At 42.9% G+C, this 72,089-nt stretch overlaps 1 protein-coding gene across 5 annotated transcripts; it reads right to left on the bottom strand.

Annotated features, from left to right (window-relative positions):
- Nucleotides 1-17,154: 17,154 nt before the first annotated feature.
- SHOX (SHOX homeobox) lies at nucleotides 17,155-37,199 on the bottom strand. 5 transcript variants are annotated; one of them, XM_082055150.1, is made up of 6 exons: nucleotides 37,106-37,199; nucleotides 33,351-33,717; nucleotides 29,902-30,110; nucleotides 25,537-25,594; nucleotides 25,358-25,446; nucleotides 17,155-23,923 (listed from the first exon to the last, which is right to left on the bottom strand). In XM_082055150.1, the coding sequence occupies exons 2-6, from the start codon at nucleotides 33,622-33,624 to the stop codon at nucleotides 23,678-23,680; spliced, it is 876 nt and encodes a 291-aa protein (XP_081911276.1). In that variant the 5' UTR covers nucleotides 33,625-33,717; nucleotides 37,106-37,199; the 3' UTR covers nucleotides 17,155-23,677. The 5 variants fall into 5 exon arrangements, with proteins under 5 accessions (XP_081911276.1, XP_081911274.1, XP_081911273.1 ...); XM_082055148.1 differs by lacking the exon at nucleotides 37,106-37,199 and adding an exon at nucleotides 36,558-36,679; XM_082055147.1 differs by lacking the exon at nucleotides 37,106-37,199 and adding an exon at nucleotides 36,448-36,566.
- Between the last annotated feature and the right edge of the window lie 34,890 nt (nucleotides 37,200-72,089).

The following is a 72,089-nucleotide window of genomic DNA, read 5'->3' as shown; positions in this document are numbered from 1 at the left end:
TGCAGGGTACAGATGGTCTGCACACATCCAGTAAATCTGCTGCTCTCAAGATGCGCAGGACTTAGCACATCTGGTCCAAGATCAGTGGTACAGTAATAAATAAAAAAAAAAGGCAAATAAACTCACACCTTTGATATAAAAGAGAAGCAAGCAAATACCATAACAGATACATCGAAGTGGGAAAATATTGTTTCCCTCTGTTTGTCCTTGACTGTCTCTTTATCATAAACTCCATGGAAATCCCAGTCTTTCTGCTTCTAAGACTATCTCACCCATGCTCAGTATGACAGATCTCTGAACATAATGAGCAAGGCTTAAACTACACACTAGGCCCAAGCAGGTTGTCAAACATCTGAAAATCCATTATAAATAAAGGCAGTCTTCAAATTCCATGTGGTTAGAATTGCCAAAAGAGAGAAGGGCATTGTCTGGAAAACCTAATAAAATGTAGCCAGGAGAAAGAAAAAAAGGAATATTACTCAAACTTACCTCTTACCTTGCTTTCTTTGCTGAAAGACAGAGTTTGAGCATGCTGTACACCTTAGTGATAGGTCAGGTGATGATGAAAGATCATCCATATAGACATCATACACAGACATACCTGCAAATCTGTAAAAGGTCTCAGACTGCTGCAAGAGGTGACCCAGTAATGTCGTAAATTGTTGTTTCTTTGCCTCCCAACCACATAAACAAGGATGTCTCTAGATAATAACTAAGAAAGATGCATCATCAGCCTATGAGCTCCTGCCAAGAGGTGGAATGTACTCTCAGATTTTGTTAGGTGTCACAGCAGTATAGAAACTTAACAAACCAAAGCTGAATCTGAAGTTAAACCTTTAGCTTTAATATTTATTTAATATCACCTTTAGAGAAAGACAAAATGAATTAATAATATCGTAATCATATTTCCAAGTTCCCACGACACCTGATTTTGCCTTCAATCCTCACGATCCAGCAGCAACATGCTATAGGACATGCAAGAATTTATAGAAAAGTTTTCATCTTCTGTGATCACAGTTCATATGCTTTTTAAGTAACTGCTACTGCAGTTTTGGTCTCCCCACTGTGTAAATTCACTAGGATTTGCACATAAGGACTGGTCTATCATCTGTTTATGGAATATTCAAGTCTTTCAGGGGAATAAACTTTTTGACGCAGCCAAACTTCTCCAAATTCCATGTTCTCATAGTCCCTGCAGAGCTTCAGATTCCAAGAGAAGTGCTGTTGTTACGGACCAATGTGAGGCCAACCTTCACTTAAATTCAGGGCTCTGGAAGCACTTTTCTTAATTCAAAACAATAAGTCAGATTAAATTTTTCCTCCCAACCTTAAGCAAATTCATCACTTTAAACCCTCACAGCTTAAAAATATTAATGTTTTTTCCCTTTTGAATTTGGCAAGATTCTCTTGAGTCAGTGAGAAAGCTGATTGTTTCAAGTTGGACCTGCATAGGTCATTGTGTCCTTAACAAAATCAAAAGAGAGCAGTTTTAATGACATCATTCAAGTCAACTTGTGGTTACACCAGCTGAATATATAGTCATATATTTAGAACTATCTCAAGTCATAAAATTTGCTTGCAATTTTTTTTTTAAACTTAATTTACTTAATTTACTAGCTGGTCACACTTGCACAGTTGCAAAATGACTGAACAAATCTTCCAAATTTTCTTTTCAAAACATATTTGTTATTAAACCGAGCTGACACATGATCATTTTTACTGCCAATGGACCATTTTAAAGAAAATCTGACTGAAAACAGGATTACTACAAAGATATTCTAATCTACTATAAGCAGTTCAAATACAAGGATAATTTATGTCCCTTTTTTGAGTATCAGGAAAATTTGTGGAAAGTTTGGAGCTAAAGACTAGAGAAGGAAGTATGGAGTTTTCTCAATTGCTTTCACTCTGAAAGATTTCTCAGAGTTTGGCTTTAAAAGAATTTTTTAAAAAGTAGACTTTGGGCTACATGGTATGGAAAGCCTTTATATACTCCAGTGGAGGAAGGGAAGTGAGGTCCTATCAGTCATACTATTACCATTCTTATTACTAGATTTAGAGGAAAACAACAGTTTCCAAATTTTAGAAATAATGACACTATCATCTGATCCTTCTGTTTCCATAATGCAACATCCTCAACAACACAGTTTCAGGGTCCATTTTTCTAAAAATACCTAAAAGTTACAAACTATTCCTGGCCGTCAAAGCTGGCAATTGTAATATATAGACAACACTGACTAGCCAAAAGTCCTGTGATCAAACTCACATACAGAGATAACTACCTGTGCAGCATAGGCCTTAGCTCATTGAACAACCCAGCCTCAGCTGAGCCTGAACTCGTGGGGCTGTTTATAATCAACACCAAGCACTTTCCTGATCCTTGCTGGTGTTCTTACAGAAAACAGGAGACTGTGTCTCCCTATAGATTTCACTCAAAAAAGAATTTAAAGAATTGAGGGTTCCTGAGAAATTTCTAATTAAATACAAAAGATTAGGAGGTCCATGGTTTTACAGCTTAATTTGGCCATCCATCAACATTTCATAACCCTAAGCGCATTACCTTGACCAGCAATGCGAAATGCGAATGAACTAGAACGCTGACAAGGTTGAGCCCCAAGAGAGAGGTTAAAGGAGACAGAGAAATAAAAGGGATGGGGGAAAAAAGCTTACTGAAAAGAGATCTGAAAGAAGAAATAGAATTACTCTTTCTAATGTTGGCAATTAAGATAAATGGACATCAGCATTGCAAGTTTTATTATCTCTAAGGTTTGGAAAGCAGAATCTCTATCAGGAGAGAAAAGCTGTCTGTCTTGTCCTCAGATCAGGATATGTTAAAATTCAAAATATATGACATAATAAGGGAAGATAATCAACCTTCCAGTACTGAAACAATGCCTGAAAAATTAGTCTTAGGTCTCTGTTCTGCCATCAGGATATTTTTTCTGAACATCATGATCAGAAGTGTTATCTCTAGGAAGGGAAGTAAAGTTAGCCTTAATGAGACTGAGGCCATAGGCCACCCTGTGTGCCAGAATGAGAGAGAAGTGTGTGGCAGACCTGAGGACCACAGGTGGAATTTTGCTTTTATTGACTAAATTATCTCATCTTGAGCCACATCACATTCATACTCCGGTCAGTAGAGAGCCACAATCCAGCCCTAAAGCACGATGCAAGATAACAGGTTTTGTTCGTAAACACGTTGATGGTCTGCAGCTGGCAAACTGATCTGGAAAAGGAGACTTCAGTAGTTGAGAGTCTAAGAGTCTACTCAAATCCACAAGTGCTTAAGAAAGCTCTAGCTGAGCACCAGGTTTATGAAAGGGATACCCATCCCGATAGCCTTGCTAGACAATTAATTCAGCCTTTCTCACTCCCAATCCTTTATAAGTGAAGAGGGAATGTCCTCAAGCAAGAAGATGCTTATAAGCAGTGGGCATTTTTCTGATCATGGTAGTCTGTCCTCACATTTTTTCCTGGACCCCTCTGAAGCATGTAAGATTTTCCCTGAAGCATATACAGGGTTTAGCAAGTCTTACCCAGCCCAGCAATTCTGGGAAGCATGAGACTATAACGTTTGTGCAATAAAGCAGATATTACCAAGTGGTGCCATTATGATGGGAGACAGGATGCAGCCTGTGGCCTGATCTGCCACTAGGAGAAGCTACTTGGCTCATCTGACCAGGAGAGCAAAGCAATATTGGTTTATGACATATGGAAAAAACTAAAGGCAGGAAAAGTATGATTTAATGACAAGTGATTTCTGGAGTTCCCACTACAGATGCACTCAGCTGCATTGCATAAATTGTGAAGAAAGACTCCAGATTTTTGTGCTTTATTTTGCTTCGGGGTTTTTTCTCAGCCTCCTGGATTTCTCAGTGCAGGTTTCTGTTACCTAAAAAATTCTAATTTATGCTTTAATGTTTTTTTTTCTTTCTTTTATAAAGTGAATTCCCATAAATGAAAAAAAAAAATACTTTTGTAATAGACTTTTCTTTCTAGTACTAATATTTTGTTGTGTCTATCAGGAGTATGACAGATGTTTAATTATTGGCCTCATTGGCTTGAGGAGGTGGGATTTCCACCATCAGATGGTTACATCTACTAGTGTGGAAGATTTAAGGCATCTCTGCTACAGAAACAAGTTCAGTCTGTCATTTATGCCAGTTCCAGGAATCAAGTCGTATTTCAGCCACACAGACACTGATCTGTTGTTCTTGAGGTATTATTTCCAAAAATCAATGTTTTGTGTATGTCCTTCAGACACATGCTTATCATCGTAGGAGGCTGATGTGAAGAGTGCGTCAATCAGCCAGTGTTTTATCAGCACCCTACTACCGCATCTGTCCCACCAGCACAACATGGGAGGTTTCTGTAGCTGTGTCACCAACCATAACCACTTTGGGCATACTGTAAGATTTACCTCTGATAGCCATAGATTTCGAGAACCCTACAAATTGCTTTATAGGCCTTATACATTTCTATATTGCCTGGCAGCATGCTTAGTGGCCTGAAGAAGATCAAGGATTTCATGTGGTCTCTCAAGATACTATTTTATCTCTGTCTCTCAGTCTCCTCAGCTGTAAAATGTGTAATATTTCCTTCTGACAGATATTGTTATGATTAGTTTTAAATGTTTGTGAAGTATTTTGAAATTGAAAGGTTTGGAGTAGTAGTTTCTGGCTTAAGTTTACCTTAAACAAAAGTGATAGTGTGAAGAAGGTATGGAAAAGGTATGTTGCAGCCCCAAGCAGCAACAAAGAGTCACTACAACAGTTGTGAGGAAAAGCAGGTGACAGAGTCAGAAACAGGTCACGGAACATAGATTCAGATAACAGCCATAAATATATTATAATGACATTTGGAATAAATTTCGTGCATTGAATGCATATATATATACTTTTTAAAATATATTTTTTCAAAAGCACAGGCTAATATAAACATCCGAACAACAACAAATTATTATCCGTAATCACGAGATAAGCTTTTTGTAGTATGTATTAAAGTCGCTATGCCTGTGATAAACCTCAGTTTCAAAATCAGAAGGAACACTACTGAATTTGACTAATCCCATATCATATGTCATAGTCAACATGACCAAATTCCAGGAATTAGTCAGGGCATGGTGACTCTGGAGTGCAGATTTTGTTCAAGATTCAGATGCCTAAACTTAGATGTTAATAATGTAGGTGGTTACAAAAGAATGAGGTGTCAATCTTCCTAATGGGGAGATCTGTGGCTCAGTTAGTTGCCACTTCAGAAGCTCTAGTGAATCCTGTGAGGTTCCAGCTGCCTCTCCAGAAGGACCCTCATATGTATTACATCAAAACTGACAGCCTCACTTGGAGGCCCCTTTGTAAATGAGTCAGTCCTCAAGTATCTGCTCTAGACTACATTGACTGAATTAACCAGACCTCCATCCCCTTTATTGGGAATCTGAGGCACTGAGTTAACATAGAGATGTAAACTGTCAACATCTACACGGAGGCCAGGCTGTGTCCCACTCCAAGCTGTAAGCAATACCTGAGACTGAATTATATTATTGTTTACATAAACCAGCTTTCCCAAGCTATGGTCATTTGACCTTTGTTAAAGAACTAATGGAATATTCATACTAGCACAGTTCCTAGGAGCTAGAAACCATCCCGTTTATTTTAAAAGTGTTTTGACCAATTGCTCAGAAGAACCATGTGAGGTAGGGAGAGTGCAGGGGGGGCAGTGGGCAGTGCTGACAACTGTTCTCCGGTGTCTTCCTCTAGAAGAAACTTCTTTCTCCTGAGGGAAAGGAGATTCTGATATTTCTGCCAATTTTTATGAGAAAGTGTTCTTCCTGTACCATAGCAAAGAGAAAAAAAGGGCTTCCCATCATTCTTCCTGCTATATGGCAAGAAAAGGTACCCCTTTTTCCTCTGCAACTTACAGCAGAGGAGAAGATCAAAGCACAGGCCAAGTTAAAAAACAGAACGAAAGCTTATTGTGATATGACACTGTCTCCTAACTGCTGGCACAGATACTCATTCGTACAATTCAGAGAGAGTTAATTTTGTGCCATTTGGAACAGAGTCTAAGAATGTTTCTAGTAATAAACATCTGCTTTGGGTAAGGGGTGGTCAGCTCTAGAGTTTTGAGCATCATGCACCTAATAAGTTGTTCAAGAGGTGTTGCCATGCTAGCAATGTGTCACTGCCACAGGGACAGCTAGAAAATGCGCTGGAAAGCAAGCACAGAAAGACTGCTCCTTGAGCCTCAGCTATTCACCTAGTCCAGTCCCATCCAGCAGTGGATCATGGCACCCATCTCCTGCTACACTGCGTCAAGAGATCTTATTCTGGACTAAGAATTTGTTTGTTAGATGGTTAATGTTATCTGAAATGAATTGGAGCTGAGATGAGCAGAACTTCACTACCAGCACAAATTGGAAAGGAAGGGTGGGATCAGAAGTGGTGGGGCAAACTGATGGAAATTATTGATGATTTCTAACCAAACTTGTGCTCACTGAAGGTAAGTGGTCATATTATTCAGGCCAGCAGGAAAACCTGGAGGAAAACAGGTGGAAAGAAAGACCACCAAAGCTTACTGTGCAAGAGGAAGAAGTGATGATTTTTGTTCCTCAGTAAACTTTTTCTAGATTTACGAACACCAAGGAGCAAGAAAACACTGAAGTACTATTCAGCCCTCAATTAAACTATAAATCTTATGACCAGCATAGCCCACTCTTCCCTCTAAAAATCACAAATGCCATATTTTGCAGATGACACTCAAATAATGTCAAAGGATATGAAGAATCACATACAGCCAGACAGCTCCTGACTGAGTACATGTCTGAGGAGGTCCTAGAATCAGAGCTACTCAAGGAAGTCATATAAGATAAAAAACATTTGTTAAATTTGTCTGAGGTGTCATAATATGAATAATTACAATAACAAAGAAAGATCACCCTTTTGTTTCAACCTCATCTATTTTGGGGGAGGGGTTGTTAGCACAAACGTTAGACCTAGGATACATCTTAGCCTATCACACATTTTAGCAGGATGTCAGAAATCTCCAAGATGAACAGCATTGCACAGGAGCTGCTGATAGCTCCTCAAATGCATAGATTATTCTATTTTTGATGATATGCATATGTCAATCTCAGAGCAAAATTGAGCCCTTAGGGCAAAATTCTCTTCTCAGATACACACATCAGTGGGAGTTCCCTTCATGCAGGAAGAACAGACTATTGGAGTTGAGAGCTGCTGTGTAGGTCAGGATGGAAAATTTTGTCTGTAGTGTTCATTTTTGAAATAGTAAATTAAAATATAAATGTAATTTTTCTGTCATAACAAAACATTTCAACAAAATCTAAATTTGCCCCATCAGCATCACAGAAAAACATACCACATTTACAAACATAAACAAATCTTTAGCTCAGGGGTTCTGGAGTGAAAGAGGAGGTAAAATTATGTCTTCAGAAAAACTGAATATATTAAATCCTTTCTCTACAATGGTGAATCTCTTCAGAATGAAAATACTCTTTATTATAACAGACTCACTGGGGACAAGGTGCTTGAAGAATCAGTTTTGGTGTAATCCTTCAAAAGGTGAGAAATCACACTCCTTGTGCCTTCAGGCCTTTACAGACTGTCTGGGCACATATGTAGAGAAGAAAAGCCTCATTCCACCACACTTGCCATGAAGCAAGCATCCAGAGGGGATGACGAAGAGGAAGAATCACTCATCTAGACCAGCCACTCAGGAGCTCTAATGCAACCTTTGCAGATCTGCACAGGCTAATTTTATATGTAAATTTTGGGTTAAATGTCATAAAATGTACATGTAGACAGAAAGTAGTTGGTCAAGGATTTAGCTGTGGAATTGCTGCCAAAGTGCATATCTGATCCAGATTTGTGCTCACTTTACACATGCTTTTCTTTGCATGCTTCTTTAAAGTTAAAATTAACCCCTTCACAGTGAAATGATACAGAACCTATATCTCCTTTTAATTCCTAGTTCTCTTTAACTATTAGTTTGAAAATTAGCAGCTATTAAAACAATGTTTAAAAGAGTCAATTGGTGCATATATCCTGTACTGATCCTCTAGATGGGTGTGAACATCACCTGAAAATTCCAGGTTTCTACTGTCAGGTTTCCTGCTGGTGGTCTGATTTAGTGTTCAAAGACTTTCCTTCTCTCTTGCTTTTGCTATTGAGTCTCTTTCAACATCTTCTTGCTTGAAAATATCTATACTCATTAGTCACTATTGCGATCATTAGCACACAGCCTGGGCTCTCTATAATTACTATAAACAAAGACATAAAGTGCTTTCTCATGTTTCTTACTGCAGCTGCAGAAGCAGTTGATATTGTAAGAGCGTGAAGAGAATCACAGCTTCAGACAGCTATGGTACAAGTAAAGCAGCAGCCAGGGACAACACCTAAGGCTTTGGAAAGATGGCATTATTTTGAATTATTAACAAGAAACAAACCGAATTAGAAACTCCACAAATGTGCCTGTAGGAACCATATACATGTTTATGAATTAGGTAAGCATTTAAGTACTAGTTAAATAAATATTCAGCTAGAATCCATTCTGCCTGTGGACATGTAGTTAGAAATCTTTGTTATCCTGCTAGAGACACCATGGATATGAAATGGTAACAAGGACAACTATAAAAAGTTTGCATCCTATTTCCACTTGAGAAATGTCAAACTTCGTTTTTGTTAGTGGCTGTTCGGGAAATATTTCTCAGGCAGTTTTTTAACAATAACCTGAAAAGAGTATTTAATTGCAGGAATAATCACTGTTGAGTATTAAAATTAACTTAATACTCATTAGTTTGACTATGGCAGTATTTCTTAACTTCACTTGTAAAATTCATGGAATGAATTATTGAAAAGCTATTATTGAAATAACCTCTTCTTTTCTAACATGGCTGCTTATGTTTCCCAGATGAAATACAACATACATCTGTTGCCATAGTTACAGTTAGTTTCTGAAATAAACATTACTTCTTTTTCATTCTTATGTCCACATACAAAAAGCTAAACTATGCCCTTTTCTAGTCATACGTACTATAACGGTCCATTTAAATAATAATCTTATTAAAGGTAAAAACCCATCATACCTTAAAATACAGACATTAGGTGACATGAAAGATGGTAATTCTGAAAGTTTATAAACATGACATGGCACATACATATACAATCTTTAAATGAGGGATCTTTCTGGGACTTCTGCAAATGTATAAAACATGAGGAGGAGGAGTTTCACTAACAAGATGTGAGGGACAGGGAAAAGTTTAAACCAAAAACAAGTTGCCCAGGTGTACTTGTTGTACCTCTTGGGTTCTAGCCCCGTGGATTCTGAAGGCTTGGGAAAAAAACTTCTATTCCACAGATGGGTGGAATTTGAGGTAATTTTATTTGATGAATTGGGCAGTCCTTTTTAACCTTGTCCGCCTGCAGCACAGGGAGTCTGTAGCATTTTTAAATGTCTCACATACAATTTCCAAAAATAACATCCAGTTCAAGATACTTAGGAGAATGTCCTTGGGGGTCAGTCTTGATATGTCCGTGCTAAGGCAGATTCTTTCAGCAACCCTGAAGGAAACACACTGTTGCAAAGAAAACATATCATATTTCTGGCAGCCAGGAGGAAACTAAATTTCCAGAGGTTTCTTCTCTGTCAACTATTACATATGCAAAGCAGGTGAGTAAAGGCCAAAATAAAGTGACACCTCAGAAAAGAAACCACAAAAGCACATACAAGTGAGCAGACAAAGCTTCATACAGGTTTCATCCAGGTCCACTTCCAGCTATGGCCAGAGATACACACAAAGATATCAACAGAAGCTTATAACTCAGACCCAAAATAAGGGCCAGGAGTGTAGAGAATATAAATCAACAGTTGTCCTGCACCTTCAGCAGAACCACACTGAAGTATGCAGGTAGTACTCAACCCTCATGGTGTTGTAAAATATGTGCGAATATTCTAAATGTTTGTTTGTTTGTTTGTTTTTTAGGAACCCCTCCTCAAACCATAATCAACACAGAGCAAAAACAAGTCATATCAATCCCCAGGAGCCTAAGAAGTCAGATGTGCCTTGCAGCATACCCTAAGGGACAAATGATTGAAACTATTTTGGACCACTTCAGGAAGTAGATCCTAAAGGGAATACCTCAACAGTAGCCTCCTTCATGCATGGGAAGGTGTTCAGAGCAATCTTCTTCACTGTCCAATAGAAACATCAAGAGAGACACCGTCTTTTGCGTAGATGAGTCTTGAGTTGCTCAAGGCTTTAAATACTGAGGCAAATCCATTCAACACCAGAAAACAATCAGTCACTTTTATCAGATAATGGTGGCTACCAGCAAGATACTCCAACGTGTGAGTCAATATAAGACGTAGCTCTGTGTGCAATATATTATTATATTCTTTGATAGTTTACAGATCCTAACTAGCATTACTCCTCCCTTATGTAAGCATAAAGACATTTGGATCGAGAAGATGTAACTTGCTAGGCCCTATAAACTTCACAGATTACAACCCAAGTGAAAGGCTGAGTCTAGAGTAGCTTGTAACCTGGCTGTGCTGGGGTGCATGATACCAATATAGCTGTTATTCTTTCAAAATTCAGCTCTGGTCTGTCAGTGAGAGACCTTTGACAACAAATTCAGAAAACTCTGTGAAAACTTATGCAATAGGGTTTTGTCTATTTATAGAAATACCACTATAGGTTACAGTTACCCAGCAAGACTGGATGGAACAAGCATCCAGATAAAAAGAGTAAAGGAACACTGAGTAACTAAGAAAGCAGATAAACTAAAGCAATTAAAACAATCTGTGAGAAACTATCACTCACCAGGAAAAGCTATGCTTTCTGCAGCAGAAAAAGTTATAAGGTCCAAGGTAAAGTAAATGAGGTCCAGGAAGAGACATTTACAGTAATGGGTCTGAGAACCTGTTTTTCTCATTTCTTGAGATGCACATACTTTTGATAAGGAACTAGAAGCTGACTATTTAAAGGAGACAAGTGATTTGAACTCACCAGCTCCTTCTTCTTCCTTATTCTTCCCTATTCTTCTTCATCAAAATGACTCCAGACCTCACCATATAGTCTAGCGTATCATTTATTCAGGAAGAGTATTCATGGTAAAAAAAACCTCTTTATTCTGCTTGTCCATGAATAAAATGCCAAGCCCTCCTCAAATAAAAGGTATTTGGCACTATTCAAGGCCTAGACATGCTACATTTCCAAATGGAGCATTTCTAAATGTTCCATACCCAATTCTTTAGCAACAAGGATGAAGAGACAATTCCAAAGCCCCAATGTATAAATCATGTGCCTCTCTGATAAGCAGAAGGGTTCCCATGAACACAACACCCCAGTTCAAGCCCTGACTCGCAGTCCATAGCAAGCTGGACTTTCCAAACTCACAGGAATGTATTTATACCAGCAAACATACATCGGCCTATCACTGGCCAAAAAAGCTATGTGCCCCTGCAACAGTAGAAGTCTCAAAAAACAAACAAACAAAAATCCCAGAAAATCAGATTCTATTCTAATTCTACCACACTGACAAGTGGCTCACTATTTTATCAAAGCCACAGCTTTCCCTTTATAGCAAAGTTAGTAACTACAGGAGGAGCAGTAGCAATCCCTTTGTATTAATAAAGGCTGGCACCTCCTGCAAACTTTTTGTTGTGATCAATAGTCCTAGGGCTCAGATACACAGAAAAGTCATTTTATCCACAAATATCCATATACATGTTCATAGTCCTTGGCAAACATGGTACAAACTAAATTAAATTAGCCCTTGGAGAAAGGCCTCATTTGTCAACCAGTGATAAAACATTCATTCATCTCACCTCCTAATGACAGTTTAGAGCTTGTGCATCTCCTAATGAAATCACTTCAAATTTGGTCAGCTTCTGCATTTCCCAGCTGTTTCCAGTGCAGGGCAACAAAGATGATCAAGGAAGTGGAGCATCTCCCTTATGAGGAAAGGCTGAGGGAGCTGGGTCTTTTTAGTCTGGAGGAGACTGAGGGGTGACCTAATTAATGTTTACAAATATATAAAGGGTGAGCGTCACAAGGATAGAGCCAGGCTCTTCTCGGTGACAGCCAACAGTAGGACAAGAGGTAATGGGTTCAATCTGGAACACAAGAGGTTCCACTTAAATTTGAGAAGAAACAACTTCTCAGTGAGGGTAACAGAACACTGGAAAAGGCTGCCCAGGGGGCGTTGTGGAGTCTCCTACTTGGAGACATTCAAAACCCACCTGGACATATTCCCGTGTAACCTCATCTAAGTGTTCCTGCTTTGGTCGGGGGGTTGGACTAGATGATCTCTTGAGGTCCCTTCCAATTCCTAATATTCTGTGATTCTGTGATTCCCCTTGCTTCAAGCTAGCTTAGCTTCTTCTGGTGGCCTAGAGCTTTCTACATTCTGAACAATTATATATCCACCAACACTAGCACCAGATCATGAATGATGATGAAGCACACTTCACAATGTGTGGAGCGCACTGGGATGCATCTGGATGGGATGAAAACAAAAGGGGACTAGGACTGGTTTTACCAAATATCATCTGGCCTAAAGTGAATACACAGTCTTTTGGCCACAGTTAATATTTGTGAGCTTTTCATATCCTTGACTATTAAGCAGACACTCACACTATGCTTGAAAGTTTATGTGAGCTGAGAACCTGCCTTACTGATCTCTAATCAGAAGAGACCTTAAACCCTTTTCCTTCACCATCCCTCATATCGGAGAGCTCCAGTGCCCATAAAATGGAGTCTTCTGTATGTTTTGTGTCAGTAAGTTCTACATCCTTTAAAATGGCACATTTGCTCAAGTCTTATGTAAGCTTAAAACACCGTAATCATCATCCTTTTCCTATTAGCATAGGCTTTTTTTGTGGATCAGGTGATCTCTAGACTTCAGCAGAGAGTCCAGTGTCCCACTCCTAATGGTTCAACAGTGTATGTGATCTGAGTTATTTTTAATTCAAAAAAGGATAACTATAGACAATTGCATATGAAAATGTTGAAGGAAAAGATTCTTAAAGCTGAAAAAAAAATAACTGTTCATTAATCCATTAAACAACCAAAAGTCTAGAAGTGCCATTACTGGCATTTACTGTGCAATCAAATTCTACTCCCAAGTGTGTACACATGATGATATATTCTTTAATTATATAATGTCTTTTTTTTCTTTCCACAGGACCCCAGCTTTATTCAGTGCACAGTGTTCAGTGAATACAGCAGCTACTCAATATTTCTCTTTATCCTCATACTTTATTTACTGCACATCCTCTAAACATTGCATTGAATACAGAGCTACTTGTTGCCTCATGGGTTTTGTGCTGATGCTAGCAAATCTAGTCTATCAGTGTACTATAGAGATCAATGAATATATGGTCACAATCCCCCTATGTACACACTAGAAGAGTGTCATTCCTGTGTACACATTAGGAGAGTGTCATTAAACCCATCTTACAGACTGAAGCAGAAAGACACAATGACCTGACTAATGCAAGACAATAAGTCAATGGTATATTGCATGAATCTACACTGCTATGTAATGCTGCCTGTTTCCTCAACATCCCAAACCTACATAGCTTGTGTTAATTAAAGTTGTGAGCCAATACAGAGTATTTCTGTGCATCAGACTCCCAGTCTTGTGACTTTAACCCCCACAAAACAGAAAGCACACATTCAGTGATATCCTGGAAATGCCTTACTGTCTTCAACATACCAGCTTGAAAGTCTGTAACAGGCAAGATCTGCTTCACCTATATTGTGATTAACTGTCCTAATGACAAATAAAATCTTTTTTTTCTTTTTGACACATTGCCTACAGACACCTACCAGTATGTCATGCAAGTGAGGAATACTCATACAAAGCATTTTCATCCTCCTCACAGTTCAAATTCATCCCTTGAGCACAAGTCACCTCATGCAGTAATTGAGACAGAGGTCCTGTGCTAAGAATGTACATGATAACATAAGATGGAACCATATGAGATTGCTTCATTAAGACCCTGAAGCTATGTATGTGGCAATTTAAATTCTGTTGAGTTTTGTGTATATTTACATCTATATCCCTCCTCTGAAGAGGTTTTTTTGCAACCAGAAAGAGAGGAAAACTGGAAACCTCATGAAATCTAGGAACTTTACTATGCAAAGCTGATATATTTAGGAAACATTCAAATATTATTGCATTGAGCCCCACCTATGGAAAACGTTAAGATTATTCTTTTTCCCAAGAATCTGTAGAAAAACAATTTGCACTTTAGATGACTATGATATCAGAAAACACAGAAGGAAAAACAGTTAGAATGGAAATCATAGCAGAAATGTCATTTACCTGCTATGCCATCAGAGTGGCATCAGCTATAGTCAATTCATTTCCAAGAGATTCATGTCTAGCATGGTCTATAAAGTATTTCTAGAGGACCAAGACCTCTACCTTTTCAGCTACCCCATCTATTCAGATGAAGGAAGTCAGGAAAAGACAGACTATAGAGTCCCATGCGAATCTACTAGCCACTGAGTCATTATGTAAAAGGAAATTTCTTCTGAAAAAGAAAATAAAGTGGTGGAATTGCTGTTGTTTCTGCAGTTGGGGGCACAAAGGAAGTATGTGGAAGATATCTGCCATGGAATTGGACACGTCTGTCCAAAGACAGATGTCTACAGAGAAGGTGGCTACATCTGAGTTACTCTGCTTCTAGGGCACACCCTTAACATACTCACCAGAGGCCTACTTGCTAAAATTGTCTGCTTGCTTCCACTGACAAGTTCAGATGTAGATGACTGAATCATAAATATCTAAAGTTAAGCAAGATGAAACAGATGCCCAGTTTCTGACACTCAATCAGGTTAAATAGGGAGCAAGACTCCCAGCCACAGAGAACTGTCAGGTGCCAAGAACACACAAAAGTAGAACATAAGGCTCATGGAGAAATTTGATGTGTGGAACTACAGGACCTGCAGCCCTCAGGCTTCAGTAGGGTTTGAGAAGCAGCCAAGAGTCCTGTGTTAAGGTTTTGGAACTAAGTGCTTAAATTCCTCTGAAGTCTAACTTTAGAGTGAAGCATTAAGACCCTTTTTGGAATACAGCTTTCTGACTTTGTATTTTTATAGCCTCTTGGTAGCAATTATAAACAGGCAATTAAATGTAAGAGTAGGATCATTACCCTTAATCATATTGGTAATGAAGTCTGAGTATTTGATTTAGGGAAATGAAATTACATATATTTCCTTTTGTTCTGTTGTCCAGTCTGTAGTCATTTACATGTGGTTCTTGAACGTAGATTTGTCTTTCTGCGGTTGCTCCTGCAGACTTGATTATAAAGATTTCTCTCTAACTTTAACTGGAGTTTTGGATACGCAAGCAATATAGGACTGAACCACACATCATATTGGTAAAATTTCCACAGTTCACAGGTATTCGTGCCAACAGATACTCAGTCCTGTTTCCTGCGTAGCTCCTCATAATTTTCTTTTCAGACGTTTGCAGCTTAAAAAATAATGGTCTAAGCAAGAAGCTACTCAGGAAAGAAAGGAAAAATTTACTGACAATTCATAAGGAATTGATTTTGTTACTGTGTTTATTCTTATCCAATTCACTTCAGATCATACAGAGAGAACTAGACACAGTTGCCAAAAATGCTGGTGGCAATAGGGTCAAAGTATAATTTTTTTTTAATTAAAAATAAATTCTCATGCAAAGAAGAAAACAAAATTTTCAAAGACAAGAGAGAGGAAACCTCCCTCAGAACCATCAATTATTTCAGGAAGCAATAGAACAAGAAGTCATTGGAAAAACATGCTAATCAACAAAAATGAAGAGGGAAAAAATCTCTTCCTAACAACCAAATTGCCAAAGAACTAATCTCTCTTTTCAACATCTGAACTGAATATGAACAGACAAAAAATAAGACTGTCAAAACAGATTTATTTTTAGATTACTATTAGATTGTCTGCTGATGAAGCTCCTCTTTCAGCACATGCTGTTATCACTTTATATTTTTTCTGAGTGCTCTTACAGTACACACTACTGACAACCATTCACTGCCTACGTATCTTTAAGAGACAGAAAGGAAGGATTAATTTTCTTATAATAGCCTGCCACTTACATAGTTAATGGCAGGAAAAACAGGATGTCAGTTTGTGGTGTTGGCTTAGAGAAAAACAGTAATCATGATGTGGGAATATTGTACCAACTGCTTTCCAGCTATGTTCCAGGTCAAAGCTCCAAGAGACACAAATACTTGCAGAAAATGCAAGGTTAGAAAACCTACACACAGGTTCTGACTTCAGCTTATAGAGCCTGCTGCAGACAAGAAAGAATAAAGACATGCCGAGAGGATTTGGGGAAAGGGCTGGGTTATGGAACTACCCCTCTTGATGAAGTTTAAAGGCAACATATGCGTCAGACAAACTGGCTTTTGAACAAGGCAGGTCTAACCTAACCCTTGTGACCAGTTTGGAGGTTCAGAACCTCATCCACAGACTGTAACCTAGCAGAAAGATATCCACCAACCCAGTCTGTCTTGGCGCTGTTGACGAAAAGACACAGTGCACAGGAACAAGAGGATTCCTTGGGTATCCTTTTCAACACCAAAATGCAGGATTACAACTAGAAAGAATAAAACTATGAGAGAAAATTACATCTAACATACTGACAAGCGGGGACATGCAAAATAAAACTCCTTAATCACCTGAAAATTAAACGCCTGATCTAGTGCCTCTCCTGTTGATTTGAACAGACAACAGAGCGGAGCCATCAAATACAATCCCTAGAAGGGTCCACTATGAAGATTCTTTTATTTCTCCTGACACTAAGGAAAAATTATCAATTCTTTTAAAGAAAATAGTATACCAAACAACAACAAAAAAATCCTGCTGGTAGATGGGTTGCAAAAGTAGCTTCTGATTAGTCATTACTAAGCTATAATTTGCTTAGTAAAACTAAGACAGAAGCTAGTGAGGTATCTGTAAGTAGGACTACAGACTAAGATGCATTGTATTAAATCTTTGCAATGAGAATATGAGTAATATGGTTAAAAAAGAAAAAGCATTAAATACCAAAGAAAAACTTACTTTTTAGCGGGGGAAACACCTTATAATTAATAGTCCTTTTGGTAATAGCATCCATTAACGCATGATTACAAATATTTATAAGTTTATTCATATCTCACTTTTACAAGATGTACATTCATATCATGTGATTCAACATAATACACTTTGAAACTGGAACTCAACATGTCTGGTGAATTCATGTAGGAGCATGCTGGCATAACCGAAATCTAAAAAAAAGTTGTTTGCTTGTTTGCTTTTCTCTTTCACATTAACAAAGGGGTACAAACTTTTAAGACGAGTTGGTTTTGGAGATTTTTTTTCGTTTTAGCAATCCCTGAAATGTCTGTAAACTTAGACACACTGTGTGTACATAACCAAAACAATGCAATGGTACTGTAAATCGTACTGGCTGCTCATAGTTTCGCAAAAGCAACAGGTTGAAAAAATATAAAAATAAATGCAAAGCATTGTCAAATTTACACTCAACATAATTAAAATAATACACATTTAGAAATTTTCAAACAAAAAAATAAATAAAATATCCACATACATTAATACAAAGAAACAGAGATATTTGCCTGTCTGATGTAATTAATACATACCATAAGCCTAGATTCATGAAAGTATTGCCTTTCAATAAATATCTTCAGCTTCAAAATCTGATATTTTCTACATTCTTTGACTGATTTTAGTTAAATATCAATTTTCAATGTAAGGTGTATGAACTGCATCAAGTTTCAATTATTTATTGGAAATCAGCAAGTTTCTAGGCTGATTTACTAAAATTAGGCACCAACTTTTAGCATAAAATCTGCCTAACAGACAAACAAAATTTGAGGCATATCTGTTATCATACCCCTTTTGAAGAATGCCTTAAACACCAAAGCCTATGGCCTTCCACTGACCTGTCTAGAAAGGCCAACCAGCAAAAATATAACCAATATAACATGAGCCACTGGGTTACATTGATGAGACCCAGGTTGCACCTTTTAAAGATGTGGCTTAGAGATGCCATCTTACAAAAAGCATGAGTCATATAGCAGAAAGCTCTGTTTTTCTCTGGAGAGAGGAGATCACACTCTGTAGCACACAGTATTTCTTTTTAGTTTGCTTCCAAGCAATACCAGGCCTTCTCCAGCCCTACCACATATTACTGCAACCAGTAGAGATTTTCAAGAGACCAAATGAGAAGCTCTTGCCATGTTTGCCACAGCTATTTGGAAACTTGTTAGCCATGGGAATTCTGTCACATAAGGAAAAGAAAATAACGTAATGGGGTCAGTAGGCTGCTTACAGATGAGGAGTGGGGGTCACCTTGACCATCTTTTTTAACCAGGAACACAAAAATTTTCCAACCATCTTGGTTGTGCGCACTTTATAGAATTGAGTACAATTAGCAATTACAAGGACAACACCTGGATCATTAGGTATTAGATATTATAAAAATAAACACATTTCTAAGAAAGATGCATAATCTATATTTCCTATACCGTGAAAATTTTCCTCAAACTGAAGGGCAAAAAGCCTGCCACCTCCAAAGTAATAATGTCTCCAAAAACTAACATTTTCTGTTTAAAAATAAAATTAAAAAAAAAAAAAATGCCTATCACATTTGAAAGAGCAGAAAATATGTGTACTTTTCACCACAAAAAAAAAAAATATAATCATAGCCTGGGTTTGCCTTAGGGATCTGGATTACATGTCTATTGTATTTGAGTCAACAGTCCAAATGTGTCAATGTTATGTCTATTCAAAATCATATCTTATTATTATTTTATAGGCAAACATAGGACTAAAAGATATAGCAGATAAAGCATGCAAAGAATTGACATCAGCACACTTGTCTGTCTGAAAAATTTATGGTAGGGGAAATGGAAAATCAGGGTTTTCTAGCAATTTGTGCATGCTGTAAGTAACTCAGGTTTTTGCTTCTAGTCTTAGGGCTGCTGCAACTTGGCCCCGCTGAGTCATAAACCAAACTCCCGTAGACATACAGGGCCAGAGGATTGGGCAATAACTTCATGTTCTGTGAAAATAACTCACGGACACATTCTGTCACTCTGAGCCACATTCAATGTTCCCTTTAAGACTTTTGCTGAAGTCAGGTAAGGAGTTTAAATTTCTTGGAGCAGTTTTGAAAGTGTCTAGCACCACAAAGTTCATGGCAGATTATGATCTGGGCGATGCTGCTACATTACAAAAGCAAAAGTAACAATACTCAGTGCTGACAATGAGTGACGGAACCTGGCCCTTGATTTATATGCCTTAATTTCTACAAAAAATGGGGATAGCAATTCTTACCTACTTCATAATGGGTGAGGGTTAAACAATAAACATTAATACAGTGTTTTGCAAATAAACATTATATAAGTGCTAAGTATTATGATATTAACCAAAATGTCACTACATCTATATGACCCTACTAAGCAAAAAAACTTTCAGCATATTTTTTTTTCACATATTTCCAACTCAATAAAAATGAACCATGGAGTCAGCTCACTATTTTGATACAAATGGATGAAGTACTTGAGCTAATTTGACAATTCCAAAAAAGTCGGAGACTGATTTTTGTATTATGAAGGGGCCCATGTAATGCATAAAGCCTTTTTAATAGATTCGCTTATAAACAGCACTATTTGTTTGGCATTCATTCAAGTTTCTTTTCAAATACCAGACTAAACTTTTGAGGAAGGTTCTTTAGCAATCCACTTACACTAGATAAAGGCCTTCTCCAAGGGAACTCTGCCCAGTGGCTGCTGTTCTTGGAAATCTCACACTTCTCAAATCAAAGATTACACAAACATCAGGTGGACTCTAAATGAGGCTTGGCATGCCTGAGAATCTGAACCAATTACAATACTTTTAAATTTAACCACCTCACTATCTTATCTTCAACCTCCAACCTCCTCAAGGAAAATAATTAAAGAAACAGGAAAAAAAAAGACAAAGTACGCATTAACAGAGATGGAGTAGAGGCTATGGTCCAGATTCTCAACTTGTATGGGTCACTGAAGCTCCACGTGGTGAACAGAGTCACAGTGACTTACGCTTAGTGAAAGTACAGTCCAGTACATGGTAGTCCGGTTAGGATTTCTCATTTCTTCCTATCGATGTAAGGACAACAAGAAGAGGAGGCCACCTGCATGCATCATCCGAAACAGGGCAAAGCTTTTATACCACCACTGATGCAATCAGCCCATTCAAGAAATAAGCAAAGCAGAACCAGTTTTGGCTCCAGTGCTTGCACGGTGTGGCTTTTCATTTCCTGTCATGCTAAACGAAATGCAAGAGCAGCATGAAGCACCTTGGTAGATGCATAGCAACACCCTGCCCTTTCCCCCAGGCTGATCTATGGTACATCCTTCAAAACAAGCTAAGCTGATAAATCTTGCCATATTCTGCCCTTTTGTGGTAGAAGGCAAGACTGTCCTTGAAACATCCATTGAAAGCAATCAGAAAAAACTGTAAGAATTTTTGATTCTGAAAGATATAAGCTACACTAGCAGCCTTGTTTCATGTTAACAGGGAACTGTATTCATATTACCACTGTTTTTTTTAAATACAAGATGGAAGCTACATGTAACAACCTTTCTGAGAGAATTCTATAAGCACTTCTGCTGTGCAAAGGTAGAAAAGTTATTCCTGCCAGTCTGATGCGGATACATACTGCACATGCATCCTGTAACACTGCAAGTTGGGTAGCACTTCACAGCCTCACTTAGAAGTTATCTGAGAAAATTCAGATCCCAAACCTACAGCTATGACAGAGCTCATTCTATGGAATTGTTTGTGGGTGAAAATCACTCCTTTGGGAAAGTCCAGCACAGGACTGAAAAAGTCACTCAAGCATCTCTTAAACTCTAAAAAGAGGACTCAAAAGGGTAGTAATTAGGTCACAGATACAGATAACAAGCAGTCCCCACTCAATTGTAAGCTCTATGCCCTTGGTCTTCAACACTGTGCATCAAATTCTCCTTCCATGGCTGTTGGTCTCCCTGTATAACAGGTTACTTGTTATAGCCTAAAGCATATCCGTAGCAATGTTTGTTATTTTTTGGATCTGCATGTTAGAAGTGCTGGAAACATACCAAATATTTCTTATTTTAACCAGAAATTCCTACATCCTCAGGACTAACATTATACTTTCTAAGTAATGTTTTGTTTCCATAAGAATTGTTAATTGCCTGAGATTTTTGTCATATTTCTCAGCAACAAGTAACACTATCTTAATATTTTGGCCTTGCTTTAAAAAAGTACTGGGCTTTCACAGAGAGGTAGAAAAAGCTGGTAACATTTATCAGCTCTAGCGAACCCAAAATATAACTACCACTCATGTAATAAATAGAAGGGATATGGCACAACTTTCACATTCCAGAAATTTTCCTTGCTAGAAAATATCAAAACTTGAAGGAGAAACGAAAAAGACAAGTGTCTAAAATTCATCTACAGTATGAATTTTTGTCCTACAGCAATATTTGGATTTGATAAATATCAGCAAAAGCCAAAACTAGTAATGGATTGCTAAACGAGACATAAAAAGCAGGCTTAATAATGGTACTGTTGAGAGGATAACCTTACATCAACACAGGCCTTGGTAACAAAGGCAACAAATAGCTATCTTGTTAGATGTAGACAAGACCAATATTTGTACCCTCCTTTCTCTTCCCCACCCAAAATCAAGGAAAATAAAAGCCTACTTAGAAGTGAATAGCATAAAAAGTAAAAAAAAAAGGGGGGGTGTCAATAAACCCAGATGCTTTGGTAATATAATTTAAAGGATTTCCCTACTCCCCATCCTTTCTGGATTTACACTATTAATAGTTACTTTGCTTAAGCATTAGCATAAGACTTAGTGTCTAAATCACAGGCAAAAATTAAAATGGCCAAATATTGAACTTGTCCACCTCTACAAAACACTTCTGTGGGTTGGGGGGGGTGGTGTTTGTTTTCTGGTTGTTTTTTTTTATTTGCTTGTTGTTTTTGTTTTGTTTTTACTTAAAATGAAAGTGTCATATAGAGTTTTCAGCTTACTTCTCAGAAATATGGCACATTAACTTGACTAGAAACCATGGCATCTGCCTTTCCCCGTATGTGATACATATAATTTTATCCATTCATAGAAGACTCAGACTGTCATTTTGGCAAGGAGCTGCAATGTACCAGTCCAAGCATAAAGGACTTAAGTTATTGTTCTTGCAGAATTGGTTATTAACAGAATAAGTACGGCTATTTTTCTTTTATTCTATAATATTTACAGTATTGCACTTTACTGCACTTAATTGCATTTCACTAAAATTAATGCTGCATCAATATTATGCCTTAAAACCATATGTCCATCTTTGTTGTATAAGTCATTCTTTCTACATCCTGTAAAACAGCAAGATTTTAATTCAAAGATCCAGACATTTGAAAAAAAAAAAATATAGAAAAGTCGACCTGTTTCTATGGCACAATGCATCTTATTGAGTTCAGGTGATTCTGGCAAAACAGGCGCATTTCTTATTGTTCCCATCTTTCAAGTTATCACTAATGATTAGTAAATTCTAGTCTCTCTCTTTTTCTCCTTTCAAAGGACATAGCCATTTGAGACGCACATTTTTGTTATTGCTGCTTTTTTTTCTTTTTTTTTTTTTTTAAAGGAAAGAAAAAAACTGCCTTGCCTCAGATCTGAAATTCCACATTTAAATTCAAACCAGTTCTGCAGCAGCTCCTCAGTGATGGAAGAGATTCATGGCAGTGAAATAATACTGTTGGCAACAAAGAAATGTCATCTTTAATGGAGACCAGCCCCAAGGATTTATTATTTATTATTATTACTATTTGTTTTGTTTAGTTTCGTTCTAATATATTTCTGATCTTCAAAACGTGTTTTAGCTAGACACATGCACAAGGTAGCAAAACTGACAGCAGCAGATGACGTTATGCTGGAGCGATCACTTTTGCCAGGGTCAAAAATCCAAAGCGTCCCCAATGTTCACAGATTAACATAATTTAGAGATCGTTTCCTTTTTTTTTTTTTTTTTTTTTCCTCCTTTGTATGTGTGTGTGTTGGGTTGGTTTGGTTTTTTTTTAACTCTCCTTGTTCCCTCCTCCCACCTACTTTATCCTCCGCGGAGTCTCTGACTCGTGGGTGTGGGGTTGTTGCGTGTGTGTGTGTGTGTCCGTGTGCCCGAGGCGCGAACCGGGCGCCCTCGCCCCGCGGCGGGCGGAGAGTCCCCCGCCGTGTCACACGGCACCAACGGGCACCAACGGCCGCCAACGGCCTCCAACGGTCGCCGGGGCCTCCCTCTTCGCCCGGCTCCCCCGGCCGCCGAAGTCTCTGGGGGCGAGAGGTCAAGGAAAAGCGGCGGGAGGAGGCTGTCGCCGAGCGCTCGCAGACCTTGGGAGAGGGGAAATAAACAAAAAACAAACAAAAAAAAAAAACCTCAAACAAAATTAAAAAATAATAATAAAAAATAACAAAAACGAGAGAAGGCGGCAGGGCTGCTCGCCTGCGGCCGGGGAGGAGGAGGAGCCGGGGGTCAAAGTGGCGGTCCGTGCGGGTCACACACACGCCCGCCGCGGGCACCCGGGGCGGGGTGGGGTAGGGGGGATCCCGACCGAAGCGTGTCAGAGCCCCAGGGCCTCGGCGTGCTTGCGGGCCTTCAGCCGCAGGTCGGCGATGCTGGAGTTCTTGCTGTTGCTCTTGGCGGCGGCGGCCACCACGGCGGCGGCGGAGGCGGACTCGGCCAGGGAGGCGATGGGCAGCCCGAAGGGCGGCGGCGGGAACATCAAGTAGGGAGCGTGGGCCGCCAGGTGCGGGTGCAGGTGCGGGTGCGCGTGGGCCACGCCCTCCAGCTGCAGCTGCGCCTGGACCTGGGTCGGCGGTGGCAGAGACACGGCGTCAGCCCCACTGACACGGAACCGCCCCGCCCCGCACCCACCCACCCACCCACCCATCCATCCACCCCCGCCTCGACCCTTCCCGGGAGCCCGGCAGCTGAAAGAGCAACTTGTTAGCGGAGCCCACGGCACGCAAGGGCGGGGCAGGCGCGCAGCGTAGCAAATCTCCGCACCACGCTTACCCAGAGGCACAGAGACATTCTTAACCCCCCACCTCATATTAAAAAAAAAAAAAAAAAAAAAAAAGGCCAAATGCACGGGCGCCAACAAGCACTAAATAGCTAAATTTTTTTTTATATTTTTTTTTTCCAGGGATGTTTATTTATACGTTGCTAAAAACTCTTTGGCCACGGGTCCCTCATATACTGGGTTGGTGTTTGCTTTGGAGCTTTCTCGACCTACACAAACACCTTGGGTTGACTGAGAGATTTCAGCTCCGGGTAGGTTCGAGGAGGATGCGGGGGAGGGGGGGGAGTTTATTTATGTATTTAATTATTTTGGTCCAAATATGTCTTTTTAAAAATCAATACAATTAATCTGTCAGCTCCACGTGTCTCAGATGGAGAAGGTGGTGTAAGGTCCCTTTGGGCTGGGAAAAATCGATTCCCCGATTAATTGACCAAAAAAAAAAAAAAAAAGGAGGGGTAAGGGGAGAGTCAGAAACGGCGGTGAGAGGTGGCAGGAACCGGGACGGAATTTCATCTCCCTCGTCCCGGTTTCCCCCAGCGCTTTCCCCTGGGGTCTGTGCCTCGCTGCGTGAAGGACCCGACCCTGGAGCCTGCGCTCCGCCACTACCCCGGTCCCTGCTGGCCGGCACGGCGGCAGCGCCTCGGGGAGAAGCCTCCCCACCTCCTGGGCGGCCGCCTCCGTCGGAATAGGCCAGACGTCGACAGCCTGCCTGAGAAGTTGGGGCAGAACGAGAAGGCAAGGGTCCGCATAGTTCTTCCCCTTCGTAGTGGGTGGGAGACCCTCCCGCAGCGCTCTGCAGCGCCGGGCACAGTTCCGACGGGGACTGAAGCTACCTGGCCGGCTCTGGGCCAGAACGCTCCGTCCACGCACTTGCCCGGGCGACCACCGGCCCTGCCTGCACCAGGAAGACGATGCGCCTCCGGGAGGCCAGCCCCGGGGCCGTGTACCAGCCCGTCGCAACGGCAGCGGGGGGACCCGTAGCACCGGCGGCGCCTCCCGGGGCCGCGGAACCCCCCGCTCAGCCCCCTTCCCGACCCCGAGGGGCGCTGAGCTCCCGGCAGCCGGACGGGGGCTCCTTCACGAAGTTTTACAGCCTGTTTTTAATACGTGCCAACTTCTATATAAATGGCACTTGTAAAAGTGTCTGGCTTCCTCTCGTGCAAACGAACGGGGGTCGGAGCTTGCCGGGGCAAGGAAAATAAAACCGAAGCTAACTACCTGTTGGAAAGGCATCCTCAGGGCTCCCATATTCACATAGGGGGCCACTCTACAGGCGTCTAAATGGCTGGCGGTTCCCAGGATCACGCCTGCGGGGAGAGACAGGGCTGGGTGAGCGGTGAAGGCGCCCCGGGGCTTCGCGGCCACCGCTTCCCTGCCGGCCCGCACCCCTTACCCACCTTTGTGCATCTGGTTTTCCTGCTTTCGGCACTTCGCTCTCCTGTTTTGGAACCAGACCTGTAAAAAGAAAACAAAAAAAAAAAGAAACAAAAATTGAGGTAGACTAGGCAGCTCCTAAGGGCGGACTGTCTCGGGGGCTAGGGATGAAGGGCGAGGGACTTCGCACAACTTTGCTGAGGTCCTTCCTCGGGAGCAGCTGAGGGAAAAAGCTCAACTCTGCGGGGGGTGAGCCCCTCTATATGCTGCGGTGTGGCTATTTGGGGGGGGGGGGGGTCCTGCTTTTTGGTGTGGTTTCTCAGCGGGAGCTGAACCTGGGAGATCAGAAGCGCCCTCGCAGCTGGGGAGCCGGCGGGACGGCCGCTTCGCACCAGGTCTTCAAGGCCCCGTGTCCCACGGGCTGACAGTGGCGGTCCTTGTGCTACCCGTCTGGAGAGAGGGGTCACTCCCACTCTCATTTCAAATACGCCCACACGCAGACCGAATGGGACCCTCTCTCCCTTTCCAAGTCACACCTCAAACATGCCGGGAACAGCCGGCGTGGACCTGCTCAGACTCTGGGGTCTGGTCCTTAAGCGACAGGACCATCTGCCCCCAAGGTAGGCTTGGAAACGATTAAAATCTCTGAGAAGATGCGAGATACTGAACTTGCACAAAAGGGGCTGAATCATTCCCCTTTTCCCAAACGTGAAAAGAGAACAAAAACATGCTTCGGTAGACTTCTGGACAGACAAGAGCAACATCTTTACATGCTGGGATTCAAATAAGTGTTCTTGTACCTACTCGAGAAATGCCTGTAATTCAATAATCCTGCCACACTTCCAGCCGTTCTGACTCAAACAAGCGCAGAACTTGCAGTTGCTGCTGCTCCTCCCCTGCCTCTTTTCCAGGGCCATTTCAGACCTTATTACTTTTCCCCTTCCGACGTGCTTGGTTAAGTAGCCCTCCCCAAAGAATCGGCAGAGGCACGGACCAAAATATTTTGTGGACCCTTATCCTAACACCAAAACCTACCGAATACGGACAAACATTGACTTTCACAGCTGATAAAATCTTGTAGTTAAGTAAACACCTACAACCTTTGATGTTCTTGCACTTGCCAAGAGATCATACGGTTAATTAATACTAACTGCACTTCCTACATCAAATTTTCCCTTCAAGCTTTCTTCAATTGCCTTAATGATGGTCATTTACAACAGAGTAATTAGTGCAAAGAAAGGCTTCCAAAGGCATTAATTACCTCGGGTACCTAAGTGATTTTCTTAAGTAGGAATCGGCCTTCCCTGAATTGGAGCACAATTTGTCCTGCCTAGGGTGGCCGGGGGAGAGCGCGCAGCGGGCGGGAAGCGGCGGGCGCTGCGGGTACGGACCGACCGACACTCCTCGTCAGACTCTGCTAGCGCAGTCTTCCCCACCCTAACCCGGCATCTGGCTCCGCAGCCCGGGCCGGCTCGTTGCCGCCTCGCTGCCCTGAAACGCACAGCACAGCACAAGCCTCCTTTTTTCCGTACGAGCAAGACGCAAAGATTAACAACACGCAACGCTTCTCCTTTTAACGGGGCCGTTAGAGATTTATATTAAAAAAAGAAAAAAAAAAAAGCATGCAAAATATCATCGTGAGCAGAGACAATAATACATTTTTTTACGGTTGTAAATCCTTGCAGGAAATCTCCCTGTACGTGTTCCCCACTCCCGCCCCCCTCCACCCCAAAGGAGTATAAATTGTCAGGAGGAATTTAAGCAGCGTTTAAACAACTTCTCTTGCAAATCAGAACATCTTTCAAACAGAAATTATATTTAAATCTGGAAAACGAAGTGCCCTTTCCCTTTAGCTATGAAAAAATAAGGTTATGAGGAATAAAAGTGATGAATTAGCCACTGCGTTAAGCGATAATAAATCAGGCTTGGTGTGATTCACGATCAATTCCAATTAGTCTTGAATATGCTAAGTAAAGCACAGTACACTGTTTTAGACAGTTATTTCTTCATTAAGGATCACTCAGTGATTTCTTTCACAAATGCTCTAATCTGATTTCCTTTTGATTTCCATTAGAGACAGTGAATAATGACATTTAATTTAGCCCTGCACCATAAACCCAAAGATATTTGTTGTAATTGAATTACTGCCTGCTCCTCACTATGGTCTCATAACTTTCAATTATAACCCTGACAGCTGGGTGATATGAGTTTCCAGTACAACACTAAAAATAAAAGGTTAATAAGGACTAGCTACCATAGGAGCTTCAATTTATTTACAGCAAATTTCCACACTAAATTGAAACTATATCCTTTAACAGCAAGGGACAAGCGGTCCAGATAGGAATTAGAGAACAATTCTGAAAGTATTAAAAAAACCCTTTCCATTTTCCCGCTTCCCCCTTCTTTTTTCTACGCTTCCATTTCTTGATGGATGTCAAGCTCTCTGCTTATTTCCTAATTAATTATCCATTTCTCCTCTTCTCCCTCTTGATATGTCTTTTATTTCTAGCTTTATATTCATTCAAACTGCTTTTGTAAGTTTATTAAATTCATTTTTTTATCTCTCTCATAATCTCTGCCTGAATCAGTTGGGGTTTTTTGGGGGTGTTCTGTTTTAAGATCTGTAAGCACTTGAAGCACCAATTTTCCTGTAAGTATGAACATCCTGTTAAGGTGCTGCTCAGTAATAAAGTACTTGAAAGAAAGAGTGCAGAATTCAATTACAAGTAATTTATTTTTATAGAAACAGTACATCAAGGCCTTGGAAAGATATTACAGAGCCCAAGAAAGAAGATCTGGGAAGATGACATAAGAGTTGATGTCCCCTTCAGCAAAAGTTTAATCTTTTCATTAATTTATATGGTGTGGTTAGATCAATCTTCCAGGAGAAAGTAGGCCAGCAGCACTCTGAACCCCTGCAATATCCCCTGCAAGCCACCCTTTCTAAGGCAAATGCCCGGCACCATCCCTCATCCAGCTCCTTTTACACAGAGAGAGGCAAGAGCTGAGGGGAGAAAGGAGCCTTAAAACAAAACAAAACAAAAACAAACAAACAAACAAACAAACAAAACCTCCATTTATTTCGGGAAATGCCTCCAGGAGGCCGTTGTTTAAAGCGAGATAGTCGCTTACTCAGGCAAAGTCTTTCTGAGTGGGTCCAGGAGCAGCAGGGTCCTGGCCGTTTGCTTTCCACCGTGGGTCAAGGTTAAGTGGAGGAACAAGAAGACCCCTCTCTTTTCTTGTCTTCCCACTCTGATGGGAATAGGCACAAGACCGGGGACGTCCAATTACGCCCAGGTAACCACACACGCACCTTTGTGTATCCACACAAACACTTATAAACAGACATACATATGCATGTGCATCTCTTATCTCCAGGGTATGACGGCATTTTGTTCAGTGGAGGGGTTCACTGGGTGACATTTTCCTCTTGGGTTTTGTTTTGAGTCTGTTAGCCCAAGCACAGAGTTATAACCTAAGAAGATATTTTCTTCAGGTTTCTCCTGCTCTAGGCCTGCTCAGAGAGCCACAGGTTGCTTCTGTAAATTATTTCTATTTTTACATGACAGCTGTTTTGGGGATGCATGCCGAAGTGGCTTAAGGTGGGCAGGGGAGCTGGGTATTTTTCCCCTACATCAAACCGAAAACTGAATTTTAAAATAATCGATGTGGAGGCACCCGAACAGACGTCTCTGATGGCCCCAAAACTACAACAACCGGACTTATTTTCAAGGTTTCGAAGGTTAATTGGCATTTAGCTGTGTCTGAAACGTGATGGGAGGGACGCGGGGAGAGTCCACCAGATGGGGTGCCATGCATTCATACGCTTGCTGCGTGAATCAGAGGGGGCACCTTTCCCCCATCTCTGGCTAATCCTGTCCCTCAGCACCCAAACCGTCTAGCCTTATTCACGGCGATTGTTTTCTGGGCTTTTTTTTTTTTTTTAAACATAACGGTACCATAAAAGATATGCGGGAGGGAGGGGCGGGTAGGAGGGGGAAGGTGAGGATTAAGTGAGAGTTAGTGTCACATTTGCAAGAAAAACTACAATAATTAAAAAAAAAAATAGGAAGTTGCTCAGTTATTAAGAGACATGTCACCACTATCACCAACACTACCCCTCCATTCCCCCGCCCCCCCCCAAAAAAAAAATTAAAAAAAAAAAATTAAACCACTTTCCCAGGAAACGCAAGGCATGGGCAGATATTCACAGAGCAGAATTATTATTTGGCAGGACAGGTACAGCGGAGTTGCAACAGCTTCCCCATCACACGTGTCGTCTCTGCCTTCACCTCCCCGCTTTGGATGAAACGGGGCACTGTGCTGGGATCCGCTGGCAGTTAGGAAGTGAGATGAGGACGTTTCCAGGAACAGAGCCTTTCTCTTACCTGAACCCTAGCTTCAGACAGTCCCAGCCTCTGGCTTAGTTCCTCCCTCATGAAGGCATCCGGATAGTGAGTCTCATCAAAAAGTCTTTCCAGCTCATTCAGCTGCTCTAGTGTGAAATTGGTTCTGCTTCTCCTTTGTTTGAGCTTGGTCTGTCCATCTTCATCTTCTGACTTCACATCATCCCTCTTCTCTTTGCACTCGTAGATCCCTGCCGGGAGGGGGAAGCGAAAACGATACTGAGCCTCCCATCATACCTCTCTGAAGTTTCTTTCCTCAGCACCCGGGGATATCCCCAGTCCCCTCTCTTAGTCGCCCCCTCATTTCATCCCCAAACGCAGCGTAACCTGCAAAGGCAACCGGCGGGCGGGGGCGCCTGCAAAGGCAACCGGCGCCCCAGAGGGGCGAGAGGGGCCGGGGGCAGGGCCGGGGGGGTCCAGTCGGGCTGAGGGAGAGATCAACGCTGCCTTGCCTGGCTCATGCCCCATCAGAAAAAACATATATATAAATATAATTTTCTTTCCAGCATGAGGAGGAAACCGTGCAGCCGGTTGGCACGGGCAGTTTGGGGACGGGACTGGTAGGAAAACCATCGGCCCCCCGATACCTCCAGGCAGTAGAAAAAGGCGGGCTAAGGGAGTTTCTCCGTCGCCGTTTTGTCCCGAAGTAAAGAGGGTTATGCAAGAAGCTCCCCACCGCTGTCATGGCGAAGCCACGGCGGAAGTATTTGCCTCGTGAAAGAAACTTTCCATGTGCCTGAGACTGACACCGTTCGTCCCTCTCCCCCTTATCACCCCTCCTTCCCCCAAAATACCTGCCAGCGTGCGAACCCCCGGGGCAGCAGGCCTGCACGGCCCGGCGCGGGGCGGGGGAGCGGGTTCAAGGACCGTGGGTGCCTTGCAAGCTCTCTGAAAGAGCAAACACCACCCCTCCTCATGAAGCCCCACAGGGCTCGGGACGATCTTGCGACCGGAGGCAGCCGCTGTGCACGCTTGTCCCGGGAAGAGGGGAGAAGGGGTGTGGGGCAGCGGGGAAAACAGTTGCCCCTTTTGGTCTTGGAGGAAGAAGGGGGGATTTCGTGTTTTGGCTTTACAGCTTGCTTTCCTCCTTTTTGTTTTCTTCTCCACCTCGCCGCCCGCCGCCCCATCCTTAATGTAAGGCGACCTAAATCGTCGGCCCTTTTCTAAATCTCTGTAACGAAAGAGGAGAGGTGCTGGAGCAAGGGACACCTCTGGAGGCTGAACCGGTTCCCCGGGATCCCCTGCCTGCCCGGGGCGCCCCGCTGGGGTGGGCAACCAGCGGGGGCACCGGCGGAGTCCCGGGACAAACCTCCCCCAGCTGCGTCCTTTGTCCTGATTCACCTTCTAGACTTTGTAGGGCTGGGGTTGGGGAAAGCCACATTTGCAGATGATCCGGAATTAAAACCCTTTCCCCTCAACAAATACACACGTAGTTCGTCTGTATATATATATATATATATATATGTACGTATGTGCACACACAAGTGCGAGCATGCACATATATATTACCCTATATACTTAGGGGCATCCCAAAATCCAAATGGCTAGCTGCAAATCGTAAGTTAATTGAACGTAATGAAAAGTCCTGAACTGCATCTGTGCGTAAGCCAGACAGGGACTGAAGCCGAACTGCTCGTTTTCACTTCCGAAATGAAAAGCGTCCCTGACCGTAATCGCTCCTCCGGGCTCCCCATCTCCGACTCCGGGCTGGATATCGGCTGTATAAAACTTTGAGAAGGGTCTGGCTTCCGAAGGGAGGTGTTCGCTCGTTGGTTTTAATGGCATTTTGTTCTCATTTCTCCTGTAGGGAGAACCCCTACGAAAAGACGAGGGTGCTAACCCAACAAATGCCCAGGGAAAATTAGGCGCGTTCAAAAGCTCTGTCTGCTTTCGGACATCCGAAGCTACACCATGTCTGTGATAGGCATAAAATATTAACTAGCATATCGCTGGGACTGAAATCACACGCCAGAATCAGTTGAAATTAGACTGAAACCTGGCATGAATTTAAACTGTCACAAGCATCTCAGCTCTTTCCAACTCCTCCCTTCCACCCCCACCCCCAGCCCCTCTCCATAGATTAGATTAGCTAAACATACAAGCCAGAATTTCGATACACAGGGAAAAGGGGGAGTAGTAGAGATTTTTTTCGTTCATTCGCTTTTTGTTTTTTTTTAGATTTTTCTTTTCCTGGAGCATGCCCTGCTTTCATTTTTTAAAAACATCTCTTGACCAGAGAAGGAAAATCAGCAGTACTGAGCTTGTGCAGAAATATGTGTACCCGAATATGTGATTATACCCTGACCTTCTCTTTGGGGAGGGTGTGGAAGAGAGGAGGATATTAAATAAGCGTTTGGGCTGTAAATTAAATTGCCTTTCGCTCGATGTTATATTAAACAAGATCAAACGGTAGGAAACAGCTGAAAGACTGGTTGTTGTTCCCCAACCTATTAACCGTTTTTTATTACCCCAAGCTAGCCAGTAGCTCCCCAGGCAGGTCCACCTGTCTAACTTGCCTAGAGACACTTTCTCAACTTTCTAATCCCTCCCGCCCTCTCTATTTTCTCCTTCCCCTGCGACCCTATGCGGGGGTTTTAGCTTGCTCGGCCTAAAAATAATTTTTAATTTGAAATTTCTTTCCGCTAAGAGATGAAATGGCGTTTTACCACCAGGTCGGCTGTCCCCGCAGCCCGGGAGGATGCGGAGCTACCCTGGCCCAGGTGAGAAGGGCAGGCAGGGTACCGAGGGACCGGGCGGCAGGGCCCGCCGGTGCCTGTCTCGCAGGGATGCTCCGTCTCGCCCGGGCCCAGGGAGCTCCGCCACAGCCAGGCTCCTCTCCTCCTTCTCCTCCTCCTCGCCGGCCGCAGCCCCTGACTAGGACAGGCTGACCGACACAAGACAAAATGTCCAGGGAAAGCCCTCTCCATATCCAGCTTTCTCTCAGAAGAAGCAGCAGCATCCTGACGGCCCGGAAGCAGGAAGAACAGGTCTTCTGAGGCATAAAAACTCCCCGGACAAGGTTTCCTCGTACAAAAACACACAGATAGACAAAAATGTCTGACGTCCTGCGCTGCCCCATTCCCCCGGGCGAGTGAACGCCTAACGTACCGGATCGATTTCGGATGTGAAAGGGGCCTGGCGGGGATAGGGAGTGGGAGGACCGAAGTTGTGACTTATTTTTCACGGCTATGTTAACGTTATGCATGCAGGCATATGTGTTTGTAAGCGTGTGTTTCCGCCGCTGCGGGAGGGAGGCAGCCGGAGGAGGGAGGCAAGATGCGGGAGGCGAGCCCGCTCACCCGGCCGGGGCCGGGGCCGCGGTGGCCGGTTCACCCCGCTGCGGAGCGCCGGGGGCAGCGGGGGAGGCTGGGGAGGGGGCCGGGGCTGTCGGCGAGGGTCGCGGGGCGGAGGGCTCCCAGCTCCGATCTTACCTTCCGCCGTCCTGCCCGTACTGAACTCCTTGAGTTTGTCCTTGTCGCTCTCTACGTGGTCTTTGAAAAGATGCACCGGGCAATGATTGCTGCTCTCGGTCATGTCCTGCAGGTTAGAGTCAGAGTTTCCAAGCTCCCTAGAGCGAGCCAACCCACTCTCCAAAACTTCCCTGTACGTGATCGTCTCCTTCTTGCTGCTGCTGCCACTACCGCTGCTGCTCTCTTTGCTTTTCTGGTCAAAAGATTTTGATACAAAAGCCGTAAGTTCTTCCATGGCTGCCCGGTGATCTTATCCACAGAGATCCACTTGTTTTCAGTCGAAGATGTGGCCGTCCTCCGCACGCTGTTTTTGCACGTAGAAGATGGGCTGTATAGGGTTAGATCACTCCTGCTGTTATTTATGCCTTTCAATTTGAGATCACACTATTTATACATGGCTACCTCAGCCCAACCCCCAGCTCTCCCTGTCTCCAGCAATTACTGACTGCTCCATAGTCGCAGGCGGACTCCTAGCAGCTATCTCCCCCACCTCAGTCCAGCAATTGGCTTTCTTTTCATTTCATCACTCTTTGGCATCTTTGCACCTTGATTTAGGGACGCAAGGAGGCAAAAGCGAAAAAGAGGGGGAGAGAGAGAGGGAGGGAGAGAGAGGAATAAAAGGGAGGGGGGGCGAAGAAGAAAACATGAAAATAGGTATCTGCATTCTGTAAAGGGGTTGCAGAAATGAAAGTCGAGGAAGACTTAATTGATTGTAAGGACATCCCGTGCGTGGCAACACTGTGAGTAAAAGCGGACCCACAGCTAATCAAATAACTGTGTTCCTGCAATTAAATGTATCGCTGTCAAGAGGAAAAGAAAATGAGTGTTCAATAAAAAGGTAATGAATAAAAAGCCGGAGATGTGCATTTGTTGTAATCATTGGAAATGCTACCTGATTTGCCATTTAGCTAATTTCGCTTAATTAAATGGTCAAAATAATCAGCGAACCAAAAATGCTGTTTTGAAAGTGTTGCCTGTTCTGGCGGGTGGGTGGGTGCGCGGAGGGGGACGTGTGTTGCAGTTAAACAAGTTGCGAGGTGTCGCGGAGATCCGTGTCGGTGTGTTCGGAGGATTTGGAGGGGGTTGCTTGGCTGGAAGGGGGTTTTCCATAGGTAGGGGGGCTCTCCAGATGCGTGTAAACATTGCAGGTTCTGTTTTCTTGTTTACTGTTATTGTGTCATCTGAAGGTGCTGTTGGGAAAAATTATAACCTAAAATGTTTCTTTGAATGTAAAGCTGTCCTGCTGCTTGCAGCAGAGGGGTAATTTGTTAACACAAGGGCTTGTACAGGACAAATAGAGCATTAAATCGTCTTTAAAAAAAAAAAAAAAAAAAAAAAAAAAACAAACAAACAAAAAAACCCGAAACATAACCTGTCGGATTTAAGATTGGACTGGCAAAAACTCCCCCACCTTGTTCTTAGTAGACTGCTGTTATTTTTGTTGTACTCCCGGAATAATTATTACTCTGTGCGCTTGAATAGCTGCCTGAAATCCATCTCCAGATAACAGCGCCGGCATTTCTAGCGCCTCTCCGCACCGTTTGATCCGCAAGCGGAGTCGACTTTGCAGCTATTTATTTCTGTCTCTTTTCCTCGGGCTGTAACGCGAAGGGTTCTTTGGTATTTGGAGGAATTTTGTCTTCTGGTCGTTTGGCTTTTTACATCCTTCTCATTCCCTCACCTCGAGTTTGAGATAATCAGAGCCCATCATCACGCCACCCTCTGCTCTGATTCGCAACCAAAAGAGGCTCCTTGCTGGAGCAAGGGGCCATTGTTTCTTTTCCGGGGGAGCGTGGGACTGCTCTGAAAATTAGCAGAACATTAAAACACTAAAAATACGTTTAATTAATCCAAAGGTGCCCCCAGCACCAGAGTTAACACCTCCACAGGAGGAGGGGGAAAATAATAATCGAGGAAGCAATTAATAAAGGGCTTTAAAAAAAATCAATCTCCCCCTGTGCGAATTTAAAATGATTATCTATGGGACAAGGATTGATCATTTGATCTCGGCACTGCGGATATCCCTGACATTTATTATATTGCTGTGTCTCGGTGGCATCCTTCCTCCAGAGTTCATTTAACAAGTAAGGAGCCGAGGAAGCCTTACAACTTAACAAACAGGTCTTGTCATCGCGAACGCCAATCAAATCCGAGGCTCTAATGTATATCACACGGCACCACATAAATAATAAAGGCAAAGGATAGACGTGGAAGTAACGTATGGCTAAGAAAAGATTCCGGCACGACACGCTGCTTGTGCCTCTCTCATGCAGTCTGTGTGTGGGGGTGGTGGATTGTCACACACGCTGTTTGGCGCGGTGCGAGGCTGTTAAGGACACACGGACACGCGGGGACACAGGCACCCGTTCCCGCGGTGGAGAGGCTCCACGGGGCTGCGCTGAGGCTGAGCTGCCGCCGGGGAAACTTTCCCCAGGGCTCGCTCGGCATCGATCTCCTCCCCCGTCCCCCTCCTCCCCGGTGCCCAGCCTCCCTCTGCCTCCCCCGCATCGAACAGCAAATAAGGATAAATATTTACTAACTCGGCTTCCCCAGCCCCGGTGAGGCACAGTGCTCTTAGGCTTCGCCGAGCTGCCGAAGTTTGCATCCCCCTCCGCCGGATCCCCCCCTTTCCTCCCTGTCGCCCGCGTCCCTCTCTCGTCTCCGCGGCTCCCCCGCCGCGCCCAGCCCCACGGCTTCAGCCCACGCGAGCGTGAGGCCGCGCTTCTCCCGGAGACCCCCCGGGTCCCTCCTGCCACCGCCGGGGCTTCTGCCCCCAAGAACAGCGGCAAATCCTAGCATCCTAAAACAGAAGTAAAAAAAGCTCTATTGCCTCCCCACCGTCCCATCCCCATCCCTCCCCCGCCCCCTTCCCGCTTTCCAGCAGCGCGGGGTCTCGCTGTGGGAAAGCCGTTTCCCCTCTCGGCTCTCGCAGCCCACGGGGCGCAGCTCGGCCCGGGCGCGCAAATTGCGCGGCAGTCCGCGACCGCCGCCACCCGCCACCCCCGACGGCAGCGGGGAAGGCCGCCGGGGGGGAGCCCTGCAGACGGGGGGAACTTGCCTCAGACTCACTCCGAAAGCGAAAAGCGAAACAAAGCACCGGAAAGGGAAAGGGGGGGGGGGGGGGAAAGGGGAAAAGGAAAAAAAAGAAAAAGCTGTGTAAATCGCAACCTTCCCCGGGGATCCGGCCACCGCCCCACGCCACGGGAGCAGGAGGCGGGGGGTGCGGGGGCGCGGGCAGCCCCGTGGGCGGGCACGTCCTCACTGCGCTCTCCCTGCACCGCGGAGCTTTGCGCGGAATAACGGGCCCGTCCCGTCCCATCCCTATGGGGCGGCGGGGAGCAGGGGGAGGCGGGGAGCGTACCCAGCCCCCCGCCCCCTAGCCCCTGGCTGTGTGGACATCTAGGACAGGGTGGTGCGGATATGGGCAAAGGTGGGGGTCATTGTTGACCTCGCTACACATTTTAGCAGCGGGTGCATGGGGGAATTACACATTGCTGTTCCTGATAACGGGCTCGGGAGGAGGGATGGAGGGAGGCGGGGAGAGAAGGAGCTGCCGTCCAAACCTCATTCCCTTGCAGTCACCGAGCTCCTGAGACCCTGTTGCAAAACTAAGAACTCACCAGCGCCGCTCAGAGCTGCCCCCGGCTCAGCTCGGCACCCCGATTACCCCTTTGCGGCGGTACAAGCCACCTCGCTCTCCCCGACGCCCCCCTTACACTCCCTCCGAGGGCGGGGTATCAGCGGCGTGTTAAGGGTTCCTCTGGCAGCGCGTCCTCCTGGGTCATCTGCGGGGCACTGTACCCCCATATCCTGCGTCTCCCTCCTTGTCGCCCCGGCGCACCGAACAGCAGCCCTCTTCCCTACTGGGAATCTTAACTGGGCAAAAGCGTGGTGGGGTCCCATTCATTCCACTCCGCTTTCTTTCCCATCTCCCCACTTGCCCCACCGTCGGCCCTTACGGGGCTGAGTCCCCTCCGGAGACCCGAGCCCGCCTCCTCCCCGGCTGCCGCTCCCCGCAGCCCCCGAAGCCCCGGGGTCCCGGAGGGGTGCACAGAGGCTGCCGGCCGAGGGGAGCCGGGGGTGGATGGCCCCGAGTGCTCAAAAATGGGCAGGAGTGTGAGGCTTAGGGTTAAGGCTTGATAGCAGGGAATCTCGCTCTGCCGGGGAACAGCCCCGGGCCAGGTACGGCAGAAAAGCTTTTATTTAGCGTGGTGTCGATACATGTGCTGTTTTTTTGCTCAGCTTTCGAAGGGATCTCTTGACCACTGGGAGTTTTTCTCCGAGTTAAGCGAGAGGAATAATTATGAATGAGTTTAAGCGTTGCATTAGCTTTAAGCATTTCCAAGGCAAAGTATTGGATTTCATATTTATAAGAGGAATTTATATTTGTACATTGACTCATGGTATGACGTAGGGCGAAACTGATCTCCTCTACCCCCCCTCGCCCCCCCGCTTCAGCTTATTTTCGTCGAATTGGAGTAAATAAGCAAACAGAAAAAACATCGTTTTAATCCACACTTTAATAAGCTCTGACCTGAAGAGGAAGATTTTGTTGAGTAGATATCTGAGTCCTCTCTCCCCATCTCCATCCCTCCCTCCCTCTCTCCCTCCCTCTCTCTCTCTTGATTAATTCAGAGACTGTAATCATGGACATTGTACATCAAACCTTTCTGCTCACTCTACAGACTCCTGCAGATTTTTATTGGTTTACATGAAAGCGAGTAAACATATTTCAGTGGATGCCCTTTCAATCTGGCTCCATTTCCACAGCACATAATTCCAAGGACAATTTGTTTTAATAATAAGAATAGATGCAGTGTTAATGGTTTTCAATTTGTGTTTAAAAAAAAATTAAATATTTATAAGTATCGATCGAGGGTTTCAGGATTTTACAGACGCCTTAACACGTTTCATAGATGGGATTTTTTTTTTTTATTTAGAAATCTACGTCGTATTCTCTTTTATGCTGTTTATTGATTTAAGCAACATCCGTGTCTCAAATGAGAGACTAATAGATTTTCATTAAAATAGGCTCTCTTAATCCTGATTGTGAATGGATATGATTGATCCATCCAGCACACTACACATCTATAATATTAATAAAGGACATTATCACGGCAGGACTTGCTTTTCCGTCATCAGGGCACTTTTTTTTTTTTACCTCCTTGCAACCTTAAAGATTTATTTGGGGGCTGTAAAACGACCCACAGGAGGGAAACGCATTGGGAAGAATACTTTTTTATATTAGATTTTTTTTTTTTTTTGGTAGCTTCAGTGGAAAGATTTTTTTTTTTTTTTAATCTACACGCCGCTGGGGCAACATATGGTGAAAATTAAACTGTTTCCCTGCAAATCTAATCTTAAAACATTTATGTTGAGTTTTATTTTTAGAAAAACATTTTTAAAGGAGAGGAAAACAATCTTGGATGAAAAGTAAAATAAAGAACACTTGAAAGGCTATAGTTTAAACTAACAATAGCCTACTTCTCCGGCTGAGGCTGCTGGACGGGTACCGTACCTGATGAATATGTTACGAAGCAGTCGGGACATGGAGTGGCTACAGTAATTAATGGAGTGTGACAGAAATGCTAAGGGCTTAATTGTCTTTATTCCGACTTCTAGCAACGCAACCAAAGGGATACATTAATTCAATACAAAAACACACAAATGCTCTCCTCTCTCCTACACGGAGGCACATGCAAACACGCACTCTCACGCACACACACACACACAGACACCCCCCACAACGTCTCTTCTCTATCACAATTATTATTTTTTTTTTAAAACCGCGTACTGCCAGCAACATTAATTACTCATATATTAATTACAGGAAGCCTAGACGCGTTCAAGTCCTCATCTACTTGTGTAAAATTAAACATTCACTTAGTGAATTACAATAAGCATTTTCTTTTGTGTGTAATTAATTACAGTTTAGTGGGTGAGCATAACGGGCGAGTAGCACCTTGATTTTAGTCGCCCTGGATAACTCGAGCAGAATTGGAAGTCTATTGGAAAAAATGCAGAAAAAGAAAGAAGAAAAGTTCCGAGCTGTAAAGTTTGTACTGATTTTAGCAAGACAAAATACACACAGAGAGAATTGTTTCCCTCCTTCAGTAATGTGCGAGGGACGCTGCAATTTTGAACTCTGTAATAATGATTAATAAGTCAAAAGGGCATATTTTTATTTTATGGTATGCAGCGCTCAAGGGAATATTCCATGTATGTCTTTAAAACGAAGTAGGAATATTTACACACATGCACAGAGTTAGCAACAGCACCAAAGAAAGGAAAAAAACCCGCGACTATTTCGGTGAACTATTACATTTTTTCAATTATTTCCCAATGAGCATTTCAATGAACTGTTACATTTTCCCAATTCACAGGGAAGATTTATGGGATTATTAAGATTTCTAGTGGAAATATTATACAGTGGAAGTTTATCGTCTCTCAGGGATTGTACACCATTTGATATCAATTTCCAGATGTTATGATCTTTTGCAGAAAATAATTGAGTATATTAACTTCTTTCCTACAGAAGACTATTTAGCGGTTATTTATTTATTTATTTATTTATTCTGTCAAGGGCACAACTGTCTCTTCTCTTCTCTTCTCCTCCCCCCCCACCCCTTTTCCCTTACCAGAATGAAATTGTTGAAACATTAGTGTAAACTTAAATCAGATAATAGTTGAATACTCAAGGGAAGGAATAATTAATTTGCGAGTTTATTACAAGCAGAAGCCCGTGGATTTGCCTATATTTTAATGTAAGAATAAGGTACAGCTCGCCCATCTCCTTGCCAACGGTCGTGGGCAGAGGGAAGGCACCGTGCATCGGGGTGGGTGCTGGAGGCCCCCGCGGGGTCGCGGAGGTTTAGCGGTCGGGGGAGCGGGCAGCGGGCACCCCACTGACCCGCACTCCACCACGGCGGCGTGAGCTCCGCCGTGACCGTACGGTTAAAGCAAGTTGGAAACGACACGCGTGTTTTCGAAAGGTCTCTTCAACGGTCTGCTCGCCCCGTTCGGCGGTAAGTCGTAAGTCCTCGCAGACCTGGAGAGTACGCACACGCGTGGGCAGTCACACACGCACGCTCACACACACAGACGGATCGCTGCATACGGGCGTGCGTGCACAGGCACGGACACACACACGCACAAGCCCTGCGAGCCCCCACTCCGTGATCCAGCAGGGCTCAGCGGCAGAGGTGGGAAGCCCCCTCCCCACCCCCGCGGCCAGTCCGGGGGCTCCGGCGGCTCCCCGCTGTTCCCGGGTCAGACGGAGCGGGACGCTGCCCTGCCCGGGGCTGCATCCGCGGCCGGCCCGGCCGGGCCCGGCCCGTCGGGAGAACGGGACAGATTTTAATGGCAGATTGCAGCTGTGTCCCAGAGAGCAGAAGGGCGGACTTCCCCCTTGTCTCCGGTCCCCACTCGTGCAGGCTGTGGGTGGGCGAGGTGTGCCGGCCGGTGCCTGCTGCTGAGATCTGCCCCGACACCCCAGGGAGAAAATCGCTGGGTACAGCAGCTCTCCTGAGAAAGGGTCGGACCGCGTCCCCTCCGGTCCGCCCTGAGCTAGCCTCGGCACTGGCTGCCGCCCTCCGCAGCCGACGGGCAGAGACCCCCCGCCGCCCCCGCCCGGCTGCCGTCGGAAGGAATGGGGTCGGACAGAGCGAGGTTTCACCCCCAAAAAAGATTAAGGACTTCGGCGGGCTTCAGTGCCTCTGAACGGTGGGGTGGGGAGCGAGGGAGCTAACATTTCACAGGTTCCCTCACCTCAAGTTTATCGGGGCAGTTAAAGGGGAAAAAAGAGGTGGGGGAGAAGGAGAGAGAAAGAAAATCAACTTTAAGAGACTCCGGGTTTAAATAACAGCCTTTGATATTTTGACAGTAAAATGGAAAACACTTAACAGGAGTCAAGTTTTGATGTCTGAGGCTGGCAGCGCCCCCTAAAATTATATTGTCTTGCCTGCTGCTTCAAATTGGACCCAGGACCCTATAACATCTCTCCAGGTCTTTATCTGCAGCCTTTTTGATTGCAAAACCATAATTGTATCATTTTACACCAGTCAACTAAGCAAGTGCCAGTGGAATAAAATCCACAAAGTGCACACACATACCAGCTCTCCGGCTAAAGCGGTCTGTTCTCTGCAAGTTGTAAAGGCCTGCAAATTAAATACCAATTACTGGAAGCAATAAAACGTTTTTTATTGCACAAAACCTACTTAAAACAGAAAAGAATAGTCGTTTTATTTTCGGGAGGGGGATGGGGGGGCAGCTCACGAAGACATATATTGGCAGAGAAAGATTATATACAGCGCCTGCACGGGGCCACAATGGAGACATTCTACCACTGGCAGCAGGCAGGGCTTCCTCCCATGTTGTACAGAGGAGGGTTATGCAGAAGTGCTTATGATAGGGATTATTGTAGGTGAGACTCAGAGAGGTGGGAAGCTTGGGAACAGTAGCTCTAGGTAGAAGTTATACAACAGTGGCCCGATGTGCTTTTAAGTCCCTTGCCAAATGAGGCTTTAAGGAGTCAGGGGTGAGAATAACACAGAGTGGGAGGAGGTCTGCAAGGGAGTATAAGAAGCAGCTTGCCTTCTCCTTCCCCTGCCCTTTCTTCCTTCCCCTCTTTGGGGAGGAAGAGGTTACTGGATTTCTACCTTTTGAGAATCAGCATGAAAAGGCTTCTAATTCCCTACTGTACTCTCCAGCTCCTTTGGTGGGGTAGTCCCCTTGGACTGCAGCCTAGTGGGATGGAGCTAGCAGTGTTCCCTGGGTTACCAGCCCCACAGCAAGGCTGCTGTACCCCCCAAAACATCCTCAGCTTTCTATGGTGTGAAACAACATCAGCAAACCTGCCAGTGGGAGGGATGTTCATCCAGATAAGACACCCTCAGCTTTGTCTGAGCTTGGTTGCCTTTCACTGCAACACAGCCCTGTGTCTAGCACAAAAAAGAAAGAGTGGAAGTAGCCAGAAAGCCGTGCTCTGGTGGAGGAAAATCAGTGGGATAAGTAATATGACAAACTTCATTTAATACACTCAGCCCTTGAATTGCACATTGAAATGTCTCTCATATACATACGTCCCACTCCTAATTTCCCTAGTGTTTCATTACTCCTGGAACATCCCGTCCTTGTGGTTTTCCCTTATATTGTGTCAGCGCTTCACCCTTGGCTTCACTTAACGCCAGGAACTGCCTGTGGATGGGACAGGACACAGCTCTGGGGAGCACCTACCACGCACAGCAGGTCACAACACTTAACACTGATGGGGGCTTGCGTTGTGCCTTTGTAAATAGGATTTGAAAAAGCGAGGTTTATTTTTTCCAATGACAGAGGCAATTTGAGGATTGCAAGCTTGTTTCTTAACATGACCCCATTCTAAGTGAACTAAATTCCTCAACTCACCAGAGCGTATTATACAGAGCCAGGCTGAGGCAACAAAGACATCTTCCAAGCTAATTACTTGCAAGCGTGCAGACTTTCTGTAGATGAATTGGATTTATAAATGCTTGAAGACTAGACTTGACTAGACTTAGAAACACAGGGAAAACTGAAACTCTGCCATGTGCTTTACTGCTGTTTCAAAGATTCCCCGCGCTTGCCGCATGGAATCTCCAACTTTTGAAACGATCAATTTAAGCTGCTCTGCTGATGCTTGCACCATGAGGAGAGCAATGGCACAGGCAGGGGCTTGGGGGTGCAGGTTACATGCAGCCTTTTTCTGGCCTAGGGGAGCCATCTCCCCCAGAGGCTGTGTGATGCAAAAGGCTCTGGGATGGTGCTGGCCTCCAAGGAGGCCTGGGAGGAGATGGTCCTGGAACATCTGGGAGGTCTTGGGGCCACTCTCCAGCACCAGTGGGGCTGCTGCACCAGGGGGAAGGGTGATGCTGATGGGGCTGCTGGCACCAGAAGCAGCAAAGTGGAATGTTTTCCTTTGTCTCCCCAAAATGGAGGGACTTTGGGGCTTATTTTCCCAGCTGATAGTCTTATTTTCTTGGCTGCATTTCCCGCCCCCACCTTTGAGGCAAGAAGTGCCCCACCAGTGGCTTGCCTGGGGTTTGCTCACGAGGGCTCAGCTGCTCAGCAGTAAGGACGTGGCCTTCAGAAATAGTTGGGTCTCCTGATATCAGCCCCAAGGAAATGGAGGCCCAGGGCTGACTTCTGCAGGTCCCTCTGCTGCACTGGGTCCTCATTTAATGCTGAGGGAGGAAAAGATATGGGAAAGAAAAGGTTTAATGGCATAGTAATGCTGCTCCTTTTGGGCAGGGGGTGGGAGCGCTGTCAGAGAGGAGAGTGTTTATTCATTTATTTTTCCTTAAAGAGAGGAATTCTGTCCTCAGTGTTGCTAAATAAACAGGACTTAGGCTGCTGCACATCCAAATCTCACCATACGCTCCTGTTTAAACCCCTCACTGCGTGTCCACGCGTGCAAATATCCACCTATTGACAAGGCTGTGGGGGTTTCTGGTTTTGTTTAAAAATTGGCTGTCTGCAGCCTTCCCTTAGTTCCTCTGGGTATGTGTGAGCAGCTGTGGAGAGCTGCAAGGCTAGCCAACAGACCTTGTAGCCCCCACAGATGTCAATTAGTTTCTCTCGGGCTTCCTTTGGATACACTGGGGTCTTGAGACCTCCATGTGCTGACTTATTTGTAAAGCATGAGTTATTCACTAACTCCGTGTTATTAATTAGAAGATTATCAGCTCTCAGTGGTTCGCCTGCCTGCTGCAGGGAGGTTCCAAGGAAACCCTCATACAGACCACGCTTAAGGAGAGCGTCGGTTGATTACTATGGTGGGACATTCCTGCTTTCTGCATTAAGGAGCAACTGGAGGGTTATGAAAGGCTTTGGAGACCCTGAGTGCCTTTCCAGGCTTGGGTAACCCAGAAAGCAGCTTGTGGCAGCTGCACCGCCGCAGTTTGGTGAGGGCTGGCCAGCCGCTCATGGAGGCAAGCCTGGGGATGGGGGCCAAAGGTCTCAGGAAAATGTTCAAAGAACCCGTTGTGCTGTAAGGGGTGGGGGGGAAACCCTGCATAAACCCTTCTGGCAACTAGAAAAAGACAAGGAGCTGGGTGCTAAAAGTGCAAGGAGGAAGGGAACAGTTAAGTACATCGCCTCTAGACACCACAGTTTTTTAAACTAGTTAAACTGACTGCACTCCTCTGGGAATCCATTTTAGAGGAGGCAAAATTGAGTGCATCTTTAATTTGCCTAATTTTCTTCATCCTATATATTTTTGGATCCTCCCTGTGCTAATGAATCCTAGCTGTGTTCACAGGGAGCGAGACTTGTTAGTATTAGCAAAGGTCATCGTGGCCTTTCTCCGAGCCATCACTGTCCTTCCCATGACTCGATCAAGTATTCAGGAGGGTTGTGCGAGGGAAGGAGAAGGGTCAGCTCAACCCGCCTGAAGTTTAACCACTTTCCTTTGAAAGAAGGCACGCTTTGATCTAAGGTGTGACATCAAGCACAATATATAGTTATATATAAGCTTTTGTACAGAAAAAAAGAAATCAGGAGGCCAGCTCTGCAGTAACATGAAAGTCTTGGTGCAGATAAAAACCGCCAGTGAAAGCCAGAAGGAGAAGAGTTTTGTTATGGAAGAGGGTTTGGTGATGATGCTGCTGGAGGCCTGGAATATCTGGGGTTTGTGATCTGTGGTTTCATGAGGGATTTCCTGTGTGCTGTTGAGTAAGTCACTTTTTAATCTTCTTCTGCCTCAGTTTCCTACCTGCAAGATGGGAATTAAACAGAACATTTTGTCTTCTCTTCATTTGTATATCTTATCTACGCAGTCTAAAAAGTTTAGGGCATTGCTTCTATTTTTGTTGTGTCTACTGTTAGGCAGTTTCACATTCCTTGGGACCCTTAGGCATTTTCCATGACACAGACAATAAGTTTAACAGGTTCTCTTTTTTTTTTTTTTCCTTCTTTTTTTTTTTTTTTTTTTTCTTCCACAGCCTTTGGCCACAGAGCTCATCACATCTTGTTCTCATGAGCCAAATGGACAAAATATCTCCACAGCATCTCTGTGGAGTCTCTGCCTCCCACTGAACAAGGTCTTACCAGATTACAAGGAAATAACAATCACTGCTGTCTGCCAAACTGACCCATCTACTCTGCTCTGCTTGGTAGATTGGTTGAAACCACCAGTGACCCAAAAATAACTTGCCCTTCTTAAGACAGAAACACTAAACAGCAAAGTGGTTCCCATGATTTTTAAATTCACAGAAAGAGAGGATCCGTACAGGACGCAGACCTCATGTTTGCACTATGAATATGCTCAAATCCCTTAGGGGGTGGCTGGGAATAGTAGAGCCCAGGCTTTAAAAGTGGCCAGTAATTTATCTGTCTCCGTCTCTCCCCTAATCTGAGGCAACAGGTCCAGATTTAAAACCGGGTCATGTGCTGTCAATTCCTGTTGTCTTCAACCATCACAAATTGTTAATTACTGTGCTCTTCAAAAAGTTGTGTCCCATTTATCTCCTAAATCACCAAAAGGTGAGGCACCTCAAATAAGAGACTGCATTAAAGAGGCTAGGTTTAAGTAATTACTTTTTTTTTTTTTCCTCCATTATAGCAAATGAGGGGTACAATCAGATTAAATCTGGCAGGCCTCGCTGGAACAGTTTAAGAAGTTACCATCACCAGCTGCTTATTGCTGTTCTTCTGCCAGAGGTTACTGCCTTCCCTCACCTGCAGACAGAGCGCAGTGAGTGTAGCCCTCGGCCACTGAAACACATGGACCAGCGTCTTCGCTCAGACTTGCTGTCACTTTGTGTGCCTGTGTAGCACGGCACATGGGGAGTAAGTATCAAGGACTACTAATATACGTAAATATTTGGGACTAATTCCTACTTCTTATGAATATGCAAGTAAAATGCATTGGAGTGTTCTGAATAATTTTCCTTATTTAATTTTTGACATAATAGCTCATGTGATTGTTTTTTTCCAGAAGCACACAGGTGCAATTAATTTTCAAAATAACTTACTAGTAACAACCGCTAGAAACAGTTATGTTTTTTGTCCCTTACTTTCTAAGATTTTTCAGACTAGTTTTTCTCTCTTTATTGTTTTGTTTTCCCATGGCAAATATTCAGGCTCTGTGGACACAGACTTCATGCTGCTTGAGGGAGGAGACATAAAAATGATACTGTCCTTCAGAGAATTATAATGTGAATGAAAGAGAAGAAAACTCCCTTTGTGGTCTATTTGTGCATTACTAGACAACCTTCCTTTGCCTCAAGATCCTTCATATTTAGATACATCATTCTTATACAATAAATAGATTGGATGAAAGGTCAAATGTAATTTGTGTGCACTTCAAATTTCTATTACTTCTAAGGTGATTTTAAAATAAAACAGGCCCACTGGGAGAAAAGCTGTATGAGCATATTTGCTAACCTAGATTGTATTTTACGAAAGATTTTTGGCATGAGTGGTTGAATAGACATCTCTTAACATTTGTTGTTGTTGTTGTTGTTGTTTGGCTGGTTAGTTGTTGTTGGTTTTTTTTTGTTTGTTTAGTTGGGTTTTTTTATTAGACAATTGACCAGTAAAAAGGCTCAATAGTAACCAGGTTTTCCTGTCTTTGTGTTAGATGTGTGATGCAAATCAGGTGACTACATGTGGTTGTCTTGCTTACTAAGTTAAACTGAAGATGTCAGAGTTAGGTCCGCTACTGGAAACCATCTTCCCTGTAAAGAATGACAAAATAATGACTTTCCAAAATGATTATATAAATTCTGAAATTTGTTTGCCAGCAAAATTATTTATAGAATATTAGCAATGCTTTCTTAGTTTGTTAAAGTTAAACTTTTACAAATAATAAGTAATATAGATCCTTAATCTACATCTACCTTTAGTATTAAACAAAGCATATTGTACAGGGGAAAAAACAACATTCACTAGGAAAATACATATATAATCTCCATAACCACAGTCTTCGAAAACAATGACAACAAAAAAGCTTACATGACATATACAGCTGTAAATCCACATGGGTCAGTTACAGAGCTGACCTAATTTAAAGTTGGACTAGGTGACCTTCCGAGGTCCTTTCTACCTGAATTATCCCATGATCCTAAAAATCACAACTCACAATTAGTCATGCTTCTGACGCACATGCAGGCCATAAATCCCTGATGTAAACTTTGAAACCCTCCAGTACCACCAGTGCCTCCATACCAGAGCTGCAGAGTACACTCCATCCCTGAGTGAGATGCTCATCAAGGAACTACCTGACACTTGTCAGTGGGAAATGAATTTAGATGCATCACCATGCTTGAAATACTTCGTAATTGCCTGCCTGCTTCACTAGATTTTTTCAAAGGCCTGACCTTGGGAAATTAATTTTCAGGTGGGTTCACATACCAGTCTCCCCATTTACGTTTAGGAGTCCAAGCTCAGAGCCTGGATGCATATCCATGCCGCTGAGAGTACCACCTACTTACATTTTTCATTTGTGAGGCTAGTCTCACTGCCTCACTCGCCCAGGTGTAGGGGCAAATCCCTTGAGAGGTCTATTCAAAGCATCTAATTCAGGGTTTTTTTCTAAATCTCTCACTAACAGATAATACCTTCACACAGAAAGCCTATAGCTGTCAGCGACCTAATACCAGTACTTAAATAAGGTATCTACTATAGCCCATATAAACAGCTCCTCTCTTCCCACCCCAGGCATAATCCCTCTCTGCTTCTCCTCCCTGTTCCTAAAGAAGAGGGTGATGCAGCCAGTCCATACCAGGCACAACCCTGTGTCCACATCAGCCTTTCAACTCAGACCAGGGGTGTGCTTGTCACATGAAACTGATGACCATCAGGCACTGCTGGAAGCTGTGCACCAGGAGCTGACCTGGTGCACACCAATCAGTAGTGGGAGTTCAGTCCCCATGACCTGACTAGACATAGATCAAAGTAAATTCCTCAAAATGCAGGCGGCATGAGTGTTGGGTCCTCAGCACCATTTTGCCCTAAAGATCAGCTCCTGGGACACTTGCTGTTGTAGGTATAGCCAGAATACACTCCCTGTTGTGCTTGTACAGCTACCTCTGTCGTGTTCTTGTCAGCAGAGAGGGACGTGGTAGCTACCCAGAGTTTCTATATGAAGTCCTGTATAGTGGATCTCTTACCGCTCAGAAAACTGCAGGAATTTATTTGTTTGCTCAGACATTGTGCCCTCTGCAACTGTTCTTGCCATGCCTTTCAGTGAATCCAATGAGAAATGATGACTCCTGCTAAGGGCAAGTGAAGGCACTCAGTAGCAGTATGTTGTGTAAAAACTAACTAGTTTTCTACTATATAAAGTATACAGATAATGCCAGTCAGGAGTAAAGTTTCCTTACACCAAAAAAAGGAGCAGTGTAACTCTGAACTCCTTAAAAGTGAGTAATTAAAGCCTGCGGAGAGATACCAGACATGGGAACAACTGATTGATAAGCATTTTAATAACAATAAAATAATTATACATACCCTTTGCCAATGTAACATCCACACTGATGTGGCAGTTGCACTAGTAATTTCTATCTCTTTGGTAGGATTAAAGTGATGTGACTGTGGAGGAGAGTAAATAAAAGATATTGCAAGCAGACCTTCTAGGCCAAACACATGTTTCTTCCACTGCTGCCAAATGTTTATTATATTGAGGTCTCTTTTTGTGCAGAGAGGAGACAAGACCATCAAGGACATGCAGCCTGAGTAGAAACAAGCAAAAATTTGCCAATAGATTTGCCCACCTTGTTATAGATAGAGCTTCAAACCCACATTCAGAAGCCTTCAGCAGTTGGAGTGGGTGAAAAGGAACAAGCAGATGAACTGGAATATATTCACCAAGTGTCAGGTAACTGCTCACAGCACGATTAAGCAGAGATTTCTGTGAGAGTGATGCAAAGTTGAGAGCTCAACTCAAAGAACCAGAGAATGAATAGACCTCCAGAGAACTGCAAAAATCCCTCATGGGGTCCTCCAAGGTCTCCTACAGTTATCTATCATCCTGAATGTATAGAAATCTGCAACAGAAACACTAAAATCAGTCTGAATGGAGAATGACTGGAAATGGTTGAGTGTGGGAGCACCAGATGAAAGAAAAGATAGAATGGATATATGGTTTTGACACCTAGACTAGCAGGTCACTGAAGTAATGCCAGATCTGTGTTCAGCTTTTTAATTCTGGAAAACAAAGGAGATCCAAAACCCTGGGGGGAGCAGAATAGGACTGGAGTCTCCAAACATCCAGAAAAAGTGGCAAAGGAGACAACAAATGATCAAGGATGCTAGCAGTGGAACAGGAAGAAAAAAGAGATAAGAGAGTAACTGTTGACGATTCCTAAAATGGAGAACATGACCAAAACCAGAACACGACCACCAGTCTAAAACCCCAAGAGATATAAAATGGAGTTGCCAGGCAGCACCTCTTGTTCTGTCTGTCGGGGAATCAGGAATTCAGGAATGCCACCTGGGCTGTGTTGACACAACTTCCGGGGCTTGGGAGCTTGTGAGTGTGAAAGCATCAGACAGACAGACCCTTTCTGATGTGAAATGAAATCACCTGCTCTGCCTATAAGGTCTTAGCTTGAGCTCTGCTATCTGGTTGCTGCTATCTGGTTGCTGCTATCTGGTATACTGCTGTAATTAATGGAGAGGCAGAACAAATAGAGCAACGTTTGGCACAGAGGTTTTAAAGGGAAGTTTATTCAGGTTCCTGCATCCCACAGAAAGTACTAACTGAAATTCGGCAGCAAACAGCTACGGTGAAAACCAAAGTAAACTCAGGCAATTCTCTGCCCCTAGCAGCAATATACTGCAAAATTAAAAGGCTGATTAATGAAGATGACATTACAATAGGCAGGCCCTACAACTCTTACATAATTCAAAGGGTATGTTGAGACAGAGATGTTGATAGCTTAAATGCACACTGACATGGAGTGTGCTAAAGCGATAGTGGAAAGGAGCATTTATAAATGATGCAAATAAACCATTTCAATGGAGCGGCTCTTCACCAGAGTGGGAAATGCAGGACTGCAACTAGCTGGTGAAACATTGGTGTTGAAGGCAGAGGGAATCAGAAGAGACTTAGCTCAATAACTGAAGGGGCATCAGACCATCAGCGTGGGTTCAGGCAACCAGAGTCTCCAGGGCCAGGAGCGAGCACTCATTGCTCAGGGACCTGCAGATGCTGACGTTCAGATTTGGAAGCTTCTCCTGCAAAGCTGGCCTCTGTCAGGGACAAAGAAGGCTACAGATCAGAGGTGTTTCTGGTTCCCACTGCTCTGCTCAGATCCAGAGAGCCTTTTTTAATGCACTTTTCCTTGCTTATGCATTTTCTTCGCATTTAACCTTAACAGAGATTTGCTTTGACTTTTGGGAGAAGGAAGTAAGCTCAAGCAGGTGCACAGGGCTTAACTACAGCTTCAATATGCTTGGTTATATATGGCTGTGTTAACAAAAAGCAAAATAGACAGAAATTGCAAAAAAAATGCAGGATAGCAATTGGTTTAGTGCTAGGCCATATGTCCTTAATAGCTATCTTTTGCAAAAGTTACTGGAAGCAGTCTGCAGATAAGAGTATTGGACTACTGAGTCTGATATAGTTAAACACGTGAGACCCAACAATGGATAACTACATATATTTTTAATGATTGCAATCCTTCTGGACTTTTCTCTCATCCATAAGTAATTCTTAATTTTATTTATTTTTTTTTAAAAGGTATTTAAAATTTCTATAAAACTTGCCTGTAATGTGGTTCTGAGATGTTTAATTGGTCTGAGATATTTTCGGATAGCTGATATAAATAAACCAGTTAAACAGTTTCTGGTACTGATTCAAAACCATGAACTGACAAGGCAAGAAGGATTTGTTTTTTAAGGGTTTGTTTATTTAAGTCTTTTCTGTCCTTCTGATGAAACTCAACTTTGGTATAGGCTTCTTTTTCCACAGGTTTCCCCTTATTTGGCCCAATGTCATCTACTACACCTTATTCACTCCAAAGCACTTTCCCATGCTGAATGTGTTTTTACAAAGCTTTCAGGGTTGCACACATTTCCAGCTGTTCATCTAGGGGAAATAAAAGCCCTAGCTAGTCAAACAATAGCAAAAGTAATGCAGTTAAATTTATGTAAGAGAAGTGTCAAAAATAAACAAGCAAAACTCCTCTTTTGAGTATCCAGGAAAAGATCTAATGAAATTCCACAGGGATAAGTGGAATTATTCCATACACAGACTTCTTCAGGAGGCCATAACCTGATCCCAAAATGGTTAAAGTAACTCTTGGTTATTCTGGGCACATGTTGCCCTGGCATAAACAGTCATAATAATGGTGAGCTCAGGAAATCTGTAGCCATTTTAATAGTATGGACCTTTCCTCCCAACACACAGCTGATAACACCCCATGGCAGCAGCAGTGACTGGGTGTGTGGAACCGCGCACACAGCTTCCCCACAGTTTTAAACTGGGACATTGTCCTCAGCGCCCAGATGTTCCCTGAACACGTCAGAGTTGTGTTTGAGCACACAGTGAACTGCTCCTTGCCACCTGCTACCTGAGTTCACTGTGCCCACCCAGGCAGGTTCACCCCAGCACACTTACGTAGGATGTACATTTATCAGCTATGTAAAATATGTAAAATAAAAGCTGTAAAAGTCTCTCATTTAAAAAAAAAAAAAAAAAAGTCCCAGGAACCCCATGCCACTAAAGGGAACCAGAAAGAGGAAATTATGACATAAAATATCAGACTTGTCTGTTTATTTTGCCTGAACTGAGTGAAGTATAAAGAGTAAACTGAGAATGTAGCTGATGAAAAGTGAAGTGGATTTTAAATTAAATGCATAAATGAATCACATTTTAAAATGTAACATTGAAGATATTGGGTAATGAGAAGTAGAACTGCACTCACATTACTTACATTTACTTATCTAAATGTTCAGTGTTCAGTTAAAGCTGGTGGTGTGGGCTTCCTCTCCTATACTGTGTAAAGAGGCTATCACCCCTATGGGGGAATTTGTTCTGCTTCATTTATCTCACCCATCTCAGCCCATACTGCATGTCCCAGAGGGATGGCTCACTTTCACTTTCTGAAGGTTCTCCTTTGCAAAAGGATCCCCAGCAGCTCTCTCAGAATCATGCTGAACTCTAAAGCAGGATTCAATGAGTCTCACCCTGCTATGCAATACCGTGGACTCAAAAGTTACTGCCTGCCATCTTCATAATTTATTAGGAGCTGCTATAATACAATTTAATTCTCATAACCATGTGCATAGCTGTGGCCCATGCTCTACCAATGATAACAACTGGCAGCTTGAAAACAAACCATTTCAGTTGTTATATTAAATGTAAATGTACATATTGCCTTCTTCTGAATCAAATAAGACCTCCTCATGTACATATTAGTCTATACCCCTAACTGCTTCTGCATTATTCATACACAGATTACTATGTGTACACAAGCATATTAAAAAAAAAATTATTGCATTTGTATACCTTTATATTTAAGTGTCTCTGAGTGTGAACAATATAAAGACAGCTTGCACAGTGTGGACTAGTAGATGATAATTTGAGGATTTCTAAAATGGTGAGCAATTTATCTTGTGTTTTTATATAACAGCTGTTTCACTATCTACGTGGCTTTACCAACTAGCTTGTACTGCCAGGCATCACTGATCGAATATCAGCTTTACTTATGCCTTCTTTTCTACAGCAATAGTTTACAATAAGGGAAATATTAAAAGTGCATGGCTCATTTAATCAGCAATTTTGCAAGTGTTTTACTTATGTCAACAAAGAACAAATTGTTTTTAGCGTCTGGTATCTAGAATGCAGTATGCAGCATAAATTATTCAAATCAAAGCAACATAAATCTTTGTATAGCAAAGGTGAAGCTGCAGAATTCATCGCCATGTGTTACAGCTTTGGATAGGACAATGACCTCTAATCAAAACTCCTCAATACAGTCCTTACACTTAAGATGCCAACTTGCCACTAAGGACCTGATTATCTAGAAATTTATGGGAACCTGCAATAACTGGTGTTTGCCTCCTGATAATGTTTTCTGACACATATCAGGAGATTCAGCTGATCTGTGTTAGAGATTATTGTACAGAATGCGCAGTTTATACAGGCAATGAGTAGACAGAAGGTCCATTTGAGACCTTTAGCTATAGAGAAGCACGTAAGGAAAACTGTTTCCATAGAAACATGCCCCACAGCTGTAGTTAGTATAGGAAAAATAGTTTTATGATTATTTCAATGAAGTTCTACCTTTTGTTTTCAATGCAAGGTGTATACAATAGGTTGTTTCATAGTGTGATCTCAGTGAAGCTGAGGTCTTACATGTGAAATTCACCCCAAAGTGAAGGACCCTACCTTCCTCTTATGTGTTCCTAAGAGTTTTATTGGATCGTGTGCACAGTGTCTGCAGCAGAATGATTTTTACATAAAACAGTATTGCTTTTCAGTATTTATTCTCTGTACAATAGATGTTTACTTTTACATTAACTCACAAAATTCTGTATAAGTGTCTCAGAAATTCTAGATAGAAAGCAAAGGACCAGATAAGTTCCCAACAAACCCAGGAGAAGGATGTCCAGGGATTCCAGGAGGAGATGAGTCAGGCCAAAGGACAGCTATAGGAAAACAGAGGGTGGGCATGAATAATTTCCTAACAGTTTGGCAACATTTTCTTTCCATTCAGGTCATTTCCAATTCAGATGGAAAATTTCTAACCAGTTCCCTGGAAATGACAAAGTTGGTGCATCTCCAAACTAGTTAATCCAAGCCATTTTTAGGAGAGCTTTTGGTCCTGCTTCTTTCCATGGCTGCAAAGGCACAAGGCAGAATCCATCTTGTGGGGGTAAGAAGGCAGATCTGCACATCCAGTCGAGATTTTTCTCCCTCTCATTTCAAAAGTGTTAACAAGGCTGCAAATTTCCCCTTCCTGCCTGGCAAAAGCTGAGCTTCATTAGCTGCTTCCATGTACATATGTAATGAACAGAGTAATATGATGCTTGGATTTTTTTCTAATGATCTTGAAATTAGTACAGTTGAATTGCACCAGGTCACACTATGGGCTGGGAAATGCATGACTAGGAGCTGGATTTTGCACATGAGTAAGTGAACAGGCCAAATAAACAGGGCTTCAATACCAAATGTGTTGAGATACATTGTCATGTCAGCTGTGGCACAGGTTTTGTGTGTTTATGATAAGAAGAATGGTTATTTTGTTTCCTCTGTCATTTTCAAAAAGGACTGAAATCACATCCTCCTGGACAAATTTTGCTTGTGGACTTCATACCCATGCAAAACCAATGCGAGTTGGATGTATATCTGTCTCAGTGCCTTTGAAAAGCACATTTTCTAGAAACCGCGTTTCCTTCAGTGAAGAAAACAAATTCAGATGAAAGATATTTAGAGAGTAACAAGCAGTAGCTTACAGGGAAGGGGTAAATGTTCTTAAGTTAGATATGATCCCACATACTGCTTAACAGAGCTGTGCTTCAAGGTTCCATCTGCCTGCCAGTGGTCTCTGTATGACGCTAAGTTTTAAAGTTACATGCTTAGGTTGGTGCTGAAAAGTAGCTGTTATCAGTATCCTTGAATTATTCAGCTCTGCTTCAGAAGTAATGTCCTACCATCCATTAACTCAATAAAAATTAGGTTCATAAAATCCCAGGCAACTGATGCAGAAACTGATTTTGGTGGAACCTGTAGCATTGCTGCCATTTTAGGCAACTAATTCAAAATCTGTCTCCTTGAATTGTAAGAAGAGCCAAACAGTGGGTTCATATTTGCTAGTTCTACAATATCCCACAATACCACTATAGAAAAAGGGAAAAAAAAAGAAAAAGGGTAACATTTTGTGCACTGTTTTAACAACAACATGCTAAGATCATAACAGTATGAGTTGGTTTGGCTATAGAGGATTTGAAAAAGTACTTCAATAAAAAATAACTTAATAATCCACAGTTCAGTAAGAAACAACCAAATAATTCACACATACTGGACAAATAAACACTCCCACATGCCTCCAAAGCACCTCCAAGGAAAAGTTTCTTTCCAAATCAGAGATCACTAGCTTAGTAATTTTCTTTTCAAGTTTGCAATGTGACCCATCCTGGCTTCCCAACAACTACAGCAAAGCTTCAAGAACATTTAGCGTTTAATTTGTTAATGAGATTTGCATGCACCCTTCCAAAGAAGTATCAAGAAAGTTGGCCTCATTGTTCATGATGGCCAGACAAGGAGAAGAATAATTGTGTCATACAAAATCTATCCATGTTCTCCCCACAGAGACATAATTACATGTTCAAAACTTAGAGGGGTGGAAGAGCCAGCTCGGATTCCACCTAAGTCTGAAGGATTAATCTTTATGTCAATTCTAATGGTGCAAAAGATCTGAGTGCAATTTCCTCTTCTGCCTTGTGGTATACCAGATTGCAGAAGATTGCATGTATTATTTTAAGGTTCTCCAGAGAAAATTTTCCCGGCCTTTCCTATAAGGACTTTCAACTGCAGTACAGCATTTAAGGGGAAGGGCACTGGAAGAAAGAGTACTTAAGGAGTATAGAAAGCAAGTTTCAGAGCAGGCAGAGATGATAAAATGGGGAGCAAGTTCACGATGGTATTTGAAAATGACAGAGGAAATCTTGACCTGATGAAAGGAAAAGGCAAAATTCCCACTGACTCATTGAAGCCCAGAGTTTACTGCAGTATGGAAAACTGTCAATAAAAAGCAGGAGTTGGAGATACATCAGCAAGATGAATTGCCATGTTTTTGTAGAAACTTGAGTGACACAAGCCAATACTGGTAGACGTGCAAAAGGAGAAAGCTGCGGTGGAAGGGACTGATACAAACAACTCTTGCTGCTGGCAGAATCACCAATGACAAAATTTTGACGAAAGGTGGAACAGAAACAACTTTGATTTGATGGACTCTGGGTGTAGGTAATGTCCTCACTGCAAGGTAACATTGCAAAGGGACTCAGCCTGATCAGCCACCGATCTGGGCATGGCTGAAACGTGTTCCATGCAGAGGAGCCAGATCTGCAGCCACAGCTGCTGCAGCTCAAATAGTTCCTCCGTCACAACAAAGATATCTTTGGCTTCTCGTTTTGGGGGGTTTTCATAGAGGGGGGCTTTGCCTTCTTTGTTTTCAGGAAAAGTATGAAATTACTTCTCCACCCCCCCATATTTTACAAAGGAAAAAGAAAAGAAAAAGAGGCCCTGTAAATTGAATCAAAAAGCAACGAGTGTTTCTAAAGTTTCTGAAATCAGTTCAAGCACTTAGGCAAAGCTAACATAGCTAGAGGCTTCTCAGAAAGCCACAGCAAAAAGGGACTTTACCCCCCTCAGGCACATGTGACAGTCTCTCACCATGGGGAGAGATGGGAAACGGCCAACAAATTTTGCGGTTCTTTCACCAAGCCTTCTACTTGCTTTCTATTTTGACTGTATTGCAGGGGTCCATTTTAATGTACTGGTTTTATTGTTTTGTTTTGTTTTTATTTGCAGCACTATCCAGTGCCTGACTAGAGAGGAGAGAGAGACTCAAGAAAGGCAAATCCGTTTTGCATCAATAACAAAACATTGCATTTCTAAGGGAAGGAAAACTGCTTTATGAAAACAAAGCTGTGCTTGTTTGTCTGTTAGTTCATACAGAACGGTTATCAAGCCAAAGAAGTCCTGGTGATTGTGCTTTGCCAGCACAGACAGAACAAAAGATTATTAAAAATAATATAAACTGACAACATATGTTACCAGTATTAAAACTGATGCACATTCCTGAGTAGCATAGGGGAAGTCAGGAGCTGGATTTTATCTTTAACAAAGTCAGAAAATAGAAGAAAACTGTTTCAGTCTTATTACGTCTAACAGGGAGGTATTTCTTTCTGTCTGCTTGGGGAGAAGAGATTTGAACAAAACTCAGTCAATCTTCCCCCACTCCCCACCAAGTAGATCTGGTTTGACACAGGTACTTCTGCAAGTATTTTCCCCACAAAAAGGTTATGAACCAAAGCCATGAACAACTAGATGACTATCAAAGTAGCAGGGTCAGACCCACCATCTTCAGACCCAGAAACATTTCATAAGACATTTTAATATCAGGTATTAAAAGCTTTTCATGGTGGTGGCACATGGACATTGCAAGCAGAAATTAGGGTACTTTTGTCCAGTCACGATACAAGCAATTGCACAAAAAGCCACCGCTCCTTCAGAAAGCTCTCCCACTTAGCCTATGACTCTTGTACCACCAAAAGCTGTTTGAAGCAGTTTACTGAGGTCTTTCCTCAAGTTGCCCCTTAACCTGCACTCACCTGGTCTTTTCCATGGTCTGGAATGTTCAAATGAGCCTGGGTTTGCAGTTTCACTCTGCATCTGAACTTATGGCTCCTGCAAAGCAAAGAAACTTGTTTGTAATGCTCTCACATTATGCTGGGATGGCGCTCTGTCAATGCATGCAGCGTTATGGACTGGAAAATCCAAATACAGTTTGCAAAGCCATTGGAGGTTTTCCACAAAGTACTTGCAAGGGCCTCTCCTAATTGAATTTGCCAAAATTCACATGAACTCAGATTTAATCCAATCAGTTCTACATCACGTCTTTCAACATTGACAAAATATTTTTTTCTAATTGTGACTCTCCTATGGAACCAAATGAATCAGAAAGGGGCTTAAATGAAAACCAGTCCAGATTGTTCTACACTTTAACCTTACATCTGTGCTTAATTAGGATGTTCAATTTCCCTAAACTCCAGTCATAAAATGGAAGTAATCTGTGGCCTGTTTGTCAGTCATTATAGGGCAGCAGACCTGCAAATCAAGGCAAGCTCAAACACACAGGATCCTGTTCAACACGGCCATTGAAGGAAACATGGGAGATGTTATTGTGCAGCAGGCTGGAAGGGAATCGGGATAAAAGTTTGCCGAGAAAGACGCGTTTGAATGACCTGTGTGCTGAGAACGTGTCTAAGCCTTGAAAAAAGGGAGCAAATGAATGCGGAAAACATGTGTGATTATTTAAGGCTCCCCCATTCTGACCACATGGGGCTCTTATGAAGGGCCTGATAATAACTGGTGCTGGACAATATCTTCAGCCACGGAAAAGGCAGCAGCCTCCTCTTCACATTAAAACTGCTCTCTTAGGCATGCTAGCACCTTTGGCTGATGTAATCTTTTAGGGTGTCATTTCAAGATGTTACAAGGTCTTCAGTGGCCACATCACTCCCCTGGTCCTGCTGCCTGGTCCTAGTCTTGGGCATTATGTGGGTCAGCCATCCTTCCCTCCCGGTGCAGTCATGTGAGGGGATGTGCTGTAGAGCCAAGCAAGAAAAACTCCCCACAACTCCAGGTGCCCCTTTCCAAAGGCTTTTCTAAGGGCCTGGATCATTTCCCTGGCTCAGTTTTGCAGCCCAGTCCCACACACTGTGGCATCAGAAGAAGCTGCAGCAACGGAGGGCTGGGACCTCACAGAAGGGTTTTGGCACTGGCAGTGCTGCTGCATGGAGCGACACCATTGAACACCTTGTCTCCTCATAGCCAGCAAAAGTAGCTGCAATTAACCCACATCCTTAAAAGTGTGAGAAAGGCTTGTCATCTAGAGTTGTTAAATATGCCCTATCTGGGGCTACGGCAAGTCACTGGAGGAACAATAAAACCCTACCCCACACACCAAGGTCTGTCATCATTCATTTCAAACATGCACTTCAGAGTGTTGCGGTTATGTTGTTTTTTGACATCTTGAGATCTGCATGAGAAATCCCTGTGGACGTGCTGTAAATCCACATCTACAGGAGTAAGTTTTCATTGCATCAGTGTTATTAAATATATATATACACTTATATATATATTATTTGGTGATGCTGAATGAACAATTGGCCTTTAACTCCTCCTAGACTATTAGGTCGTACTATAGGTCAGTGAAAAAGTAATTTTCCCTAGATTTGTAATAAGGTCTGGGATTTGACCTGTGACCCCAATGTCACAAGGTATTCATTATCTCCACACAGATGATATACAGGCAAAGAAACATACATTTTTTATAGAACTGGAAGAATTATATTTGATGGATACATTTTATTAGATGGATTTTATTACCTGGATAAACTCAATTAGCAGATGTCATTAATTTTGAAAATATAACTTATTTACATTGAGCTTTTTTTCTTGTGGCCATTAGCATTAAAAACATATGAGCTTAAGCTCAGGGCACAGTTGAATTTTTTGTTGTTGTTCAGTGGCCAAACAAACAAACAAGGCAAAAATATCTTCTAACCAGAACAAAAAGTTTATTTTGCATGAGTGCAGAATGCTTCATTTAACCTGTAATTAAAACTTTTTCCCTGATTCTTAAGCTGTTTTTTTCTTTCATTCTTAAAAAAATATTAGCTAACATTCAAAACATAATTTCCTAATAGGAAGCTAAAATGTTTTGTTTCCAAAGGAATAGAAACTAGCACTTTATCTTTGTGGGGTGGTGAGGTTGTTTGCTTTGTCTTAATTTAGTAAATATCTTCTGTCTCCTGTCTCTGGACTTAGGAAAAAAATTCACCAGTCCATGAAAACGTTCCACTTGCACTGAGTACCTGTATATGCAGGAAAATACTAATGACATGTAGCAAGCAGAATGTAGAGGACTAAAGGCATAATCGAAAGGTATTTGCATAAAACACATCGGTTTCAAAACATACATGTTGCAGGAGTTTTTGAGAGGTAAAGGATGAGTCCGTGAACCACATGTCTATACAATATTGTCCCTCAGCTGATTCCCAGGTGCATTTCTGTCACGGCCATGAAATCCACCCACTGTATGGCAGATGCCTCTGTCCCTGGCAAAAAAGGGTAACGAGGGGCTATTGGCTGACTGCGTTCATCTCCTAATATTAGGCTTCTTCAAGATGGATGTCCAGACAAAACTACTCTTTTGGTAGCCAAGGAAGAAAGATAAAGCTCCACCTGAGATGGAGCCACCCCACCCCTCAGGTCAGGAACCAGTGGCAGGTGGGGAGGGTGACACTTGCATGGGGTCCTTGCTGCTGTACCTGCTGCAGCAGGAGCCCAGGCAATGTGCCCAGACCAGACATCTCACATGCAGGTGATACAAATTAGGTGAGGAGAACCCCATCCACCTGCATCCTGGGAAACATTAGCAATGACCATGTTAGCCCGGAGCTAAATAATGAGGGTGAAGCTCCCTCAAGCTTGCTTCTCCCGGTTCCTGTAGCCCAGAGCTGCCATGAACAGTGGAGTGGGGAGCCCACCTCACTGTTCACAGGGAAGGCTCCCGGGATATACCAGCTCTGACTATGGCTATATTGGGAAGAAAATGGCATGGACAATGGTATTCTTCCTATCTCCCAATGCAGAGCACCTCCTCTGAGGACTTTTCCAGATAACTGTATTTTAGAACAGCTGTAAGGTTCTACCGGCCACTGACTTGGCTCAGGACTGGAGGTGGGGTGGCAATGAAGCATGAATAACCAGCCCACTGATGCTGAGGATCCAGCCACTGCAGCTAGGTCCACTGTTATTGTTAACATGATGAAGCAACTTATATTTTGAGACTGAACTATTTGTGTGTCTGTCCAATGAATTCCAGTTAAAAGACTAAATCTGCTAGGGGATAAAAATTCATTACAAGTGAGAAGCAATTTACAGTAGAGAATTGACCTATAAAACCAACACATTTCCATTGCACTAATCCAAAACATATTTCAGAAAATAGGTCTGCACTCTGAAATAGGTCTTGTTAAAACAACCGACCTGTTAAAATTACAGGCTTACTGTGGAAAGCCTGTATATTTTAACAGGATTTTCACATGTTGGGCCATAGTCCTAGGACATTTTCTGAGAAAGTGACCTCACTCCTCAAAAAGGCAGTGGGAGATTTAAAAGCAAGGCACATCCCTGGGAATTCAAAGCAAGCAGCTTACACAGCTCCCGACCTCTCAGACTTCTTCCCCTCCCACTCATTTCTTCATTGCCTCTCGTACTGTCCCGTACACCTGGAACAATTTGGCCTCTTCCTACCTGCCAATTTTTTTTCCCTTCTCCATTTCAAATTCGTCCTTAACTCACTAACTCGCTTCCTGACTTCTTGGACCTGGGGCCCCTGTTGTCCCATGGAGAAGCTCCCTCACTTGGGGGAGAAAGCCAGACGGCCAGTACACATGCCATGCAGTTGTTCTGTGAAGCCCAGGAGATGTGCACAGATGCGCAGTGACTGGGCAGATGATTCCCTGCAGTCAGAACAGAAGCATCTCACGTTTCCCTGGAGCATAACTCTGATTTTTTCAGGCCTGGCCCACAGTACTTGAACTGAGATCGTTCAGTGCTTGCGTAGGAGAAGTCAGAGGCTTAGAGAGGGGAAAAGCAGTATCCAACTTTTCAGGAAGGCCAACTTCAATTCCTGAGAGATCCAGGTCCTGCTCTGGAGTACACTGAACTCTGTTTAAGGAATTCAGTGGGGTTTTGGTTGCCTGTGACTGTAGGGTTAGATCTCAGCAGAGAAATAATGAGGTGCTGTTGTGTAAAGGAGTTCTGCCCCCCATGAAACATTTCAGTGGAAAAGAGATCTCCATGAGCAGGAGAGATTCACATTGATCATTGGGAAGCCCCTGTGTGTTTGTGTTTTTTCTACTGGTATAGAAATGCAACTTGAACTTAAGTCCACTCCTACTATTAACTGTGTTGAGAGAATGAGAACTGTAGTAAAAATAAAACCAACAAATTTTTATTTTTTTCCTATTGTTGTCCTCATACTTCCAGATGTTGCAGTTCTGACTACATAAGACTTTTAAAAATTGTAAACATGAACAACTTTACAATAAACCAATTAATGAACGTGACAGAGTACTTCACAGCAACCTATTTTATTAGCATACAGATAGTAGCACAAGGGTCAGATTCAGCAAAGAGACAAAGAAGGTCCCTACCTCAGCCATGTCTGTGTCCCCTGTCATTTAAGCCACCCCTCCCGTTCATCAATGGGCCCACATTTTCCTTGTTCAACCTTTTACTATCAATGTAGCCATAGAAACCCTTCCTATTACTCCTGATGTCACCTGGAAGCATTACCTCTAGGTAGACACCATCCCTAGATGCCCGGTTAATATTTCTAAAGTCCTCTTTTGTAGTACATCCCTGCTTCCACCTCCTGTATGATTCCTTTTTACATCAGAGGTCCACCATGAGCTCTCTGCTTATCCAAAACATTCTCCTTATACTTCTGCTTGTCTTCATGAGTGCCACACTGCTCTTTTGTTTGGACCATGCTGTCCTTGCAGGCCCATCAGCTTACCTGAGCTCCTTTGCCCATCAGTGCTGCCTCCCTCGGGATCCCACCTACCAGTTTCCTAAATATGCTGAAATCTGCTCCCCTAGAATTCAGGGTCTGCCTTCTGCTAGTCTCCTTCTTCTCTTCTCCTCAGATCTCATACCCCACCATTTCATGGTGACTACAGCCAATGGTATTGCTGATTCTTATATTCCCAACCTCTTCTTCCTTGACAGTGAACAGCAGATGCAACTATGGGTCACCCCTGGTTGGCCCACCCCATATCTGTTTCAAGATGATGCCCTCCTGAAGCCTCCTGGACTGCTGGTATCCTGTCACACTGCCCTTCCAGCAGGTGTCAGGGAGGTTAAACTCCTCCATGAGAACTAGGGTGTGTGCTTCAGAGGCTTTCTCCAGTGCTTCAAAGAAGGCTCCATCCACTCACTTACCCTGATTGGATGTGTGCAATACCCTCCCATCATGATATCCCCCTCACAGGCCTGTCCCCAGACCCACAGCCTTTCCACCAGCCCATCATCCACCCCACTGAAGAGCTCCTTGTAGCCCAGCTGCTCCTTCACAGAGACAGCAAGGCCCTTCTCCCTCATCTCTCCTGGTGGTCTCTCCTGGAGAGCTGGTTCCCGTCCACTGCAGCTAGCCCAGATGCGTGAGCTGGCCCACCACTTCTCAACTATTCCAATGACATAGTAATTAAGTAGAAAAAACTCCTAGTTTTCAATGTTGTTACACAATCTCAAAAAATGCTCATTTTTAGGTCTGTCCCTGCAGGAAGGGGCTCAGAAAGCAGAAAAACCTGTGTCCTTTGGGTACAACAGGAGGACCCAGTATGAGCCACATCTTTTGTGGCAAACAGCTGCCCTTGCAGAAACCGTAGACATTGCTGAGCAAAGGCAATGGCAAGGCTAATTCCTGTGACAGGGGGACTCTGCTGCAGTCTGGCCATGGCTGTGGCAAGACACACCTGGTCCCTTGCATCTCCTCCCTGGTTCCCTCATGGCCTTCCTCCTGTAAAGGGGGATAAGGATGGCAGTGGGTGTGTAAAGCCAGAGAGGTCCAGGAATCTCCAGAGGCAGCTGGAGAGGCCCTTTGCTGTTTGATGAGGGTCTGGGGATGAATAATCCAAAGCTGAGAAGGCTGCTTGAGTCAGCAGAGACCTCATGGAGAAGCACCATCTCCTCCACGATCCAAAGTGCATGGTATGCCTGTCTATCGAAAAGCTCTGAATTCCTCATCCCTTCTAATTGCTAACAAATGTGTTTGATTATGTGGCAAAGCAGATTTTCATATGTTGACAAAGCCTTGTAAATCAGGAAAGCGTGGCTCTATCTACAGACATACCAAATATACAAGGAGAAATTTCAACACCTCATTGGAAAAATAAATTAATGTCCTTTCTGAGATTGTGGCATGGGCAAAACATGTCCTCATATGGTATAAACACTCGATGAGTTGAGCTTCATAGCTTTACCATGATTTCACGACTCGAGACTGAAGTGGCCATCCCAAACTGATACAAATCAACACTTTATTGCTACTCTAGGACACGTTCTGCCTCCCCCTTCTTCTTGTGATGATCTCCATCAGCCATCAGATCATATAATTTAATATAACACAAAATCTAGACCTCTTGACACAGATTCCCTCCTGAACCCAAGGAAGGACATCTCTAATCTATACCAGATGGCTTTAGACTGCAAGAAACCCTGTGCCAGCTGAGGGCTAGCCAAGTACAGGTGTGCCCCACCCTGTCCCAAAATGCCTTTTCCTATTCTTCTTTCCACCCAAGACAAAGCAGATGTGGGAGGCAGCCGGCAGCAATGCTCTGCACCAGCTGAGAATTATGCCAAGCCTCAGTTAATGGACCCAGGGGTGACATCCAAGACACTCTGTACAGAGGTGAAAGTAAAAAGAATCTGCTCTTTTAGTTTAAGTAAGGGTCACAAATCAAGGGGAAAATGAAAATAGCAAGCTTTAGAATTAAATGCATGAAAATGTTTAATATATTGCCAGAATGTCCATGAAAATGAAGAAGTGGATTCCAAGAAATGTAGAGAAAATGATCCCTTTGAGTCAAGCATTAATAAAAGTCTGCAGTGATATAGAGATGATCTCATGCTCATGATTATTTCCCATTTGCAATTATTTTCTTGGTATATTTTTTTCTTTTTTTTTTTTTTACTCACAGATGTTGTAAAGGTAATTACACAATCACTTGTGTATTGGAGAAAAAAAAAAAGGAATAAAGAATACTGTATACACATGCGTCACTGCAGTGCAGCACAGAATGAAGGCAAATGGTCTTTGGAAAAAGCCAATTCACACATAGTACTAGAGCTGAAATCCTTCAGTATTCTTCAGCCAGATGCTGCTTTTGTAAGGAAGGAATTTTCAGATCAGGCTGAAAATTACTGGGACCCTCCTCTGTGCACAACCTGCAAGAACAGCACATCCCCAGCTGGAAAGTAGCGCTTGCCAGTGAAGGGTGCTATAAATACAAACACATCTAGAGCAAAGTCTTTTGAATATTAGCGTGTCATAAAACCTCTGTTCACTGTGCTTTGTTGTCCCACATGGAAGGCAAGATGTAAGGAGCCATGTTCTTTAAAGCCTGCTTGTTTTGGTAGACACAAACACTTAAGTACCATTGGTGTTCATGTAACCTATCTCTGCGGTGCACAGCTGTGCCATCAGCCTGGTCCTGGTGATGCACTGAGTGACTCCGTGTGACTGCAAATCTGCAGAATTTGCACATGTAAATATGGGCGTGCAGGTTCACAGGAATGTTTGGAAAGTGTAGATGTTCCTCCTCTTTTTAAAAATGTGTTCCATTAAAAGTTTTTTCAAAGTACTTAGAGCTGACTTCAAAACATGAATCGAGCTCCTTAGCCACCTCTTCAGAAAACATCCAAAAATATTCTGGTCCACTTCCTCTTTGGAAAGAGTATGCTGGTGGGCAGAGATCAAAGAGATCAGACACCAACTTATTTACTTTAAAGAAAACACTGTGACTGTTGAAAGGCGATCAGTCATCCTAGTTTGGCCTACACAGCACACAGAGTTTTGGCTGTAGCACATGACCAAGTCTCTTCCACAAAGACCTCAACCACACAAGTCTCTAAATACCCGTCAGAGCAGGAAGGGAACAATTCCCATGCTGGAATGTGGTGTCACCTGCCATGGATGGTAAAGATGCTTGGATGCAAACACCAAAATAGAGGACAGACTTAACTTCAGGCAAATTCTGAAGACAGATAACATGGATCTGACAGTAGCATCTGGTCTTTGGTGACAGCATTAAAATTAGGAGATACTTGGTCTAATAAGCACTGGTGAAAGCCAAGAGATTTATAGGAAATAACAATGCATATATTTGGAGAACTGGAGGCATGGAGCTTCTCTTGTAATTCCATTTCTCAACAACCATTTTACTGCTTTTTCCTGACTTCCTTCTGGAGGCTATCAGGTCATCTTTTGGCGCAGAGAATGACAGTTCACTACCTCTGACTATTTAAAGTTAACTCTTTGACTATGCCACGAGGGCTTGGGGATTACTTTGTAATACAGATTTTTTAAAATACTTCCTACTAGATTTGTCAGGTGATGAGACATTTTATTAACTTTGTTGCTATGAATTTTTATCAGGCCAATGTGGAATATTAATTCCTAAGGGGTTTGAGCTAATAAAATTGTAAAATGAAAAGCTGTAACAAGTGCTTCATCTCTTGATAGCTATGTTTTTAAAACAGAACCTCATCCTGTGACTAATCCTGACTTTTCTTGCTTTTGAAAATACTTATGTTTGCCTTTGTTGCACTGTGTTTTTTTAAACCCTGACACCTGAAACAGCGTGAATATGTAGGAAACCAAATTTCATCACAAAACCAAAATGAAATCCTCCAAGTTTTGTACAAAAAAGCTTATACACCTATGATTGATGTAGATTTCCTAAACTGACCAATTTCGGAGCTAAGATGGATTGTTGTGATTGTCTCACTACTTTCCAATACAATCGAGGCCCTAGAACTTCCCTATACTAATTCATGATTCAAGATTAAAAGCTGTGCTTGCAGCAGACCAACTCTTTTAAAAAGTGTTTCATTTTTATTTAAAAATCACCATTAATGGAGAATCCAGCACAATCCTGTGTAAATCATTCCAAATGATTAATTATCCTTGCTGTTAAGAATATGCACCTTCTTTTTTGGTCTGAATTTGCCTCATTTCAGTATCCAGCCATTGGTCTTATTAGTCACTCTACCTTTGTCTGACGGACTGAAAAGCCCTGTATTACCTACATCTTTTCCTTGTGGAGGTACTTATAGGCTATGATCAAGTCACCATTAACCTTCTCTCTTGGAAGTTACTTAAATCTTTTCCTATTACTTATCCTTTATTTATTCTGAGAGCTCTTCTCTGAACTCACAGCATTTTTTTTCACATCCTTCTTGAATTTAGGCACTGGATCTGGACATAAGACCCCAGCAAGCACAGTACCAGTACCAAGAACAGTGGAAATAGTTGCACTCTCTATTCCTCTTTTTCATACCAGCAGGAACTGATTTAACCCTTCTGGCTGTAGTGCTGTGCTGGGAGCTTGTGCTTAGGCAATTTTCATCCTGACCACAAATACCATTTCAAAACTTTCTGCTTCCCCAAGCAGAGCTCCTCTGGAAGTGCCACCTGCACATGTTCCCAGATGGTTATTTCACATTCAGCCATCCCAAAACACTTATTTGACCAGGTCCAGTATTTTCTCTTTGTATCAGTGCCTATCCCCAAATTATTGTCTCAGCTGTGAGGAACTCCATCTTTGATCCTTAAATTATTGATAAAAATGGAAAACAGCAAGAAAAGAAAATCCAAGGAATGCATTTTCTTGATGAAAGTTTCCTGTCTACAATCGGACTTGGACACACTATTGAATACATTTTCAGTCTATATAATGTGGGACATTGATTTTATAACATTTTGATTTGTTATTCAAGATGTGTGGTCCCATATGCAATAATGTTGGAATTTTATTACATTGCAAATACTACTACTACTATGAACCAAAGTTGTAATCATATTAAAATTTATACTGAGCTAGTCTGACAAGACTCTTCTGTAAATAACTATTTATTATATTTCCTTCCTTGAAATCATTATTAATTTGGTCCTATATCTGCTATTAGGCCGCTCCGTCAGGGGATGCTCTCAGCTGATTTCGGTTAATTGAGGTGTTTCTTCTGCTTTTCCTAAATATGGGTACATCGGCTTTTTTTTTTCTGAAGTCTTCCAGTTTCCCAGAGTTTACCGAAACTCAGCATTAATGATCCAATATGTTTCTCAGCTCACATCCTGAAACTCTTGGACATGATGATTTGAAAATGTCCTATTTTAGTATGTGTAATTTAACACCATCTTTAGTCACTGTGGAAGTGGGACATATTTCATCATTATTGCATGACTTAAATACACTATCTGTTTTCTCCTACTCTCTTCCTCCAGTCAGGGTATAGAAAGGTTTATTGAATATTTCAGCCTCTTATCGACAGTTCTGCCATGTCTAACTACTTAGTGAAACAACATTTTCATTGAGATTCCTTTTGCTCTTTAGATACTCAAAAACTCCTTCCACCGCCTTACATTCTGCTGGCTATAGCTTTCCCTTTGCATCCTTTTTTCTTCCCTTATCAATTTTCTTGATTTCATAATTTATCCTTACCGCTATCTACTTTTCTTTTTTCTTTATACTGTTTTTTAATTGTTATACATGCTTTGTCTTCGCATATGCACCTGGTTGTTTTTAAGCCTTCTTTCTTGACTTCACATTTTTAGCTCTTGGATAATTTATAAAACATTCTAAAAGAGTTCAACCTTTCATATTTTACCATTTCAGTTCTTTCAAGCTATCTCACATCTTAATCATTCGAGTTTTGTAAAACTGGACTCTTAAAAACTATAACTAAATATATTACGGATGTGAATTTTATGTGGTTTGCATAAACAGATATATTTAATCTGAGCCTAAACAACCACTGACTTCTTGTTCTCAGCTCAGCTTCTGTCTGTCTGTCAAGATGAGGTCCAATTCAGAATTGTCCTGTGTTGGTTGCCATCCTTTCTGAGCTAGAAAACTGTCACCTATAATTTTGCAAAATTCCAAGGGTATTTTAATACTTGGCAGCACGAAACTTCCAACACATGTCATTCGGACTGAAATCCTCCATGATAGCACAGTTTTTCTTTTTCTACACCTGATGGGTGTTTAAGCAGCCAGTCATTCTGTTCTCTAGTGTGATTTGGTCACAGCAATAGGTACCAGTAACCACTCATCTTCTGCTCTCTGTTTTGGAACAGCAGCCCATAAGAATTTAAGAGCACTTGACAGTGATTCAGAGACAGCTGATGCCACCTGCAATGTAGACTGCCATTCTGTCCTTTTATACTAATTTGATCAGTCTTTGAAAAAAGCGTTTTGTACAACTGATTTTAACATTCCAGTCATGCCAATTTTCTTTACGGTAGCTTACAATACCAGGTGGAGTGTGTGTGCACTAGTCAGTGAGCAAGTCCCATTCCTTTTGCTTATTGCAAAGGCTCCTTGCAATCCTTGAAGGCAATTAGAGACTTTTCCTTAGGTCTTTGGCACCTTGATTAATTTTGTTCTGGGTATCTTGACTTTTCTGCTTTCTCTTTCCCTTGCCACCATGTCCTTTTGCTGTTGTTTAGTTTAATACCTTTCAGACCGGTCTAAGTAGCCTGTGTCTCAGAAAACTGGTTTCCATCTGCTATTATTACTTCTTTTGAGACTAGTTAACCTGCCTTTCCTCCTCTCTCCACAAGAGAGGCAAGCATTCCCCCAAGCCAAAACACTCTACCATTTTCCTCACCAGCAGCTTACTTCTGAATACCGTTTGGGTGTATCTTCAGTCTGTCCATGGTCTCTGGAGATGATGCCAACTGGTGGGACACCATGTAGCCCTGGATCACTAGTGCCAGCCATGGCACTGGCAGCAGGGTTGAGGGGGTAAGAACCTTCCCTGGCATTCTCCTCCACTGACATCCAACCTATCTAGCCTCAATCCAGCCTAGCTCTTTTTAAAATGAAATTTTCTGCCCTCTGATGTCACATAAGTAGAAGGGTAAGACTCAATGCCCTGGCCACCAAGAACTACTGCCATTTCAGGTTGTCTACATCACCTGTTGTGCTGGACCAGGGAGATGAGCATTTGGGGGGTAACCAGGGCTCCGCTGATACCGCTGGGCACTGGGCTTCTGAGAGTCCTCAGAGAGCAGATAAGGGGCCTCAAGCTCATTTCTTCCCAAGCACGCTCCCTATCTGGTTGCTCACCAGAGGGATCCACAGCTCTTCAGTGAGGGTCTCTAGGAAAATCACATGCAGGGATGCTGGGTTACCCTCTAGGATTTAGGCAGCCCAAGTCCTCCCTAAAATATATACTGCAAGTTCAGACAAACACAGCTAGAAAATTGGCTCAACTCCCTTACTTTCCTCACAGGGTTGCAGAAGAGATTGATTCAGCAGAAAGGCAGAAAGGTTTATGTATGTCCAGGCAGCTTTATGGCCCAGATTGTGCATGATAAAAGGTTGAAATCCTGCTGGTTTTGCAGTCTGACAGATCACACTGGAGCGATGGCCATTCCTTGGTAAGTTTATATGGAACACAGCAAATCCAAGTGAGACCTTCCTTAGTGTGCAAGAAGTTTTCTTACTTGTTTGTTCACCTACACAACAGTCAGCCTGTACCCTAAGATCATTATTCCACATTTTTTTTTCATTCTGTTATTTATCCATTTAGCATCATCCCATACCAGTTTCTATGTGCCACTCTGAGAATTTCTGGGCTTTGCTGGTTGTCATTGACTTGCCTGTCAAGCAGAGTTGAATCCCAGATTTTTTTTGCCCTCTCTGTTTTGTTATTTTTATTTTTTTTCCCATACATTGATTATATCAGTAGAGTGAAGGAAAGTATTACAGGGAGAGACAGTGTGGTAAGAGAGGCATTGGAAGGGAAGTCAGCATATATTTGTGCTGTCAGTTTTAATACATCATTTGTTGAATCTGTATATTTTATGTGGTCCAGAAATAGTTTATGCATATCTTGTCCATCCTCTGTTTTATCCTGCAATTGGGATGTTAGTGTTTCATGTTCTTTCCTGGGTCTGGTCTTCTTTCTTTCGTTCTTGGGATGGATACTAGTTTCCCAGTTTTGACAATTTCAGGTGGTCTGTGGAGTGGCTAATTCTTTCTCCCAACAGGACTTTTTCTATAGGATTCAATGAGATGACCATAATAATGTTGTTTCACCTTTCCAATTGTGCTTAGTAATTTCTTTCCAGAAACTGCACAGCATAGCCAGCTCCAGAGCAGAGAAGGGGGGAATTTGCAGCCTTGCGACTGACAGACTCTACTCCTCACACACACATACAGATCCCTTTAGTCATTAAAAACTGCTGCTCTGTCTCTTTTTAAATAGGGAATGAGGACTGGGACAGGAGGAGGCTCCAGGAAGTGAAACCATGAAAGTGGTTCTTCCCAAAATAATGTTAAATCCTCAGCAAAAATATATTGGGGAAAAAAAGTAAGACCTTTTCCTCCTCCAACTGTTTGAAGAGTAACCATAGCTATTACTGGGACAAAAATAATCAGAGTTTAACTCATTAAGATGGCTTCCTGACCTCTAATAGCAATGACAAATATTATTGCGTGACCAGAGGCAACCCTCCAAGCTTCCAGAACCGTGTCCTTCAAAGCCGGTGTGCACCAGCCCACAGCCATCGGGGTTTAGATGCTCTCACACAGAGACTGACAGCAATTCTGTAAGACCTGTGTCTTGTGCACACTTTCACCTGCCTTTTCTAAGGCAGTCTATTCAGGGTATCAACGTAATCATTTTACAAATGGAGAAACTGAGGCAAGGTGAACCTATGGGATTTCCTACACTTTACATGACAGAGCCAAAAATATAACTTTAATTTCCTAAGTTCCCTATAAAATGGTCAAATTTCACTCCTTAATATTTGTGTTACTCAAATACCAAAACGAGCTGCCATCTCTGCACTTGGGCAATGGGATAGAGCTGCACAGGGTATCATAAGAGCAGCAGTCCAGACACCACTGTTAAATGTCTGTTTCTGTGTCCAGTCCAGGCAACAGAAACACACTCCAGTCCCTGGAAAATAAGTCAGGCCTTAGGAAAACAAATGGGGGGTGGAACTTAGTTTGACCAGATAACTACAAGGATTTTTTTGCATTTTTCTGGAACTGAAAAAAAAAAATGTTTATCCCTAAGCGGTTGAGTGTTTCAAACCCAGTAAAATGAAAACACCAAGAAACTGCTGGGTGATGCAGCTAACAAAATTACCATATGAAACTGAAATTCAGACAAGTTGCTTCTACTTTACTCACAGTGTCCCA

This window comes from Streptopelia decaocto (genome assembly GCF_964273445.1).
Source record: "Streptopelia decaocto genome assembly, chromosome: 1".
Lineage (NCBI taxonomy): Eukaryota > Metazoa > Chordata > Aves > Columbiformes > Columbidae > Streptopelia > Streptopelia decaocto.
The sequence above is the reverse complement of the archived record's forward strand: the minus strand, read 5'-3'. Positions and strand labels throughout refer to the sequence as shown.

Coding starts and splice junctions, on each gene's coding strand:
- SHOX (XM_082055150.1), bottom strand. CDS start 33,624: ATGGAAGAACTTACGGCTTTTGTATCAAAATCTTTTGACCAGAAAAGC. Junction 30,111..33,350: donor TACGGGCAGGACGGCGGAAG/GTAAGATCGGAG, acceptor CCCTCCCGGCAG/GGATCTACGAGTGCAAAGAG. Junction 23,924..25,357: donor TGAGGATGCCTTTCCAACAG/GTAGTTAGCTTC, acceptor CCGCCGACCCAG/GTCCAGGCGCAGCTGCAGCT.